At 49.1% G+C, this 72,089-nt stretch overlaps 1 pseudogene; it reads right to left on the minus strand.

Moving 5' to 3' along the window:
- Positions 1-29,804: 29,804 nt before the first annotated feature.
- LOC146810975 (E3 ubiquitin-protein ligase MYLIP pseudogene) lies at positions 29,805-30,474 on the minus strand (annotated as a pseudogene).
- Between the last annotated feature and the right edge of the window lie 41,615 nt (positions 30,475-72,089).

Consider the following 72,089-nt stretch of genomic DNA (forward strand, 5'->3'; position numbering starts at 1 on the left):
CAGTATGGCGCTGCACACGGCAGCAAGCTCTTCCAGTGTCTCCCCTGCACCTGAAGGAACCACAGGCCCCAAGGAGGGGGGGGGTCGGAGGGATGGGTCGCAGCGCAACTGGGGGAGGGTGTGGACAGGGGGGAATCAACTACCCTGCCCGGGGAATCCCTCAAAAGTTTGCGGGGTGGTGTCACACTGGGGCAGGGGACGGACTGGCCATGAAGGACTCACTGTCCGACTATTGGGCAGGAGAGCCAAGGGGAGTGGGTTCGGAGGTAGTGGCTCGTGAGGACTGCGGACTCCTACTGTGACAGCGTGGCTGCTGTATTACCCCCGACCCAGTGCCTGTGCCTTCTCCCCCCTGTGTGTGTGTGACAGGAGGTGTGCGCTTGGCCTCGATCTGGTGGTGTGCTGCCTGTGTCTGGTGGGGTGCGAGCATGGGGACGTCTGGGTGTGTATGGGACAGGCATGGAAGTGGGAAGTGCGGATGGGGCCGGGGTGGGGGGGACGGAGCGCTGCAGGAGAGCCACTGCTGCCGTCAGTGATGAGTCCATGGACCTCAGCAATATCCGTGTGTCGGACATCGCTGATGACATGCCCTCCATGTACGACACCATCCGTGTCAGCAGTCTGGTGTGGCCATGGAGGACACGCAGGAGCCATGTCTGACCAACCTGCAACTGGCGCTGAATGTCCACAGACTCTGCATGGACGGCAGCAGGGGAGACAGGGGCAGGGGGTGCGGTGCCATGCACGAAGGAGACATGTTTGGTGTACCACAAACTCCCCTCAGAAACCAGAACCCCTCATCCGACTAGCTTAGTGTCCCATTCGTTAGCCGAGGTTGAGCTCGGCGGTCCCAATGTATAGACAACCCAGAACAAGCGCTTGACATTATTCTCACGAATGGTGGGAATCAGACATACCTCGACGTCATTATTCTCAGATCAGTCCACAACAGAATAGACACAGACACGGTAAAGTTAAAAGTGTTCATTCAATGAACCTCGCGTCCTAAGATGCAGTACTGTGGCTAACATAAGCAGACAAATGGTTAAGTTCAGAAGCATCATCAAAGTTGCAATATCATAGACAATGAAAGAAGCAATCATGAGTAAATGACAGTGGAAACAGCAATCTTCCTGTCGCCAGTAAACCAATAGTAGTATCATTCGACTAATAGAAGGTCTCTAGGCTAGAACGGGGGACCCCCCACTCTACAGATCAGCTCAGTGGTATCACATCACAGGATCATCTAGTCTCTTCTCCTGCGAAAGTTCCCCATCACAATGAAACTCAAACATGCTGCACTACAATATGGCAAGCATTCGTCTATCAGGTATCTGCAGCTGCGTGCATGTAATGGCTAAATAGTGGGCCGATCAACTTGCACACAACAACATGCACCGTCTTGTCACCCAGAATGTTTGTGTACACAATGTACAGTACAAGCTTGCTGCTCACTGTGAAGGATGTCACACAACTGACAGTCCTCATGTGAAGCTAACTCGAGTAGGCATTTTAAAAACGATTGCACGCAACTACAGTGTCGCGTGCAAAAGCAGCAAAATTGGCAAGATGGCTCACTAACAACTAACGCGGTGGTGCCAACTTAGCATTGTACATAGGGAGATAGGAATCATGACTACACCCCCCCTTGTTCGTACCACTAACCACTAGGGGCGCTAAATCGAGAACGCAGAGTTCAAGTCTGATACAACGGAACCAAGGGCATGAACTGGAAGTCCATAGAAGGGAAGCGAAAAAGTCGGAAAAGAAATGTCAATGATGAACGATGTTGCAGGGAAATGAACCATGTAAAAGGGGAAAACCATAACATCGATGGATGCACCATGAAATGAGCAGGGCTAAAGTCAGTCTATCAAGGTATAAGCTCAATAAGTCGCAACAGCTTCCAAGAAGAAATCATTTGTATGTTCCGCAAAATTATCTGCCATCCAGTTCAGCAGGGAGAAAGAACACATGTGTTCCTCAACAATCGGGGCATCCAGCACCATTTGTGGACAACAGGTGGGGACATCAAGATAACTTCTGGATAAGAATTCAGTTGCAGCCGTTCCGATGTCCCAATTCCCAAGGACTCCATGTGCTGCAGCACAGGCCGTAATCCCGACGCCAGAGCAGTCCAACTCATGAGCCACTAAGGGGCTCATCAGTCGATCATAATCCGGGTCAGGAGACACCGAGTTACACAGGCACAAATCCAGAGCCCATTCGAATGGACAATCTAGGCAATGAAAGACAGGTTGCACGCAGGTAAAGAAGGGAAACCGGAAGGACAATCCATAGGCACTGCTTAAGGTCGCCAGCGGCAGACTGCCGTAGAATTCAAGCATCTGTTTCCGAAGATGGAGCAGCCGGTGCATGCTGTCTTCTAACGCAAGTTGTGAAGCCACAGCGTAGTACGCAGATCAACAATAGCACCCTAGCCACGAGTGCGAGAAGCAAAGGGAGACCTCCGAAGAAGCTAGAACAAATCGAATGATGAAATGCGGGATCACACCAAACAGAGTATGGAAGGAGGTCACGAGGCCAGAGCACACAATTCTGAAAAAAACATCCAGGCCACCTGTTGACGAGGCATGAAAGATAGTCTGAATCCGAGTCCCAAATATGTAGTGGGAGAGCACTGTCCAAAAGCGCTTGCACCTCTGTGCGCGTGTGAGTTACGTGAAGGACAAATGTTTCTCGGTATGAAGTCAACACAACTTGTTTTTGAGACAATAGAGCCCTTATTCTGCACATCTTGTTGAACTCTGCTTTCAAGGTTGGAATGGAAGGCCAGATGGATACATTTGACAAATAACAACCTAGGCAATCGTAACTGATAAAACTGAATGTGTGTCACAAGGTCAAAAGGAGAAAACTGAAGACAACAATGAACATGAAAATACGTATCTATTTATTTTCTTAGTTAAAATCATTCATAGGAAACTGAATGTGAACAACAAAGTATTCTGCAGATATTTAAGTTAAAATCATGACAATCATAAAAATTGTGTTATACATAAAAAAATCAACAATATTACAAAGTGACTAACTTATAATCGTCGCGCGTTTCGGCGTGAGTGACGCCTTCGTCAGGACAAAGTCACAGTTCCTGTAATCGAGAAAAAGGCTATTTAAACAATAATTTAACAATTTATTCTCATGTAATACATTTAACATTGTAGTCGTGTTTTAACATGACCAACACATATTTATTATAGTTAATTTATGGTATGTCTTCATAGAGAATTACAGTGCGTATGGTGGAATTCTGCTATCAATAAGTGATATCCAGTATTAAACGAACTTCTGTGAAGAAGAGGGGAAAGAAATAGAAATGGTGAAGAAGGGAATGAATACGTGTGAAAGTGAATACGTGAATAGGAAAGCTAGAAATGGATACATCCAGCCGGCCATGCGGGGGTGGGAAAAGGACGTAATGACAGAAAACCACTCGTAGTGATACAGTCACGATGTGAGCAATTCCCGGAAGCATCCCACAGCAAGCTTCTTCATTGAACAGCACATAATTACCATTATCAAGCAGCGCACAAGACGGGGTCATGACTGGCACACAAATCCACCTCAGAATACAAGCTAAATCATGAGCGTGCATATGACATGCACCATGCAATTGAATCTGCCTACACACTACAGAATGATCCGGAGTGGAAGTGCACCCTTCACCTTTTAAATACACCTCCTTGCCGCCTCTCACGCACCTGTTGTCCCCTAGCATGGACACAAGGGACCCGAGCAAGTGGGAGGGCGGTGATGGGACTGGACAGGTCCTCCGCCTGACTCCCCTCGGCCTACGTGCCACTTGCTGCGCCAGACTCCCCAGCACTGGTGCCCCGGTGCTGGATCCCTCCCCCACGTCCGTGCCAGTGTCTCTCTCGGTTTCCCCCGACGATGCTGTGGGCAAGGTGAAGAGACAGGAAATTATCAGACACCTGTAGACATATGACACATGAGTCCAAACTACATAGGACACACCGCATAGCATGAACAGCAACATGAGTGACATCTACAATACCACAAACATATGTAGGCCCTGCACCACACAGTTGGTTTACCCACCATGCCACTGTGAAACAATGGGGAGCATGACACAACAGTAAATTTACTTGATATCAATTGATACAGAGGAGCTACCCTCTGTGGACAGTCGGGCACTGCATCACTGGCATGGCACAGTCTCCTACACCCGCAACTGTCCCCTGATGCCAGGTACACGGATAATGACACCTGACATGTAACTACCGGCGTTGCACGATGTGACTATGTCATGTGTGTGTCAAGTGTTCCCATGAGCTTGCTGTAGTTGTTCCGTGACATGCATCTGCAGTTGCTGCATCCAACATGTGTGTGCATGTGGATGGGCATGGCACACTATTACGCACACCAGGCCACATGTGGAATCAGACGTAACGGGTGTATGCATGCATCGCACATGGCCTTGCGAGACAAGGACATATCTGCGTAGTCTCAATGTATGTGTGATCATTCCTGACATGTACCCCTTCATGGCAAGGTGTGTGGACTGTCCTATTTCAAGGACATGTGACCTGTGCCTCTGGTGTTCCGCAACCGGTCTGTATGGTGAAACATCCTTCTCATGCACATATGTGGTTGTCTGTCACTCCTGTAATACGTCTGCCTGTTCACTTACACTGGCTCACAGCTAGTTCCATGGCATGTCATGTTGACCTTGAGCACCCACGTGTGTAGCTGACTGTTGGCAGGGGTGTCACCTGGCTGGCATACATGTCCTGGATGCATTGCACAGTACAGACTCTGTATGTAGCATATGTGTATTAGCTGTTGAACATGTGCTCAGTTCATTGACAGTGGTGTAGTGCTGTACTCAATCTTCGTTATTCCTTCCAAATTTCTGCAGGGCACCGCCTCTCCCCCGACCAATGCCAGACTTGGCTGCAATGAGGGAACGTGACTGTATACGGCGCTACCACTTCTCCCAACCGTTGATTGACGACTTGACCACAAGGCTGGAACCACACCTCCAACCGCTACACAGGTATCCTACTGCACTGACGAAGATGAAGGTGATGGCAGCCCTACATTTCTTTGCCACGGGTATGTTTCAATTGACCATAGCTGATGTAGGTGGCATGTCCCAAACAATGTTCAGCCGTGTCCTGCATGATGTGTTAGAGGCCATGTTGGTACACCTGGATGAATTCATACATTTCCCGACTCGTGAGCAGTTGACAGGTGTCAAGGGTGAGTTCTATGCCCTGGGAGGGATGCCCCACGTCATTGGGGCCATTGATGGGACACATGTGGCTTTGGTACCACCACACGCACAGGAGGTAGCCTTCCGTAACCGCAAACATTACCACTCCATCAATGCCCTTGTGGTATGTCTTGCTAACATGATGATATCCCATGTCTGTGCCCGTTTTCCAGGATCAGCACACGATGCCTAAATCATGAGGCGTAGCAGGGTGCCTGAAATGATGCTGCAGCTGCGCAACGAACGTGCATGTCTTGTTGGTGGGTATACTCTGTTAGTCCTGTATTCAGCGGTATCTTAATATCTTACTGCTTCTCCTGACCCACTTCTGTCCATGATGTTTCCATGTAGGGGACGCTGGCTATCCGAACATGCCATGGCTGATGATGCCACTCCACAACCCCAGAACAGCTGCAGAACACCGGTACAACGACACCCATGGGCAGACGAGGCGCGTGATAGAGAGGACATTTGGACTCCTGAAGAGCAGATTCCGGTTCCTCCACAAGACCGGCGGCGCACTCCCATATGCCCATGCTGCACAACATGGCAGTGGAGAAGGCCGTGCCACTCATCCTGGATCCGGATGAGCAGGATAATCCACACGTTGAGGATGAGGGGCTCGGGCACGAGGCAAGTGAGGATGAGGATGAGGACATCCGGAGTCAGCTTATCCGCAACTTCTTCTCATGATGGTGAGTCCCTGTGTCTGAGTGTGCACGCTTTGAGCCTTGTGTGGCATGTGTTGCAATGTGTGTGTCGAGCTGACTGTGTGCTAAGTGACTTGGAGGTGTGTTCTGATGTGTCATTCAAGTCATGATGTCATTCCCCAAATTTCAGCGGGTACACATGTTTCATAATTAGCATGGTGACAACATAAATCCTGTAGAGTGCATGTACATGTCTGCGGATTATGAAATGAAATGAAATGAAAACAAATTTATAAAGCACATGGCTGCCCTTGAGCGTCCCAGCGCTGAGTAATACACTGAACCACTACCCCAGGACACCAGGAGGGACCTACAGAGGGAAAAGATGAGTCTTCAAAGTTTTACGGAATTTTGTCAGGTTGGGTTCTTTACCCAGAGCCGTTGGTAAAGTATTCCAGAGTAGACCCGCATTAATGGAAAAGCGACGTCCACCCGTTTTCACCTTTTTTGCTCTGGGTATCACTACAAGGTTCCCAACTTCAGAGCGAAGGGCGCGAGTAGGTTTATAGGAGCGGATCAAATCTCTAAGAATGGGGGGGCCGGATCCTTGTAAGGCCTTAAACACTATGCAGAGGGATTTGAATTTGATGCGTGCTCTAATTGGTAGCCAGTGCAAGGCCTTCAAAGCAGGCCGAGCTGAAGAGCTTTTGGCTGTACCAGTGAGCATCCGCGCGGCTGCATTCTGTGCTCTTTGGAGCACATTCAAAGTGGCTTCAGGTGCCACCAGGAAGAGGGCATTGCTATAGTCCAGCCTCGAGAGCACCAATCCCTGGACCAGAAGTCTCCTAGAATTATCAGGAAGAAGCGGCAGAATTTTTCGGGCTGACCGGAGCAGCCCGTAGCACGTCCCTGCCACTCGCTTGGCTTGAGTAATCAAAGACAGCTCAGGTTCCAGCCATACCCCAAGACTTTTTATAGAGCCCTTGGGGGCCGGAGGGGCTCCCAAACTGGCCGGCCACATAAATTTGGGCAGTGACGAGCACAGATTGCCAAGAAGCATTAGCTCCGTTTTTGACCCATTCAGTTTTAGCCGGGAGTCCGACATCCATGCCATGATGTTGGTAAGGCAGGCAGCGAACTTCACCCCCTGACTTTCCGATAGAGACAGGGAAACAATCAATTGAGTGTCATCTGCATAAGTTGCCATCGTCACACCAAAAGGTGCCACAACCTCCTCCAGCGGGGCCATATAGACGTTAAACAGTGTGGGGCTCAACGAGGAGCCCTGCGGGACTCCACACTGGAGGGGAATAGGCAGGGATCTAAAATCGCCGTCGCAGACCTGATAGAAACGATCACTCAAGTATGACTGAAGCCACTGGAGGGCCAAGCCTCCTACTCCAATCTTTCCCAGACGGTGGATCAGGATATTATGGTCCACCGTATCGAAAGCCGCGCTTAGATCCAGGAGGACCATCGCGGCGGAACCTCCCGAATCTAAGATACATCTGCCTTCTTCCACCATCGCTAACAAGGCCGCGTCAGTTCCCTGACCTGGGCGAAAGCCAGTCTGCGTCCGGCCTAGTAGATTGTTAGCTTCCAGGAAGCCGGAGAGCTGGCGATTAACAAACTTCTCGGCGATCTTATTCAAGCAAGGCAGGAGTGAGATAGGGCGGTAATTTGCCAGATCAGTAGGGTCAAGGTCAGGCTTTTTCAAGAGTGCCTTGACAATTGCCTGCTTCCAGCTGGGTGGGACAATGCCATGAGTGAAGGAGGCATTCAAAAGGTCAATTGCAGGACCAACAATAGAATCCACACATTGTTTGAGGATCCGAATGGGCATGGGATCCAGCGGGGAGCCACTCTTCAGAGCCGAAAGCTCCTCACAGAAGGCCTCCCTTGAAATGGGGGAGATTGTATCTAGTCCCTTCACACCTAAAACCCCCTTGGGGGCTGCTGTGCTCATATTTCCTAAACTAGGGGAAAGGCTAGCTAGGATGTTCCGTATTTTGGTGTCAAAAAACTGAGCCAGCTGATTGCATTTGTTGGAGTTCTCCGCCTGAGAGGTTGGGGAGGTGGGAACCGTAATAAGCTCTTTGAAAATCTTATAGGTTTCCCTAGAAGAGTTGCCTGCCTTATTTATTCGCTCCTCAAAGTAGGCGGCCTTAGTAGATATACGTGCAGCTTTGTATGATCTCATGGCTTCACGATAATTGTCTTTACTATTGGCGGCCCAGTCCTTCCGCCATTCCCGTTCAAGCCTTTTGCAGTTCTTCCTAATCAACCCCAGCTCTGGGGTGTACCAGGATGACTTGAGGCTGTTATTTTTATTTGTGCACTTTTTGACGGGAAGAACCGCATCTAACGCGTGGCGTAGCCAATCATGGAAAGCAGTGTCGGCCTCCAAAGGCCCACAACCAGGGGGGGGAGTGGACTCAGCGAGGGTACGTAAGAGGCTGTCAGTAGGAAGTTGGGACCAAATTCTCTTGTAGATAGGGGGAGTCTTCTGAAGCCGAGAGCGAAAAGGGTCCAAGCTGACATTAAGCTCCCCTACCACCAGGAAATGGTCCGACCAAGGCAAGGGAAGAGGGGATCCTATTTGAAGGTGCGCAATGTTTGAAAACACACAGTCCAACAAGTGACCCTTCACATGCGTGGGTTCCACGTTGTGTAAATTGAGATTAGCTGTTCTAAGTCCCGATCTAAGGTCATTTACACTCTTATCTTTCTGCAGGTCGAAATGGAGATTAAGATCCCCCAAAAGCACAAAGTAGGAGGAGGATGCCGCAAGGACGGGGACATAGTCCAAAATTGAGCTGGCAAATTGTTTAATCGTCCCGGGGGGGCGATAGACCAACAATCCAGCTAAAGAGTAATTAGGAGAAAGCTGTATGTGAAAGTGACCGCTTTCAGCGTCTAGAATAGGAACTCTGACTACTCTACACGAAAACTTGTCCCTATAAATGATGACTAAACCACCTCCTTTTCCTTGCGGTCTATGGAGGCAGTGAATCGAGTAGCCGGGAGGAAGAGAGTTAACTAGGTCAAAGTCTGAGGAGTCTGACGTCCAAGTTTCAGTGAGATATAAGATATCTAAACTAGTGTCTTGAATCAGCTCAGAGATTTGAGTAGAATGCTTAGGTAAGGATCTACAATTAAGTAGTCCTAATTTGAAAGGGTCCTTCACAGGGGTTTTGTTACCACTCTCCTGGTTTCTAAGGGAGGGGCAGTACTCACAGGGTATGAAAAGGGCATCCGGTCTAATTCCGTGTGTGCAATAACGTGAGTCGGTCGGCTTTAGCATGAGTAAGTCTGTTTTTGAGTATTTAGTAAAGTTACCTGTGGAGACCGGCAGGGTCCCTGGTCCAAGGTCCGTTCTGGCCCGGACGGGCCCAGACGGGCTTGCGTCTGGCGCGCCTCCAGCGCGCCATCGGCGCGCCCGCTGCGCCCGCCCGCTGCGCGGACAGGAATTTGCCGCCATTTGTGAAGCGCGAGGGGCAGGAAACGCCCTCGCACTAGACCGCCAACCGAGCAACCGCCTCACCAAAGATGGCGGATGCGTCCGGTCGCGCTAGTTGGCAGTCGAACAAAAGCCCCAGAGCCCTAAAAGCGGCTCAAAGATGCCCCTTAGTCCCTCAAAACATAAGTAGCAGCAACAGAGTAAAAAATACAATTTTTAAAAGCAACAATCATGTAGTTAAAAACGATCCCAATAATTTTTAAAAAGGTAATTACTAGCTCTTCGCTGACTTGTTGTGTGTCTGTCCTCCCCAGCTTCCTGCGGCTGTCGTCTGCTCATGTCATCATTGCACTCCTGCTATTCCTCATGAGTATCGCAACGTGGGCTGGAGCAGAGTTACATGCACAGACATGGTGAAAAGTCATTTTGGGTAAGGAGTGCAGCAAGGCGTTTTGTGGGTGGTACGTGTTTGAGATATGTGGGGACTGCTCCTGTGCATGTTGTGTTACCATGCATACATGTCGACCCACCATGACGTGTTGCATGGCTCCCATGAATTGACACTCAGTCACCCTTCCTGACAGTCATCTGTAATGGATTGTGGATTCTGATGAAGGCATCAATGTGTGTATAACGTCCCTCAGGAGCATACGGGATGCCAATGGTGGACATGGTGTGGGACATCCCCATATGAAGCTCAATGGGGAATTGTACACTCTCCGTGTGCAGCAAGGGGTGTGAGGCTCAACCCCTTCACTTGTGTGCCAGCTCAGTAGGTTGTACCACATCTGTGTGTTGCAGGGGGTGTCCAGTGTAGGTCACACATGGTCAGCCGAATGACCTGTGATACTGTTCCAATGGATGCAATTCCATTTGTGTGAGGCTTAGTAATAAAGGTGTTCGTCACACTCAAAGGTGCCACATCTCTGTCAATGCAGGTTTCTTGCCACTTGGCATGCGGCATCTCTGGCATACTTGCTGTCGATAATGCATAGGAGTCCATGTGTAGTCTAGCGACATGCATGCAGTTGCTCATGGATTAGGCTCTCTATTGGGCACGAAGTACATGGTCGTGTATGTTTTTTAGCAAGGTCGACCACACAATGGGCCATCACCAGCTGCTGAGGGTGTGTCTCCTGTGCGCAGGTCGCCCTTCAGTTTCCTGATCCGGTTTAATGGCTCTTTGGTGATTGTGCATGCATTGTCTTTGGGTGTGCCATGTGACACTGGACACTCCTTACTTTACACACGCGCCTGTTGCATTTGTCCTTCTGACATCCTAGTCTTTGTGTGCAAAATGGGGCATTTTTCAGGGAGATGGCGCCTGCTGCTGCGGGCCCTGCACAAGCACCCAGTGGCCACACACACGAGATGGTGTGCATCATGTTTGGCTCGCTCACATATGCCATGCTAGTCCACAGCATCTGTGCCTCATGCTGAAACGCCCTCTGCATCATGCACATGATCCACAGATAGATCCACTCCAAGTTACGACAGACCATCACCCAGGTACATGACAACATCTGTCTCATATACTGCCCTGCCCTCTACGGTGCAAGTACATCCGCACTCCCAGGAACATGGTCCACTTCCAGGGGGCATCTGCACACCTCAGCTTCTACACCCTGCGCCCCAGCCACCTCACCGTCCACCATAGATAGCTGCAATGGATCACTGTCTGCTGCAGGATGACCTCCACACTCCCCACCCACACTCAGGAGGCAGTCCACAACCCCGACCCCAAACCTACCTTGTGCGTCTGTCATCCTAGATCCCGTTGGGCCATCTCCGTGCATCCAACCTTGCCCTGGCCACCGTTCTTCACATCCACCGTACTCCAGCATACAGGACATTGTTCTCCCACCTGGCAACACATACCTGGGACTCCCTCCCCGGATACCTCCACATGGGCCATGACCTCTACGCCTTGATGATGATCTCCCAAATAGGTGTGTCCACACAGTTTAGCAAGCCCCCCTCAGCAGCCAGAGGCCATCACAGGTGAGTGTTGTGCTCAATGCCTACATTGAATGATACCTTGTGACCCATGTGTGTCCTGTACCAGATTCTGATCCCAGCGTATGGATGGCTGGAGTTAGTTCAACACTCAGGCATAGTCAGACATTTCCACACACATATGTCGTTGAATAATGCAAAATTACAGCAACATCTCATGTGCAGAACAATGTGAATTTATTTTTGGTGGGGTGAGTCTTTTGGTAGATGTGCCAAGGTGCTCTACCGGGGGAATAGAATCCAAAGTTCACAGGGGGGATGGCATCCTTGTCAGTTGGAGTCATCAGAGTCCAGACCACAATGTTGGTCATCATTGGTCAGACTGTGACCAGCAAGTCCATGTAGCAGAGAATGTCATTGGGTGAGGTGCTGCTGTTGCGCCAGAGGACCAGGTGCCAGGCGACCTGGGAGACGGTGATGGTCCGGTAACTCTCACGGTCTTTTACGTGGATGACCCAATTTCCTCCGGGGGCTCTCAGATGCAGGCCTTGACGATGTCAGGGACGCTCCGTCAGACGAATCCTCCTCCTCCTCGTCCCTCCCTGTGTCTGGTGCTGGTCTACGCCTGGTGGTACAGGGAGGGTTTGCCAGGCTTTGGGCGATCTGACGGAGTGATTGTCCCACGTCCCTGTGCACCGCCAGGAGGTCAGCCAGTCTTGCCTCCATCCGTCCTTGGTGTTGTTGATGACTGGCATGATGCTCGACCTGCAGGTTCTTGATCTCATCGAGGGTCCCCTGCATCCCGGAAAGTTTGGACACGACCTGGTCCATGCCTCTGGTGTCACGCCGGTATGAGTCCAGGATGTTGCGTATGTGTGTCATACCGGGGTCCCGAGCTGGCTGGTCAGGTTCGCGCCTCCGCCTGCCTCCACTCCCACCACCCCTGCCCACACGAGCCTGGCCTGCCGTTGTGGGCACATCGGGTCTCCGGGACCCCTGAGGGATGGCATTTGCAGGGTTGCCTGCCTCCTCCTGGGTGCCCGGAGAACCTTGTCCCTCCTGGTCAGACTGGCTGTGTTGTTCAGTGCGAGCAGAGCTCCTGGGTGTCTCCTGGGATGTGGCAGGAATGGGGGTGGTGGTTGGCACAGATGTACCTGACGCAGGTGCTGCAGGGGCTTGTACACCAGAGGGGCCAGGTTGGTCCGGGTCATCCACGGAGTGGTGAGAGTCGTCGCTGCCGGTGGGATCGTCTTCACGCAGTGCCTGGGACTGTGATTCTTCCCCCCCAGTGTTGGGGGGAGATCGTCGACGTTGCCCTGTGTGTGAGAGAGAGACAATGTTAGTGCTGTTTCATGCCACATCCATGTTTCATACATATTCTATTTGACACAGTTCACCCAGGTAGTTGGATGTCCCTAGCATTCCTCTCAGTGTCCACTTGGGGATGGGCATGTTGCGGGGGACAGATTGGGATGTTCTCCTGAGTGTTTGACCTGTACATTGTTGGCTGTGATGCTTATTTGGCTATGGATTGGTCTTGTTGTGTCACATGTCCAATGTGGGAGTGTGTAAATCCGTTGCCTGCCCCGGGGGTGTGTGCTTGTGTTAGGGGGGGGGTTGTGACCGGGCCTGGTGTTGTGTGTAGTGTGAGTTGTCATTGGGTCTCCCAGGTGATGTGTCTGTCCCCTCATGGTGCATGCTGGCATGACAGTGTGTGTGAGTTCCTGTGCTAGATACCTGTGCTTGTGGAGTTGGTGTTTGGGTGAACAATGGTCCCAGGAGGGCCTTGTGCTGCATACAGCAGGGCCCAGTGTCATCTACCTTGTCAGTACTTTGCCAGTCCCTGTGCATTGTGCATGGGTATGTACCTATGCCATTTGGGCTGAGGACATTGTTGTCTGCGTCTCATTTTGACAATATGTTGTGTGGGGTCCACCCTCCCAGCCTCCTGGACATCCAGTCTTGTGTTTGCTGTAGCCTTGGACATGGCCTTGCCTTGATTTGTGACGGGTGAATGGTGACGATAGTGGCATGGGCGTGGTTTCTGGGTGTGGTTGTGTGCGGTGAGTGCTTGGGGGTAGGTGCGTGCATTTGTTGTGGTTGGCAGGCGCGCAACACCCATTGGACTCACAGGGCTTCAGCCCCCCCGTCGTGTGTGGCAGCCCGGGATGAGACAGCTTCCCGGCACACTCACAGCCACACCCGAGCACTTCACAGGTCTTTAACAGGCCATTTGCGTGTTAATGAGGCCTCGCTGTTGTTTCACCCCTTTAACAGCCCCTGCAGCTCCAATCTGCCTATGGCTTAAAAGATTCATCCCCCACGAAATTTTTTCTTAGCCTCCCCCGAAATTTTGCTCTAGTTGCGCCTCTGGTGGTTGGGGTGTGGATGCCATTCCCCCCAAGTTACATGAGTTGTTTGTGTACTCACCAGGCTCTGCGACTCCTTCCACTCCGTGTAGTCCCACCGGCGGTAGCATGGCCATCACCTTCTCCTCCCAGGGATGGTAGTGTACGGGTCTGCGGGGCGGCCCACCTCCAGTGATGTTGGTCTGGGCATGTTCTTCATTCATCTTCCTCTTGACCGCCCTGCGCAGATCGTACCACCTGGCTTGGCATTCATGCCTGGTCCTTCGGACAGGCGCAACAGCATTCACCTTGTCGACAATCCTCTGCCACATGGCAGATTTTGCAGCTATGCTGGTCTGTCTGACCAATGTTCCAAACAGCTGTGGCTCGACTCTGATGACTTTGTTGACAAGGAGCTCCAGTTCCGCCGTGGCGAACTTTGGATTCTTGTCTGTGGGCATGGTGTGGGGTGTGGGTGTGGGTGTGGATGGTTGTGTGTGTGTGTGTGTGAATGTGAAGAGGGGGATGTTTGTGGAAGTGGTTGTGTGAAGGTATGTGAGTGAAGGTGTGGCGAAGGTATGAGTTATGTGGGGTTGTTTGTCTGTGGGGTCTGGCAGCAGTGGGTCTGTTGCAAAGGCTCATGGGGTGTGTGTGTGGGCCCTTTTTATTGGTCCATTTTTGGGAGTGGCTGTGTTTGAATTTTGGTGGGTGTGTTATAAGTGGTGGTTGTGATTTTGGGCCTCTGTTTGCCTGTTTAGATGTGCCAGGTCAGTCTTTGAGATGTATTTTTTCATGTCGACGTGTTTTGTGTTGTTGTGTGAGTCGGATTGCCCTCCTTGTGCTGTTTTACAGTGTCCAGGTTCTGTAAGAGTATTTTTCGCGTAGGTACGATCCATACATATGCGATGCTGGGTGAGGGGGCTGGGGTACGGTGTTGGTGTGTGGCGCGTACATGCGGTGCAGGGGTTTGGTGCCTACATGCGGTGGGGGGGCTGGTGGTACAGTGCGTACATGCGGTGCAGGGCTTCGGTGCATACATGGGGTGGGGGGACTGGGGGGACAGTGCGTACATGCGGTGGGGGGCTGGGGGTACAGTGCGTACATGCGGTGGGGGGCTGGGGGTACGGTGCGTACATGCGGTGGGGGCTGGGGGTACAGTATGTACATGCGGTGGTACGGTGCGTACATGGGGGGGTACGGCGCGTACAGTTGCGGGGCTGGGGTACAGTGCGGACAGGGTGGTGTACGGTGCTGACATATTTGGGGGTGGGGGGGCTGTACGGCTCGTACATGGGCATGAGTTTACCCGTGTACATGTGTGCTACTGCATTGGCTCCGTAGGGGCCTTTTTACGTGCGATTGTGTATTCGGACGGGCGGTCGGGATCGTACTTGCGCGCTCGGACTTGTGTTTTACGATTTGTAAGTGAAACTGTCCGGATCACCTTCGTACACTTTTCCCGACAATATTCGGACGTGGACACTTTCCGACGCGCGTTCGTAGACTTTTCCCAACACTATTCGTAGTTCGTTTTTTTATGTCCCAATCGTACTTGCCAGTTTGTACGGTACTTGTGCGACTCGTACGTAAAAAAACATACGGATGCGGGTCGTACGCAAATTATTTTTAACGGATCGGAATCGGCACCTTAGTGTGTTATAAAAACACTATTACAAGTATACAGTTATCCATACCGTCACTCATAGAATCACTGAGTCCTATGTATACTTATTTATATACAACAACTGACACATACACTGGCTTTTATTTTTCTAGTTTGTTGGACATGTACCATTGAGACATATATTGGCTCATCGCCACACCCATAAAGATATTCACTCACCCAAACAACTGTTATAACATGTAGTTTTAACTTCATATACCTACTGAATCAACTATTCACACATCTTTGGGCAGTCAAACACCCCCCACCGAACCACACACACATTCTCTCTCAGTTAACTAATCAATTACTAATATAGACTTTCACGTAGCTAGTAACCAACTGGTGCAGCAGTTTACACACCAACTGACAAAGTGATACAGATATTCACACAGTTTAGTCACTATCCAATATATTTAGTGAGACACCATAAATTAGTCAAGTAAACAGTCAATCACACTGCTACTAAATCCTCCATCCAGATATTTATATTTATATATCCACTCATTCTTCAATGCAAATTTCTATATATATATATATATATATATAATACATATTTAAATAACGAACCAAACCACATTCACTGGATGATGTCATCAGGGATGTCATCAGTGATGTCATTTGAGATTTCATCAGTGATGTCACTGACCATGTCATGAGTGATGTAATATGTGACATCATCAGCAGTGGACTGCGGGCGCGTGAGATGTAGTTAGTACAACTAACTATATCAGAGGAATTTCAATGGTTTTGTTCGAGTGAAATATCCAGCTAACTATAACACCCCTAAAACCTTTTGTTTTTTCAGTGAATTTCTAAGGTTTTTTAAATGCTAGTTCCTAACTATATCAGGCCTGAAACCTATGTTTTTTACAGTGAATATATATATATATATATATATATATATATATCCACACAAGCAGGTTAGCCCCAAGGAGTGCAACCACCAGAAGATGCGTAGTTCAGTGCTTTTAATGAAAAACTTGCAAGCAGGCAGCCGACAAACGAATGCATAAAACAATCACAATGCCAGACGCGTTTCAGGAGTCCCATTTTCCTTTCATCAGTGGCAAGTAATGGCGGATAAGAGCATTGCTTCTTGCGCGCTATTTATTTCAAATCACCTGCCTCAGTGGGCGTGGCCTTCCTCAAAGCCTTCTGGTGAATGTAGTGCGCCAGGTAATCCCCAGTGGGTGCGCTCGTATCAGTCATACAAATAAAATAAAGTTATTACCCCAGTGGGTTAGAGCATTAACTCGACGGCATGCCTGCCCTGCTTTGCAGATTTTCAAATGAACAAGCTGGCACCAGTCCTGCACAGGCGTCAACTTCCTTCTCTCCGTAAATTGTAGCACCATCGTGGCGCCAACACGGACCTGTTTTCACACAGCGGGTCTCACTCCACGGCTGGGCAACAGCCGATTCAAATCCACACAAGCAGGTTAGCCCCAAGGAGTGCAACCACCAGAAGATGCGTAGTTCAGTGCTTTTAATGAAAAACTTGCAAGCAGGCAGCCGACAAACGAATGCATCAAAAAATCACAATGCCAGACGCGTTTCAGGAGTCCCATTTTCCTTTCATCAGTTCGCTCGTATCCCCACTGGGGATTACCTGGCGCACTACATTCACCAGAAGGCTTTGAGGAAGGCCACGCCCACTGAGGCAGGTGATTTGAAATAAATAGCGCGCAAGAAGCAATGCTCTTATCCGCCATTACTTGCCACTGATGAAAGGAAAATGGGACTCCTGAAACGCGTCTGGCATTGTGATTTTTTGATGCATTCGTTTGTCGGCTGCCTGCTTGCAAGTTTTTCATTAAAAGCACTGAACTACGCATCTTCTGGTGGTTGCACTCCTTGGGGCTAACCTGCTTGTGTGGATTTGAATCGGCTGTTGCCCAGCCGTGGAGTGAGACCCGCTGTGTGAAAACAGGTCCGTGTTGGCGCCACGATGGTGCTACAATTTACGGAGAGAAGGAAGTTGACGCCTGTGCAGGACTGGTGCCAGCTTGTTCATTTGAAAATCTGCAAAGCAGGGCAGGCATGCCGTCGAGTTAATGCTCTAACCCACTGGGGTAATAACTTTATTTTATTTTGTATGACTGATACGAGCGCACCCACTGGGGATTACCTGGCGCACTACATTCACCAGAAGGCTTTGAGGAAGGCCACGCCCACTGAGGCAGGTGATTTGAAATAAATAGCGCGCAAGAAGCAATGCTCTTATCCGCCATTACTTGCCACTGATGAAAGGAAAATGGGACTCCTGAAACGCGTCTGGCATTGTGATTTTTTGATGCATTCGTTTGTCGGCTGCCTGCTTGCAAGTTTTTCATTAAAAGCACTGAACTACGCATCTTCTGGTGGTTGCACTCCTTGGGGCTAACCTGCTTGTGTGGATTTGAATCGGCTGTTGCCCAGCCGTGGAGTGAGACCCGCTGTGTGAAAACAGGTCCGTGTTGGCGCCACGATGGTGCTACAATTTACGGAGAGAAGGAAGTTGACGCCTGTGCAGGACTGGTGCCAGCTTGTTCATTTGAAAATCTGCAAAGCAGGGCAGGCATGCCGTCGAGTTAATGCTCTAACCCACTGGGGTAATAACTTTATTTTATTTTGTATGACTGATACGAGCGCACCCACTGGGGATTACCTGGCGCACTACATTCACCAGAAGGCTTTGAGGAAGGCCACGCCCACTGAGGCAGGTGATTTGAAATAAATAGCGCGCAAGAAGCAATGCTCTTATCCGCCATTACTTGCCACTGATGAAAGGAAAATGGGACTCCTGAAACGCGTCTGGCATTGTGATTTTTTGATGCATTCGTTTGTCGGCTGCCTGCTTGCAAGTTTTTCATTAAAAGCACTGAACTACGCATCTTCTGGTGGTTGCACTCCTTGGGGCTAACCTGCTTGTGTGTATATATATATATATATATATATATATATATATATATATATACATATATATATATATATATATATATATGTATATTCACTGAAAAAAACATAGGTTTCCGGGGCGTTATAGTTAGCTGGACATTTCCCTCATACAAAACCCTAGAAATTCCCCTGTTATAGTTAGTTCAGCTAACTATAACTCGCGCCCCCGCAATGCACTGCTGATGATGTCACATATTACATCACTCATGACATGGTCAGTGACATCATCTCAACTAGCACAGTACCCCAGCACCGTACCCCAGCCCCGTACCTGGATGCACCATACCCCAGCCCCGTACTTGTACGCACCGTACCCCAGCACCGTACCCCAGCCCCATACTTGGACGCACCGTACCCCAGCCCCATACTTGGACGCACCGTACCCCAGCACCGTACCCCAGCCCCGTACTTGGATGCACCGTACCCCAGGCCCATACTCGTATGCACCGTACCCCAGCACCGTACCCCAGCCCCGTACTTGGATGCACCGTACCCTAGCACCGTAGCCCAGCCCCGTACTTGGACGCACCGTACCCCAGCACTGTACCCCAGCCCCGTACTTGGACGCACCGTACCCCAGCACCGTACCCCAGCCCCGTACTTGGACGCACCGTACCCCAGCCCCATACTTGGATGCACCGTACCCCAGCACCGTACCCCAGCCCCGTACTTGGACACACCGTACCCCAGACCCATACTTGTATGCACCGTACCCCAGCACCGTACCCCAGCCCCGTACTTGGACGCACCGTACCCCAGCCCCGTACTTGTACGCACCATACCCCAGCACCGTACCCCAGCCCCGTACTTGGACGCACCGTACCCCAGCCCCATACTTGTATGCACTGTACCCCAGCACCGTACCCCAGCCCCGTACTTGTACGCACCGTACCCCAGCCCCGTACTTGTACGCACCATACCCCAGCACCATACCCCAGCCCCGTACTTGTACGCACCATACCCCAGCCCCGTACTTGTACGCACTGTACCCCAGCACCGTACCCCAGCCCCGTACTTGGACGCACCGTACCCCAGCCCCGTCCCCCAGCATCGCGTATGTACGGACCTTACAACAACATTGCGTATGCAAGCACGGTACAACAACATCGCGTATGTACGCACCTTACATACGTGAAAACGACTCGTACTGAACCAGGACACTGTAAAACAGCACAAGGAGGGTCAATTCGACTCGCACAACACCACAAAATACATCTACAGTAGCAAAAATATCAAAATGACTGACCTGGCACATCCAAACAGGCAAACAGAAGCCCAAACTCACAACCACCTCTTATAACACACCCACCAAAATTTCAAACTCAGGCACACCTACAAATGGACCAATAAAAAGGGCACACACACACAAAACATGAGCCTTTGCAACAGACTCACTGCAGCTACAGAGCACACCCCAACAACTGCACCCATACACCTTAACATATACACCTTCACACAAACTCCTTCACACATACCCCCTCTTCACATTCCCACACACACCTTCATATTCACACCCACACACCCACAACCATCCACACCCTCGCCCCACACCATGCCCACAGACAAGAATCCAAAGTTCACAATGGAGGAGCTGGACATCCTTATCAACGAAGTCATCAGAGTCGAGCCACAGCTCTTTGGAACATTGGTCAGACAGACCAGCATAGCCGAAAAATCACGCCTGTGGCAGAGGATCGTCGATAGGGTGAATGTTGTTGCACCCATCAGAAGGACCAGGAATGAATGCCAAGCCAGGTGGTACTATCTGCGGAGGGCAGTCAAGCGGAAAATGAACGAGGACTACGCCCAGAGCAACATCACTGGAGGTGGGCTGCCCCGCAGACCGATACATTACCATCCCTGGGAGGAGAAGGTGATGACCCTGCTTCTGCCGGTGGAAGTACATGGACTTCAAGGAGTTGCAGAGCCTGGTGAGTACACAAACAACTTACGTAACATGGGGGTAATGGCATCCACACCTCAACTACACCAAATGCATGCAACTACCACCAAGCCCTCACCGGACACAACCACACTCAAAAACAACGCTCATGCCACTAACATGTGTATGTCCCATTCACAAAACAAGGCCATGCCATGTCCCAGGCTACACGAAGCACTAACCAAAGACTGGATGTCCGGGATGCTGGGAGGGTGGGGCTCACAAAACACATTGTTCAACTCTGAATCAGACACCATTGCCCTCAGCCCATATGGCCCAGGTACATACCCATGCACCATGCTCTATGCACAGGGACTGGCAAAGTACTGACAAGGTAGCTGACACTTGGCCCTGCTGTAGGCAGCACAAGGCCCTCCTGTGACCACTGCAAACTCAAACACCAACACAACAAGCTCAGATATCTAGAACAGGAACTCACACTCACTCTCATGGCAGCATGCTCCATGGGGGGACAGATACATCACCTGGGAAACCCACTGCCACATCACACTGCACCCACCAGCAGGCCCTGTCACACACACCCCTTACACAAGCACACACCCCCGGGGCAGGCAATCGATTTACCCACTCTCACAATGGACATGTGACACAACAAGATCAATCCATAGCCAAAAAAGCCTCCAAGCCAGAAATCTACATGTCAAACACTCAGGAGAACATATCAATCTGTCCCCCACAACATACCCATCCACAAGTGAACATTGAGGAGAATGCTAGGCACATACAACTACCTGGAGGAACTGTGCCAACTTGAATATGTATGAAGCATGGATGTCGCATGAAACAGCATCAACATTGTCTCTCTCTCACACACAGGGCAACCTCATGGATCTCCCCCCAACAATGGGGGGGAAGAATCACAGTCCCAGGCTCGGGAGGAACCTGAGCCCACCGGCAGCGATGCCTCTCAACACTCCGCGGATGACCCCAACCCACCTGGACCCTCTGGTGTCCAAGCCCCTGCAGCACCTGCTTCAGGATCATCTGTGCCAACCACCACCCCCATTCCTGCCACATCCCACGAGACACCCAGGAGCCCTGCCCGCACTGAACAACTGAACCAGTCTGACCTGGAGGGACAAGGTTCGCCGGGCACCCAGGAGAAGGCAGACAACCCCGCAACTGCCATCCCTCAGGAGTCCTGTAGACCCGATGTGCCCACAACGGCAGGCCAGGCTCGTGTGGGCAGGGGTGGTGGGAGTGGAGGCAGGCGGAGGCGAGAACCTGACCAGCCATCTGAAGGGACCGGTATGTCACACATACGCAACATCATGGAGGCATACCGGCGTGACACCAGGGCCATCAGCCAGGTAGTGGAGACCCTCACAGAGATTAAGAACCAGCAGGCCGAGCAACACGCCAGTCAACAAAAACACCAAGGACGGATGGAGGCAAGACTGGCTGAGCTCCTGGCGGTGCAAACGGACATAAGCCGTTCACTCCGTCAGATCGCCGACAACATGGGCAACCCTCCCTGTGCCACCAGGCGAAGACCACCACCAGCCACAGGGAGGGAGGAGGAGGAGGATTCGTCTGACGGAGCGTCCCAAGCATCGTCAAGGCCTGCATCTGAGGGTCCCGCGAGGAAGGTGGATCATCCACGGAAAAGACCGTGAGAGGCAGCGGACCATCCACATCTCCCAGGTCACCTGGCCTGGCACCTGTCCTTCATGCGCAACAGCATCACCTCATTCACTGACATTCTCTGCCACATGGACTTGCTGGTCACTGTCTGACCAATGATGACAAACAATGTGTTCTGGACTCTGATGACTTCAAATGCCAAGGATCCCATCTCCCCCTGTGAACTTTGGATTCTAGGCACACTGTATAGCACCTATTTTTTCCCACAAAACACGCCCCCCACCGAGAATAAAAGTAAATTTCTTTAATTAGATGTTGCAGTCATTTTGCATGAGTCCACAACATACGTGTGGGGAAATGTCAAACTATGCCTGAGTGTTGAACTAACTCCAGCCATCCATACCCTGGGATCTGAGTCCGGTACAGGACACACATGGGTCACAATGTATCATCCAAAACAGACATGGAGCACAATACTCACCCGTGATGGCCTCAAGCTGCTGAGGGGGGCTTGCAGTGCAATACTGTGCGGACAGACCATTTTGGAAGAGTATCATTAAGGCGTAGAGGTCATGGCTCATGTGGAGGTTCCCGGGGAGGGAGTTCCAGGTATGTTTGGCCAGGTGGGAGAACTATGTCCTGCATGTTGGAGTTCGGTGGATGTGAATAATGGTGGCCAGGGCAAGGTTGGATGCATGGAGTTGGCCCAAAGGGGTCTTGGATGACAGACATCCAAGGCTGATTTGGGGTCTGGGAATGTGGACTGCCTCCTGAGTGTGGGTGAGGAGTCTGAAGGTCATCCTGCAGCAGACAGTGATCCATTGCAGCTATCTCAGGTGGACAGTGATGTGGCTGGGGCACGGGATGTTGAAGCTGAGGGGTGCAGATGCACCCTGGATATGGACAAGTTTTCCGGGAGTTTGGCTGTACTTGCTCCGTAGAGGGCGGGGCTGTAGTTGACACGGCTGGTGTCGTGGACCTGGGGGACGGTCTGTCCTTGGAGTGGATCTATCTGTGGATCATATGCATCATGCAGAGGGTGTTGCAGCATGAGGTACAGATGCTGGTGAGTTGCATGGCAATTGTGAGCGATGAGTCCATGATGCACACCATCTTGTGTGCGTGGCCACTGGGTGCTGGTGCAGTGCCCTGGTGGGTGGGACACAAGGAGTTGACCCAGCTGTAAGGGGACAATCCTCAGATGATTACCTCAGTCCTGGCCAAGTTCAGCCTCAGGTGGCTGATGTTCAGCCATTCATCAACGGACCTCATGCTTTCTTGAAGGTTGGAACTGGCAATGGCTGTGTCTTTGGTGAGGGTGAGGAGCATGATGATGAGGTTGTGTGCGCATGTGATGGTGGAGAGGGGGGTCATGGACACATTGAAGATTGACACGCTGAGAGATGAGCCCTGGGCTATGTGCCAGATAACGCCACTGTACCACATGCTTATGGCTTGAGTCCCACTCCCATGGCCTTGCTGGTGAGCTACTTGGTGATTTCATCCTGGTCCATCCCCTGGTTACCAGTGTTGGAGATGTGTGAGCTGACAGTGTGTGAGCACATCGTGTATAATGCTGTGGAGAGGTCAAGGGGGGTGGCCTCACCATTGTTGAGCAGGGCAAAGTTGTCGATGTTGGTGGCAGTGATGACGGTTGCAGTGGGGTGATTACTCTGGAAGATGGTCTTGTGCAGGTTACCTGGAGCCTTTTGCGTGGAGGAAGTTTGTCAGTTGCACGTTGAATGTCTTCCTGATGACATGTGCCGGCTAGGTAAGCACGGTGATGTTCCTTGAGAGCCTGCGTTCCTGCCGTCCCATTGTCTAAGCAGGGCCTGGGTCACTGCACGCCTCTATTTACCATGGAATGTGGCTAACTCCAATGATACATACATGACGTGCTGGACGGGGGCTACAAGGATGGGGAATGATGTGGTTGAGATGTTGTGTGGGAAGGGGCCTGTTGGAGATCCCCAGGGGATGTTGCACATGAGCCGGGTGTTGTATCTCCTGATGATGGAAGTCCAAAACCTGTGTGGGGTTGGTCCCGCGTATAATAGTGTGTTCTGCCTCTGTGTGCCAAGGCTTGCGTGTATGTTCATGAGCTTGCAGTGGTAGAAAGTTGCAAGGGATTGGCTCAGCCTTGCAAGGGTGGGGTGTCTTTTGGATGGAGAGCTGATGTCAGTGCACTCACAATGCTGATGAGCTCCTTGATGTCGTGCGGTTTTTTGGCCTCGGCCCCATCTGAAGGATCTCCAATTGTCCTTGCTGATGATATGATGATGGCTGTGTGTGCCGTTTTTCAGGGTTGCAAGGCCACTGATGGTTATTTGTGTTGCAAGCTGTGCACAAGAGTACTGCTAGACGTGTATGAGTCCAGTAGGTCTGCCTTGTCCCAGGTGGCTTAATTGTTGATGTGCGTCACAGGAAAGTCCGTCAACGTGGCTAGATTGTTGGATCAGTTGCGGATCCAGTGTGTGAGGTTGCAGGGTGTGGCGGCAGTGTTGGTTCCAGTGTCCCACACAGGATGTCTGGGTTGACTTACATCAAGCATCTTTGGGGGATTGGTAGCGGGGTGTGTGGCAGTGTGTGTTTGTCGGAGACGTGGATGCTAATGTGGATGGACCAATGATGGATGATGGTGTGGTTCTCATCCAGCCAGAAGTTCCTGGCCCACAGCCACATGTATCCTGTGGATGTGAGGGTGTGCGTGAAGATGGAAGTGTTGATGGCTTTGCGGAATTGTGGATGTAGGCCTGGAGATCTGTAGATGAGTGTTACTCTGAGGGTTTGCAGGGGTTTTGTGCCAAACCGGATTTGTGACCCTGAGTGCGTACTTGGGAATAGATATCAATTCATCCTCCGGGATTGTTAGTGCCATCCCTGCGGGTGCTCTTGTATCCGTCTGAGATGGCAGATGAAGAAGTTGTGTGCTGAGGATGCTTTTATCCAGGTCACTGTCATGAAGGTGATGTGTGGGCCTGTTGTGTTGAGGAGGTAACAGAGTCCAATGGTGTGCTGTTGGACGGAGCCGGTGTGGAGTAGGAGGGACATGACCTGGTTGGTGTGACAGGGCCTGGAAGGCGGGGCAGCGCTGTGTAGGCAGTTGGAGTTGCACACTCAGCATGCGAAGGTGTCGTGTGTGTGCTTATGGTATGCCTGAGAGCAGGCGGTTGATTTTCGGTTGGACATTGCTTGGAGGGTGGCTGCAACATGAGACTGTTGTGTGATGTGGGTCATGCAAGGACATGAGGGTCGTGCAATGTGCACATTGCATGCGCTAACGGTCCTGCTTTTGGCACCGCGTGGCCGCAACAGTGGCACAGACAAGCTGATGACAGCCTTATGAATGGGTGGAGGGAAGAAGGGAGGAGCATCTTGGAGGCGTGTGGGTTGCAGAATCCGGGAACTTGGTGGGCCCTTGCTGCAGGGGCCGCAGCAGCAGGCAGCATGTACTGGAAACTAGGCCGAAAGTAGCACACAAAGACAAGGATGTCAGAAAGGACAACTGCAACAGGTGTACATAAAGGAAGGAGTGTCAGGTTACTCATGGCTCACCCAGAGAAAATGTATGAACAATCACCAAAGATGACTGACACATGGTCATGAAATAGAAGGCCGAGCTGCGCACAGGAGACACACCCTCAGCAGGCGTTGACGGCCCGTTGGGGGGAGCAACCTGCCCAAATACATACACAACCATGGAATTCATGCACAATAGAGATCATTAGCCATGAAGAACTGCATCCATGTTGCCGAACTACACATACACTCATATGCACAATCTTTGACAACTATGCCAGAGATGACGCATGCAAAGTGGCAAGAGACCTGCATTGACAGAGATGAGGCACTTTGGAGGGTGAAGAACACCTTTATTACTCAAGCTCACACTAAGGGAAATGCATCAATATGAACAGACTCACAGGTCATTTGACTGAACATGTGGGACCTACGCCGGACACCCCCTTCACAACACGGATGTTGTAAATCCAAATGAACTGGCACACAAGCTAAGGGGATGAGCCAAACACCTCCTGCTGCACACGGAGAGGCTGCAATTCCCCATTGAGCCAGTTATGGGGATGTCCCACACTATGTCCACCCGTAGCATCCCGTATGTTTCAGAGGGAAGTTTTACACACTTTGATGCCTTCATCAGAATCCAAAATCCATTACAGATGACTGTCACGAAGGGTGACTATCAATTCATTGGAGTCATGCTACATGTTATGTGCCCCATGGTGAGTCAACATGTATGCATGGTAACACAACATGCACAGAAGCAGTCCCCACACATTCCATCACGTACCACCCCCAAAATGCCTTGCTGCAATCCTTACCCAAAATGACATTTCCCCATGTCCGTGCATGGAACGCTGATTCAGCATACGTTGCAATACTCATGAGGAATAGCAGGAGGACAACAATGACACGAGCAGACAACATGCGCAAGAACCTGGGAATGACAAACACACAAGAAGTCAGCTAAAAGATTTATCCCCGCATACATGGTCATATACTAAACATGAACAATGTTGTCCCCATGCTAATTTAAAAGTAAGTGTCTCTCCTAAAATGCGTGGAATGACATCATCACTCGAGTGACACATCAGAACACACATCTAAGTCACTTAGCATACAGTCATCTGGACACACACATTGCAACACATGCCACCCAAGGCTACAAGCGTGCACACTCAGACCCAGTGACTCACCATTATGAGAAGAAGTTGCGTATGAGCTGACTCCGGATATCCTCCTCCTCACTTGCCTCGTGACCAAGCCCTTCATCCTCCATGGGTGGATGTTCCTGCTCATCCTGCTCCACGATGAATGGCACTGCCTTCTCCACTGCCATGTTGTGCAGCATGCAGCACACAAGGAAGATTTTGCAGACCTTCGCCGGTGCATATGGGAGGGACCCGCCTGTCTTGTGAAGGCACCGAAATCGGCTCTTCAGGAGGCCAAACGTCCTCTCAATCACTCGTCTGGTCTGCCTGTGTGCATTGTTGTACCGGTGATCTGCAGCTGATCTTGGGTTGCGGAGAGGTGTCATCAGCCATGGCATGTTGGGATAGCCAGAGTCCCCTACATGGAAACATCATGTAAAAAGTGGGTCAGGAGATGCCGTAAGAGCCAAAGATACCACAACACACAGGACAAACAGAGTATACCCACCAACAAGACATGCTCATTCGTTGTGCAGCCGCAGCATCATTTGTGGCACCCTGCTACGCCTCATGATGTAGGCATCGTGTGCTGACCCTGGAAAACGTGCACAGGCATGGGAAATCAGCATGTTAGCAAGACACACCACAAGGGCATTTATAGAGTGGTAATGTTTATGGTTGCGATAGGCTACCTCCTGTGCCTGTGGTGGTACCAAAGCCACATGTGTCCCATCAATGGACCCAATGACAGGGGGCATCCCTCCCAGGGCATAGAAATCACCCTTGACACCTGTCAACTCCTCAGGAGTAGGAAAATGGATGAATTCATCAAGGTGCTCCAACATGGCTGCCAAAACATCACGCAGGACACGGCTGAACATTGTCTGTGACATGCCACCAACATCAGCTATGGTGAATTGAAACGTACCTGTGGCAAAAAAATGTAGGGCTGCCATCACCTTCATCTTGGGGGTCAGCGCAGTAGGATACCTGTGTCGCAGTTGGAGGTGTGGTGCCAGCTTGTCGGTCAAGTCCTCAAACAACCGTTGAGTGAATCTGTAACGTCGGATGCAGGCACGTTCCCTCATGGTACCCAAGTCTGGCATTGGTCGGGGGACAGGCGGTGCCCTGCAGAAAATTGTATTGAATAACGGAGATTGAGAGCATAACAACATCAATGTCAATGAACAGAGCACATGCTAAACTGCTACTACACATCAGCTAAATACAGAGTCTGGTCTGTGCAATACATCCAGGACACGTATGCCAGCTTGGTGATACTCCTACGAAAAGCCAGATACACCCGTTGATTGGCAAGTCTACATGACATGCCCTGAAACGATCTGAGGGCCAGTCTGAGTGAACAGCCAGAGACATCACAGGAGTGACATACATCCACATAGCTGCTTTTAAAGGATGTCATCTCATACAGACAGCTGACAGCAAGCTAGATGCACAGGTCACATGGAATGTCAAATGTACAGATCAAACACATTGCGATGAAGGGGTACACGTGAAAAACAGACATTGAGACGACACAGAGATGTCCTCATGAAAATATCATGTCCGATGCATACAGACCCTGCTTACGTGGGAATCCACATGTGGCATGGTGTGCGTAGATGAGTGCCATGCCCATGTCCACACAGACACATGTTGGATGCAGCAACAGCAGATGTAGTTGACATAACACTAACAGCAAGCTCATGGGAACACATGACACGCACATGACATAGTCACATCACTATAGTAGTGGTGCCACGTGGTACGGACCGTACACACGCTCTCAGAGCGTGTGTATGGTCCGTATCACTATAGTAGTGGTCCCGTAAGTGTACGTGCGGTACGGACCGTACACACGCTCTCAGAGCGTGTGTACGGTCCATATCACTATAGTAGTGGTGCCATACGAGTACGCGTGGTACGGGCCGTACACACGCTCTCAGAGCGTGTGTACGGTCCGTATCACTATAGTAGTGGTGCCGCGTGGTACGGCCCATACACACGCTCTGAGAGCGTGTGTACGGTCCGTACCACGCGTACCCCTACAGCACCACTACAATGGTGATATGGACCATACACACACTCTCAGAGCGTGTTTACGGTACGTACCACGCGTACCCCTACGGCACCACTACAATAGGGATACGGACCGTACACACGCTCTGAGAGCATGTGTACGGTCCGTACCACGCGTACCCCTACGGCACCACTACAATAGGGATACGGACCGTACTCACGCTCTAAGAGCGTGTGTATGGTCCGTACCACGCGTACCCCTACGGCACCACTACTATAGTGATATGGCCCGTACCCACGCTATGGATGTGTGAGTAAGGTGCGTATCACTATTGTAGTGTTACCGTAGGGGTACGCGTACACGTCCACTTCCGTTGTTGCGTGACGCAGGGATTTGTGGACACGCCCCCCGGCGTGACCAGACCCTGGAGGTAATGTATGTCCTCAATATTTTAGGTTTTAATTTGGGTAGGGGGTATGTTTCCTGCCCCTCACCCCCCCTGGGCCCCTGGGTGTTGTTCTCAACTTCTGCGGCGTGTGCGTCGGGTTCTGTGCACCAGGTCATAGGCTAAGAGGGCCGGGATAACACGTAGGATGGGTCCATCGCTGTCCGTCGCGTACCCGGGCTCCGTTTTCGCGTCGGACTCAGTTTTCTATAGCTGTGTGGAGTGACGTAGGGATGAATCGTACTTGCTGGTCCGTAAAACGTTGCCTGACTCTGTACGGACATCGCGTACGCGCTATCCAGGATCAGACTCGTAGTTAGTTTTTAGCCGTACGGTGTTTTGTTTGTACGAATCGTACGGAAATGCTATTTCTGTACGAATCGTACCTGCTGGATTGTACGGTGGATTTCCTGGGTACGAGTCGTACGGAGAATACGCTCCGTACGACGAATCGTACCAGGGTTTTACAGGATTGGAATCAGCACCTATATGTATTACTTATAATTTTAAATATGTTTTTAACTATGTTTATTTTAAATATATGTATTATTATTTTTTTTACATTATTTTTAAACATTCAAAAAACTATATATATTTAACAACAATATTTTTGACAACGATATTTTTTTCTCAATATTTTTGTACTTACCATAATGTAGATATGACTTTGATGTTTTTGACATCGATATTCCGCCTCCGATATTTTTGACGTCGATATTTTTGACGTCGATATTCTGTCAGAGATTCGTCTCATATATCCAGGCTAGGGTAAAATAACACACGAAAGTGGGTTAAAATGGTGGTAGTCGAAGGTCATCATAGGGTGCCAAACCAAAAGAGTGGCTCTTTCAATACACAATGCTAATGTTGTCTTTCAGGAACAAAGACATCAAGTGGCTGTTCAGGTCTCTGCTGTGCTCCATCATGATGTCATTCGTTACGGTGCTGCATCTGTAAAAGGCATGGGCCTCTGTTATTGCTCTGTAGAATCCACTCACGGCCCATGTGATTATCATTGAAGAGGAGCACAATATTCATGCCAGTATCCTTTGTGACAGTCGGGTAGACGTTCTTGCGGGACTGGGTCACCGTCTGGATTACAGGATATGTAATTCCGTTAATAGGGTTAAAATCTTCTTTACAGGCAGATACACCTTCGTGTCCAAAGCAGATAATCAATTTCTGCCCTTCATTGTCCCTCACAGAATGCCATTCAATCCCAAAGTTCTCCAGCGTTGAAGTGATCTGAAGGACCTCGTACTCAGCAGAAGCCTTGCTCACCCCTTCCAGCACCTTGTGTTTTGCAATGATACAGTTTAAAGAGGCGGTGTCAAGCTCCTTCCCAAACAGCTTGAGGTAGCAGTACTTGGCAGTATTCTGGTTGTAATCCTCAAACTTCATCTGTGTCATCAATACACTGAGCCTCACTGCCTGTTCCGGGGAACACTGAAGACTGCCTGCCAACAAATTGTCTTTTACGTTCAAGAAAAACAGATGCCTGGGTCAGGCAGTTTTTTTTTTTAAATGTATTTATTTTAGAGTTTTATATAGCGTGAACTAGACCCGAGACATCGGGTATCAGAGCGTTTTACATAGCACCAGTTTCATTACAGAAGGACACTTACATTTTTTTTTTGTTAGGCCATGGGGAGATTGTGATTTGCCCAGAATCACAGGGTGTTGAGTGTTGTTGCCAAGACTCGAACCCGGCTCCCCAGCTCCCCAGCTTCCAGGTCAGCTGCTCTAGCCATAAGGCTACATCCTCTCCCAAGGATGTAGCCTTCTCGTTCGCTTTTACGTCCACCTCAACCTCCATGACCATGGCATCCAGCCTTGTAATTAAGAACAGCATGGTGGGTACTGCTGCCAGGGCTGCTCTTGTGTATGCTGCTGCCACACGGCAAATCCAGGTTGCACCAACATCAAACGTAAAGATCCCAACTGGTGCAATGTTGGCTTTTGTCTTCCTTTGTCCTCTGTATACTGTTAGGCTGAAAGGCATGGGAGCTGAGACTAAACAACTACTTCTCTAACATGTCACCTCTTCTCTCAACACGTGGGGCTGAAATTCAGACAAGCGAGGGAGACCGCACTTGTTTTTTAAATTTCTTGCTGCAAATTTGCAATTCAGTTGCAATTTTTGCAGCAACATTTTTAAAAATAGGCTTTTTGGCTCTGGTGGGGTCACCCGGGCTAGGGAGTCAGGGTATTATTACCTTGCCCCTTCACTTTTTGTATAGGAGCCAAGTCTCAAGATGGCTTCCAACACTTCCTGGTTGATGTGTTGGCAGCCAATCAGATCTGTCCAGGAGACCAGGAGGATTTGTGGAGGGGTCACGTCCCTATATATACAAATGTGTTTTTCTTTTAAAACTCTAAAACTACTTAATGGATTTACACCAAATTACACAAAGGGCGCATTCTGAACCAAGGACTACCTTTCTGCCAAACTTGGTGTAATTCCGTTCAGCAGTTTGGGCTGTAGTCGTGCCTAAAATCCTGAAAGAAATTGACATGGAAAGCACACTTTTTTTGACTCCCCCCTTTTTCTCGGCCCCAGCATGCCGGATCATCATGAAACTTTTCATGCATAACCAGAATCACAGGTGCAATATGTATGGAAAATTTCATGAAGATTTGTCATCCGGACGCCAAAGATATAGGCAAGTCAAAAAACACTTTCCCTATGGAAATATATACATATAGGTAGAGAGATATAGATATATTCTCTTTTAACCTGTGGCTTTGTCAAGGTTTGTGATTATATTGTGCTGTTTTAGCATGTGGAGTTTAGTCTGTTATAGGCCATTGATGCATTTTATCATGTATTCTCAGTGCTGCTGTGCTAGAGATATTTTGTAGGAGCTGTGGATGGGTTTTAATTTATTTTATATGTGGGATATTTTGTGGCTGCATGTGCCTGTTGGTGGCTCTGGTGGTGAGTCCAGGACGATGTAGTCAAATATTGTCTTCTGATATCTGCCACCTTTTTACCCTTGTTGTTGTTCCACTATTGTGTGTATGCATGTGTTTTTGTGTGTCTGTGTGATGATTAATTAGCAATCATGTTTTTTTTACTTTTAAACTCCTTTTGATAAACCACATTGATGTTTATTGCTGTTTCGAAGCTCATGTTACTTTTGTTCAATTGTACCTTTTTAGCTATATTTCCTGATATATCTACATTGTGCTTGTGGGTACTTGTAATACTCTGGGGCGGATTCCGATTCCGGCCGCAAAACCTACCGACCGACACGGACCCGGAATGGAGACCGACCGAAACGGACTTGCGCCGTCCGACCCGTGCAGTACTATGCAACGCGTGTGAATTACAACCGACACGTACGGAATACAAGCCGTACGACCGAGCCATAGGGAAAACAGTGATTCGCCCGGAAACCGGATGCGATTAGCACAGACCGACACGCACCATGAATGAACCCGACCGACACGTATCGCGATGTCCGATCTGCGCAGTATGATACAATGCATGTAAAACCAGACCGACTCGCACGGAGCCCAAGCCGCATGACCGACACGCACAGAAAACAGGGACCTGAAGCAATAGAGATCTCCGCGACCGACGCGTATGAAACACAGAAGAAAGTCAGCGTGAAAGACCAGGAGAAGCCCGCACGAGCCAACATCAGCGTCCGTCTCGGTCAGAAGAACGTCTCCTTCATGCCTAGAAAACTCAAAGGAAAAAATACAAAAAAAGGACCAAACAAGAAACGACAAAGTCAATAAATATTTAAAAAAACTTCAAAGAAAGAAACACTCACCACTCCACCTATACAAAGGACACCAATCACTACCATGATCCTTTGCAAATTCAAGACAACAGCCAGCAGAGAACACCATCAGACAGCAACCACAGACACACTCACAACTCACCCATCACACAACTTTCACACCATTAGCACCACACCAAAAGCACTCACATATACACCTAGCAAAACCGACACTTGCCCACCCTCACTTGCACCCTCACACACATCACTCGCCACCACCACCCATCACCATTCCTCAAAGAAGAATCCAAAGTTCACAGATAGTGAGTTAGAAGAGCTGGTAGACGAGATCATCAGAGTAGAGCCACATTTGTTTGGTACATTGGTCCAAAGGACCCCCATGTCACAGAAAATAAAGATGTGGGCGAGGATTGTGGACAAGGTGAACGCACGAGCACCAGGGATGATATCCAGTACAGGTGGTATGACGTGCGCAGGAGGGTTAAGAAACTCATCGAGAAAGACCACACCTTGAGTCAGCGCACTGGCGGTGGCCCTCCTGCCAAACCAGTATACTTCAGATCCTGGAAGGAGAAGGTGCGACACATCCTACCACCATAGAGCGTCCATGGTCTAGCAGACATACTAGAGCCTGGTGAGTACACAACCAACATACTCAATATTGTGTGGCAAGGGGACAGTGAAACCATGCACCGTTAGCAAAGCCACAGTAATCAATAGATAATCATCCCAAGATGTGTATGCTAGTCAGACAAACACAATACCTGCCATCTCATAGTGACTTGTAACTGTGTCATGACATGTACAAACCTACCAACAAATAGAGCAAGGCAGTGGCACAAAGCTAAATAAACACTGTCAGACTGTTTGCCACCACAAACACACTACCTCAGAGTGCAGCTGACTGACAGGAGGGAATAGTGGGTATGCAGGTGAAGTGAGTGTATCCAAAAGCATGATGGGGTTTGTAGTCACAGATAATGCTCCCCCTTCCAATTGGCCCATCAAGACCTCTCTGAACCATGCCCACATCACAGGGAGTGGAAATTGACTGACAAGATGGCTGACACTGGGTCCTGCTGCAGGGAGCAGAAGGCCCTGGTAGGGGTTGAGTGCAAATCAGAAGCAGGACACCACTGCCTGACATCCTGAAAGACAACTTGCACGCCCTCCAATGGAAGCACGCTTCATGGTGGGATGTCTGCCGGGTGGGAAGGAGGACTGACAGCTCTGACCACACTTACCAGCATGTGTAGACACACACACCCCTCAACACAAACTCCACACAACTCACTGGGTATAATGCATTGACTCACACTGTAGTGAAATATCACCCAAAGATAAACCGCACTGGGTGCTGCTGTGTGAAGCACAGGGGCTCTCTTTGGACTTGTAGCCAAACAAATACCAGGACTTCACAGTCAGTCATCTTGCCATTGCTGTCACACTCCCTCACAGGGAATCAGAGTCAAAAGGAAGGAAGTATGATCATGCTGGGAAGGGGGTGTAGCCAAAAGCATGATGGGAGTTGCAGTCACAGACATTCCCCACCCACCCACATGGCCCAGCAAGCTCACACTGAACCATGCTCGCCTCACAGGGAGTGGGAATGGACTGACAAGATGTCTGACACTGGGCTCTGTTGTGGGGAGCACAAGGCCATGCTGGGAACTGGGCACCAACAAACACCAGGGCTGCACAATCAGCCATCTTTCCATTGCTGTCACACACCCTCACAGAGAAGCAGAGTCAAAAGGAAGGAAGTATGGGCACGCTGGGAAGGGGGGTGTAGCCAAAAGCATGATGGGAGTTGCAGTAACAGGCATTCCCCACCCACCCACATGGCCCAGCAAGCTCACACTGAACCATGCTCGCCTCACAGGGAGTGGGAATGGACTGACAAGATGTCTGACACCGGGCTCTGTTGTGGGGAGCACAAGGCCATGCTGGGAACTGGGCACCAACAAACACCAGGACTGCACAGTCAGCCATCTTTCCATTGCTGTCACACCCCCTCACAGAGAAGCAGAGTCAAAAGGAAGGAAGTATGGGCATTCTGGGAAGGGGGGTGTAGACAAAAGCATGATGGGAGTTGCAGTCACAGACATTCCCCACCCACCCACATGGCTCAACAAGCTCACACTGAACCATGCTCGCCTTACAGGGAGTGGGAATGGACTGACAAGATGTCTGACACTGGGCTCTGTTGTGGGGAGCACAAGGCCATGCTGGGAACTGGGCACCAACAAACACCAGGACTGCACAGTCAGCCATCTTTCCATTGCTGTCACACCCCCTCACAGAGAAGCAGAGTCAAAAGGAAGGAAGTATGGGCATGCTGGGAAGGGGGGTGTAGCCAAAAGCATGATGGGAGTTGCAGTCACAGACAATCCCACCCACCCACATGGCCCAGCAAGCTCACACTGAACCATGCGCACCTCACAGGAAGTGGGAATGGACTGACAAGATGTCTGACACTGGGCTCTGTTGTGGGGAGCCCAAGGCCATACTGGGAACTGGGCACCAACAAACACCAGGACTGCACAGTCAGCCATCTTTCCATTGCTGTCACACCCCCTCACAGAGAAGCAGAGTCAAAAGGAAGGAAGTATGGGCATTCTGGGAAGGGGGGTGTAGCCAAAAGCATGATGGGAGTTGCAGTCACAGACATTCCCCACCCACCCACATGGCCCAGCAAGCTCACACTGAACCATGCTCGCCTCACAGGGAGTGGGAATGGACTGACAAGATGTCCGACACTGGGCTCTGTTGTGGGGAGCACAAGGCTGTGCTGTGAACTGGGTACCAACAAACACCAGGACTGCACAGTCAGCCATCTTGCCATTGCTGTCACACCCCCTCACAGGGAAGGAGAGTCAAAAGGAAGGAAGTATGGGCATGCTGGGAAGGGGGGTGTAGCCAAAAGCATGATGGGAGTTGCAGTCACAGACAATCCCCACCCACCCACATGGCCCAGCAAGCTCACACTGAACCATGCGCACCTCACAGGGAGTGGGAATGGACTGACAAGATGTCTGACACTGGGCTCTGTTGTAGGGCGCACAAGGCCATGCTGGGAACTGTGCACCAACAAACACCAGGACTGCACTGACTGACATCCTGAAAGTTACCTGCACCCACTGCAATGGTGGCACACTTCATGATGGGATAACTGGCCTGGAGGAGAAGGAGGTCCTGACTTGAAAACAAATAACACCTATGCTGGCCATACACACATCTTCTATGCTAAAACACATTGCACACGTGGTACCAGTCACTCACAAAGATAATGCCCGGGCAAGATGTCTGACACATGGGCCTGATAAAGGATGTGGCTGAAAATCACACATATGCACTGGCCAACCCAAACACGGTCGCACACACAGCCATTGCAACCGTATGTTCAAACTCACTGTCTGGGGATGCAGTGTCCAGGGGTGCCCCCTGGCCTGGCTGTGGAGGTCTGTCTTGCAGATGACAAGTGTGGAGATCCATATATAGTACATTACACAAAACACACAGGAACTCACATATACATCATTGACAGGGGACATCTAAGAGTGAATGGAATGGACACACCAATATAGATGACACCATAGCATTGTCTCATTCACACTTGGTGATGTTATGAGCTGCATTCCACTCCTACATCGTGCTGCAACATATGCATCCTTCACACAACACACCACTCACTGACATAGACACTGTAGACACAAGGTATAACCTGGACTGCATTGGAGGAGACATGCTACTCACAGCAGCCAAACCGCAACACACACACCACCGGCTCTCACTGTCATGAGCATTGAAAAGCCAGAGTGCTTCTTTGCCCAATCCATGTCACCAAGGAGAACATTGACAAGTCAAATCACATATGCACATACAAAACTCAGCACCAGACGCATTAACGATGGTGACATCATCACTTGTATGAAATGAGATGGGAACTAGGAACACTGTAAAAGAACACTTTCTTGCAAGAGATCACTGGCACACCGGACTGTGACCATGTCATACCAATACACCAATGTGACACACAAAGACTAGCAAAATCTGCTACCACACATGCCCCAATGTTACAACATATCCTCAGTGGAATTGTACGTATGTCCTTGTTATATGTCAAATGTGTACAGGGATGACACATCTGTGTCAGCAACGTGATGGCCCTTGAGTAGTATTTACCATGTACAGCCAAACCGATACATGAGCTGGGCATGCACCCACTTCGACATGCACATTGAAATGTTTCATGTTGGCTGGGCAATGTGCCACAACAATATCAATCTCTGTCCATGACAACTTTGGACAAAGCAGTGTACAGGCACGCATCCTGACGTACAGTAGAAAATTTAATGTATGTGAACCATTGATGCCTGTAGAAACATAACTTACATTGTGTGTCTCTTCCAGGTGGTGCTGGGGACACAGCAGCAAATGAACATTCAACAGGAGCAGGCTGCCCATCATGTCCACATGGAGGCAAAGTGGGATGCACTTACTGCGATGCATTGGGACATACTCCAATGCCTCCGCCAGATAAGCACCAACATGTCCCCACCTCCCTGTGTGGCCACAGCATCTGTTGACGCAAGATCTGCCAGTGCCACAGGGAGGGAGGAAGACTCTGGTGGAGAGTCCTCTGCACCGCAGACGCCTGCACCTGAGGATCCCCCCCAAAGAAGAAGAAGGGTCGTCCAAAGAAGGACAAGTGAGACGCAGATGTCTATGCACATCCCCCAGGGCCTCTTAACCTGTTTTGGAAAAAGTTCTTTGTGAGCAAACCGTTCACCTTGTCGTATCTAACACAACTCTCCTACATGTTATGAAGAGTTCATGTTGGTCCAATGTAGCAGATGACTGTGGACTTTACTCTGGAGATTTCAGCTACCAACACTTCCAACTCTACTGTGAACTTTGGATTCAAAACCCAATGTACAGCACCCACCATGCTGTGCACTATCCTCACACATGTTTGTAAATAAACTCACCAGTACACTATACTTGCCTCTGTTGTGATTCCAACTTGTTATGTGTCATGGAGATGATGATCTGCTAAACAACACAGTACATGCCAAATACTACAGCGATGTGATCACCGTCATGTGAGTCATGGTGATGTGACACATGTGAGGGAGACACACCACTATGGCACCACAACACATACTCACCATGTCGATGTAACTCATCCTACACAATGATGTTAACCTGAAATACATTGAAATGCACAGACACAACACCTATGCACAGTCAGTGGTAACAATCCCACAGGTGAGGTAAGCAAATGTCAGTCAGATGTGGGAAGACAGACAACGCACATAACAATGCATAGCACAGGTTCATTACACATCAGCAACATGTTTATTCCACAATAGTTGCAAGGTAATTCTACGTTACAGTTGACATACGGTCATAAAGTGTCGGATAATTGAAGTCCAGGGGTGTGTGGTACATCACTTGATGGGAATTGACACCTTCCACACTGGTGTTGGATTCTGGGTGTTGGGGGTCAGTGTTGACCAAACAACAAGCAAAGTACCCTGGGAAGGACATACACAAGACACAGTCAAAAGCACAGCAGAACAGGAGAGAAATGCAATACACATGCACAAAACAGGTTAAAATAAACCTACACAGAAACAAGTTAGCAGTTCAACACTATTGTGCAGAACAGACCACCTGAAAGGACACATCACTGTACGCATCCAGTCAAGTGGCACACAGACACACTCAAACAGCAACAGAGCAGCTCCAACACATTACAGGCTACCTCAATACATTGAAATAACAACCCTGTAAACTCACATTCAGGTGAAGAAGTTGTTGATGAGCTGTGTGCGGATGTCACCCTCATCATCATCATCACTGGCATCGTGGCCCAGGCCTGGATCCTCCACAAGTGGCGGAGGTGGGTCATCGTCATCCTGGTTGAGAGGTAACTTCTTCCGCACTGCCATGTGGTATAGCATGCAGCATACAAGGATGATTTTGCACACCTTTGCTGGGTCATATGGGAGGGCCCCTCCGGTCTTGTCCAGGCAGCGGAAGCGGCTTTTCAGGAGACCAAATGTCTGCTCAATCACCCTCCTGGTCCAACCATGTGCCTCATTGTAGCACATCTCGGCTGGTGTCACAGGGTTCCTCAGCAACCACGGCATGTTGGGGTATCCGGAGTCACCTACATACAAACAATTGATCAATTAGCTGAGTTTTGAAAAAGGGTGAAATACAACATTGCCAAACACACACAATGGTAAACAGTCAGTACACACAGACAAGCCAGGCACACTGGTCTGGCATCTGTGACATCAGCGTTGCAATGCAGCTACTCCTTATGATGTAGGCATCGAGCACAGAACCGGGGAAATGTGCACACACATGTGTGATACACATGTCTGCAAGACATACCACCAGAGCATTGATGGAGTGGAAATGTTTCCTGTTCCGGTATGCCTGCTCATGTGCCCGTGGTGATACCAGGTCCACATGTGTACCATCAATAGATCCAATGACATTCGGCATCCTCCCCAGTGTATAAAAAGCCTCCTTTATTTCAGTGAGTTGACCTGGGCTGGGAAACTTGATGTACAGGTCAAGGAAATGCAATGTAACACACGACTGAACATAGGTTGCGACATACCACCAGCAGTAGCCACAGTGTACTGGAAGGTACCAGTAGCAAAGAAGTGCAGGGCTGACATCACCTTCACTTCTGGGGTCAGTGCTGTAGGGTATGTCCGCCCAGGTAGCAGATGTGGCGCCAACTGCTCCGCCAACTCCTCAACTCTTGGCCTGGTGAAGCGGTACCGTCGGATGCAGTCGCGTTCCTGCATGGTTTCAAGGTCTGGGAACGGTCTATGGACAGCTGGTGCCCTGCAATACAGAGATAAACAAAGGAAGATTGTCGATTCATCCACCCATGTGGCTATGACCAAGCAAAATATCACATGATACATCATGACAATACACAATGTACTGAGGTGTGTGCTGTTGGGTATGGACACATATGTCACCTACATGCACATTACCTGACATCTCAAGTCCACATGTCTACATAAGTTCCATGTAGTGCAATGGCCAATCATTGGGCTGTGTCACAGCACCTATGTACTGCTGTCACGTTACAAACACACACCATAGTGACAAGTGAGGCCTGATGTCTCCCAGGCATCACAGCTCTTTGACATGCAGATACCCAGGGTCCCTGTATTGCCACATAGATACTGGCATGACATGGCGTATCATGGACACGCCACAAAACAACCGTGAGTCCCACAGGCAGTGGCCACTGTTGTCTCTGCAAGCCCTACATGGACATCTCGTAGGCACACACACAACATCAATGTTGATGCACAAACCACATGGATGTGGAGACTGTCTCCCATTGGGCACATTTGATCAGCCACATCTGAGACACAACATGCACACAGAGTGTGGGTGTACATCAGAATTGTGGCTATAGGTCTCACTGTTACATACATACCATCACGCCCAGGACTCAGGGTGTATGTGACATGTCCTAAACATATCCACCCTGCAACTGTGTCTATGACTCATTACCATAACTGTACAGTTGCACATCATAGTGGTAATGTGCACAACACACAAAGGATTCTGTCCACATGAACACGTGCACAGCCTGGGAGTGGCTGCACAAAAGTGCCACACAACAAACCAAATGTTGCCCCCCAAAACAAACAGGTAATGCAGCCTTACATGCCATGGGACACAGTGTGGCACATGCTGTAGTGTGGTAGGTGTGCACCTGAGTCCCTGGCAAGTAATTGTGTGTGGAAGCCGTCAAAAAGTCACACTAATGTCAACCGACACGGGTGACTTCTACAGGGACGCATTGCACAGTTCAGGACCGAGCCGTGCGTAAGCTTAGCCATTGACTGCAATGAGAACCGACGCGGGTGACTATCATGCGTATGCATTGCACAGTTCAGGACCGAGCAGTGCGTACGCTTAGCCATTGACTGCAATGAGAACCGACGCGGGTGACTATCATGCGTACGCATTGCACAGTTCAGGACCGAGCCATGCATACGCTTAGCCATTGACTGCAATGAGAACCAATGCGGATCACTATCATGAGTACGCATTGCACAGTTCAGGACCGAGCCGTGCGTACGCTTAGCCATTGAATGCAATGAGAACTGATGTGGGTGACTATCATGCGTACGCATTGCACAGTTCAGGACTGAGCCGTGCGTACGCTTAGCAATTGCATGCAATGAGAACCGACGCGGGTGACTATCATGCGTACGCATTGCACAGTTCAGGACCGAGCCGTGCGTACGCTTAGCCATTGACTGCAATGAGAACCAATGCGGGTCACTATCATGTGTACGCATTGCACAGTTCAGGACCGAGCCGTGCGTATGCTTAGCCATTAAATGCAATGAGAACCGACGCAGGTGACTATCATGCGTACTCATTGCACAGTTCAAGACCGAGCCGTGAGTACGCTTAGCCATTGAATGCAATGAGAACCGACGCGGGTGACTATCACGCGTACGCATTGCACAGTTCAGGACCGAGCCGTGCGTAAGCTTAGCTATTGACTGCAATGAGAACAGATGCGGCTGACTATCATGCATACACGTCATGCAGGCATGGACCGAGCCCTGCGCACGCCTTGGCCATTGAATCGTATGGAGACAGGTGCGTGTGGAATTTTCAAACTAAGCGTTGAACAGTCAGTTGACCGAGCCATGTGCACCCATTGACTCTGGACTGTCATGGAGACGGATGCGGATTCAAAACTTGTATGAGTTGTGCGCTGAAAATTCAGTTGGATGCCTACAACAATGTTGCAATTACTAGGGTTTTATGAAGGTGAAGATTTGAACAATGCGGAAGCCGTGTACAAGTCGTACAATTCCATGGATTGTCCAGATTCATAGAATGCAACCGTGTTGGACCTATCACTTGGGACACATGGCACAGATTCTGCCTCTGCTGCACAGATATAATGCTGGCTGGCCCTCAGGGAGCTCACTTGCCTGCACTACATGCTACTGGACCACATCTCTGCTACCACTGCTGCTGTCTCTGCATCCTCTGGCTACTGCTATGGCACATACTCTGGAGAGGGCCCCAGCCTTCACTGAGGAGGAGAACCAGGCCCTGCTGGACGGGCTCCTTCCACAGTACAGCATGCTGTATGGGAAACAAGGGGAGCAGGTGAGTGTGCAGTCCACTGCCTTCCTAATTGTGCATGTTGTCTGACTAGCAGTACTAGCAGTGTGTACACCAGTGGCAAGCGCACTCACTTGGGGGCATATTAACAATGGCTTTATCTCTGCTTTTTTGGCTTAAAAGCCGAAGAAGCGGAGATAAAAATATCGCCCTATAAACAACAGGGTGCTATCATGCAAAATAGCATGTTAGCACCCTTTTTCACTATGCTTCCCTTTGCATCTCTAATGAGATTCAAAGTGGGCATTCCAGAGCAAAATATTAGGAGAAATGTCGCTAAGCGACATTTCTCCTATTATCAAGCTTCACGCTAACCCTGTTAGAGACAAAAAGCAGCGCTAACCACGGTTAACGCTGCTTTTTTACGTCTTCTAATTTTCAGACTTAGCTATGTGATCCAATGGCAGGTGGATTACATGGCTAAATCCACCATGGGCTATCAACAAGGATATCCCTATCCTTGTAGTTTTATCGCTGCATTACCAGCGATAACCTCCCAAAATGCCGCTATCGCTGGATTTTTTATCGCCTAGGCAGTTAGCGTTGTTAATAATGCGATAACCAGGCGATATTATCCAGCGATAGCAGGCGTTAAAAAAATAATTCTAAGCGCCCTTAGCGTTAATTTTCTTTCATCCCCCAAAGTGTGTAGGTACATGTAATGAACAGGTGTTCTGCAGCTAAAGTGCATTTGTGCAAGCTTCAACTTGCCAGGCAATGTTAACATGTAAGACATGCAGGGCATTTGTTAATTTCCATGGGTGCACTACCTGTGTAACTCATTTTCTTTTGTGATGACGACATGTATATCCAACTGTGTGCAGCACAAATCTGGGGCATGTGTGTTAATGGACTTTTAACTTTGTCATCCTCACAGGTTGATGCCCACCAGAAGCAGGAGATCTGGCTGACCATCGCCTGGGCAGTTCGATCAGTGGGGGTCTACAAGCGTCGGATCAGCAACTGCCAGAAGAGGTGGCAGGACCTTTGGGGCTGGACCTGGAGAATTGCAAGGGTCCAGCTGAAGCTGTCGCCTCCTCGCAGGAGGGGCGGACACCGGACCCTGACCCCCCACATGCTCAGGATTCTGGCGGTAGTCTTCCCGGACCTGGATGGGCAGCTAAAGGCCAGACAGCAGCAAGGAGGGGGTAAGTCCATGCCTAATCTGTGTACTATGTCTGACATGCTATTTGCAGTCTTTTGGCCTGGTCACACTTCCACATAACGCAGGTCTTGTAGTCCAGGACTCATGTCCCTCTATTGTGTGATGCACCCTCCTCATCTGATCCACAGGTGTGGACCCTACAGTCTGTGGCTTGTGTCACAACGGGAACTGTGTCCCTGCAGTAAGCTATGCTTCAGGTTCCGGACAGCATCTGTTACCGTGAATCTGTTGTGTGTTTCATGGGTGGGTCAATTGTTTACACAATGCCTGAGATCTGACATGTGATCTGTGTGTGCCCTTGATATGTGTTCCAATTGCTGGTCTGACTCGCCACATGTGCCTGGGGTATTTCAAACACACCCATGCAGCAGGGGACTCCAAATTGTGGGCCTCAGGAGCATGTATATCAAGTGTGTCACACTTGCTTAGCCACCTGACTACTATCCAGGACTATACATTGTTTCACGTAGACCTGGGCAGTCATGCCTACTCAAGGGCATTTAGAAACACTCTGTAATCCCACTCCTGTGTATCAACTTACAGGTTGTGCTTAGTGACATGTGCCTTCAGGTGTCTGCCTCTGTGTCATTGTGGTGTGGCTCCCTTTTCTGGACAACTGGGGTGTTCATGAGTTTGAGGGTCAGCAGGATATCTGAGATGTGACTATAAAAGACAAGACCTGTGTGACATATAGGTGTGTGATCACTTGACAGTGCACAGTGGTGTATGCAACTGTGAACTTCAGGCAGATGTGTTTCATGCACAGCAGACTGTGATGTGCTCATGTACAGGGAGTTGTGTTCGCAGAGACTCATATGTCTAGTTTGTATGATGTGGGGTCATCTGGGTCCGGGATATGTTGTTTGCAGGGGATGGACACGTGCACTTGTCAGCTGCAGAGTTTGCTTTACCCATGACCTATGATTGTGACACAGTGCATACTGTTGTTGTCTGGATGTCCTGCCCCTGTGACAGGAGACAGTGATGACTGACTCTCCAGGCAAGCCAGTGCCATGGCATTTAACTTGCTATGGGTGATCCGGCATTGGGGTCAAATGTGCTCCGTGCACCCCATTGTGGCATTGACTATCAGGACATGAGAACATCATAGTGTGTGTTGCTGGTATGCATCACAAGCATGTGAAATGAGACTCTGCCCATTCCTTCATCATGACACCTGTACTGAGTCAGTGGCAAGAGATGTGATGTGTGTATAGTGACATACTCCTACTTGTTCACTTGCCTGTCCAACAAAGGTGTAGGTGGTGCATGTCTGCACATTGGGGTATTAGCATCCAACATGCAACAGACATATGTGTGCAAGTCCAGGAGGGATATGAGTGCCATGGTTGATGGTGAGACTGGCAATTGGCTTATTCTAAACAGTGTGAGCACTTTGAGCAGTGTTCAGCTGATGATGCCAGGGCTTGCTCTGTAATGTCCTGTACTCACTGTGGTGTGTGCGGTCAGTGCAGGTGACTGATGTTGTTCTTTTTCTCCTAATTCTATCCAGATACATCCACAGACCAGGAGGAGCCACAGAGCCTGAATGGGACAGAAGGCAAGGAGTTGGAGGGACCAAGTGGCACGGAGGGCGAGTGGAGCCACACTGAGGAGTCCTCAGCACCTTCCACCCCAGCTGAGGGCCACAGCAGCTCGGAGGATGACTCCCTTGTGGAGGCGGGTGTCAGCAGCCACCACACCCCAGCTTGTGAGGCTGTCCCCGCCACCGCAACCACCACCACCATCACCACCCTCCCATTGGCTCCCATCCCAGAGGTCCGTGGAGGCTCCCGTGTTTGGGAGCATGTCTCCTTTGTGCCAGGCACCACACCCCCTGCCCCTGTGTCCCCTGCTGCCCTGAGTGTGGAGTCTGTGGACTTGCTTCGACAGATCCATGTTGGGCAGACATCAATGCTGAGTGTCCTCCATGCACACACCAGTCTGTTGACACAACTGGTGTCGTTTATGGAGGGCATTTCATCGGGCATGTCTGCCCTACAGAGGACCAGTCAGTCCGTGGCTTCCTCCCTGAAAGCAGCAGTGTCCCTCCTCCAACAGTCCCTCACCCCTCCTACCCATGCCCCACCCATGATTCCTATCACCCTACCTGTCCCAAGCACACACACACCAGCACATTCACCCAAACCCACAGACACAGGCAGCACACACACACCCAAACCAAGGTCTAGTCATGCACACAAGCAACCTCAGGGGACTGATACCACACTCATGGGGGATGGTTTGCAAACACACACACAGTCATCCACAACCACTCCGCAGTCCTCCAATACCACTCCCTGCAAGACCCCTTCCCTTGCCTCACCTGCAACCCCATCTCCCAAGAAGCTCTTCCTCTCTGACCTTGGCCTCATCCCCACTGACCCAGCAGATCCAGCTTACAAGGGGAAGAGGAAGTCCCCACACACAGAGGGGAGTGCCCCTCACACCCAGACACCCTCCCCCAGGCGCAATCAGACTGAGGCCCCCACCCGCAAGTCCTCCTGGAGCCTGCAGAGCAAGACCCCACCCCCACCCGCAGCTCCACGACACAGTCTCCACCCTCCATCCCCCAGGCCACCACTCCAGAGGTTCCCCCGTCACACCCTGCCCAAGGTTCCCCCACCCACAGATACACCATCCCCAAAATGCTCTGGCCCACCCCCCTACCACTTGCTCTTCCACCCCCAACCCCCCAGTCAGACTCTTTGTGACACTGATGTGGGGACGATGGACCCCCTCTGTCCTGCCGACCTCACCTGAACCCCATTCCACTCCCATGGAGTTGGGCACTGCAGTGGAGTCCACGACCACCCCGTCTGACTTGGGCACTGCAGTGGGGACCCAGTCCACTCCATCTGAGCTGCCCACTGCAGTTGTGCCGACACCCACCCCATCTGACTTGTGCCCCACAGTTGTGACTGCACCCACTATGTCAGACACCTTCACTGCAGTTGCCAGTGATTCTCCTGCATCCATCACCCCTTCACTGCCTCCTTCTGCTAAGCCCTGATCCTCTCCTTGCGGTGCCTGGCCTGCCCCATGTATGACCCTCCGAGTGGATGTCCCCTGTCCTCAACAGTGCAGGCAAGCAACGTGTGACAGTTATCACTCAAATCACATTGTTGTCATTTGGATATGGACTGGCCATTGGTCTTTGTTTTGAAAGGACATTTGCATTTGCATTGAAATTTGGCTGAATAAAGGAATTGTATTTTTCCTTGTGTATTTGATTTAGCTGTTCATTATGTTGATGATGTTTACCATGACCTTGCAGTGATAATACTGGATTTCCAATGTTGAATACTGAGGTGTTGATGTGAGGTACTCCATGTGGTCCATGAGATATGTATCCTATTCTGGTCGGTATCCATGCCATCCTTTGAAGCTAACTGGGTGTGTCATGATTAACAATTTGTGAACATCTCTGTAAACATTTCATTTGCATAGTCACATCTGTGGCTTGCACACATGCACATATGATGTGCTTCCCATTGTCCAATTTGTCTATTTCCCTGACTGTGGGCGCATCTCCTCTGGACATGCAGGTGTGGGCATCATTGGTGTAGGAGCAACTGGGTCCTCTGTGCAACTTGCTGGACATATGTATTGAGTATGTGCAATGACTTAAGGGACACTCCTGTACCCAGGCTGTTGTGACCAGAGCCTTAATTGGGTGGTAGCTGATGGCTGACTGACCAAGTGTTCTGCTGACATGACTGAAAACTGCTGGGACTATGTTTGGCACAGCTGAGCTTCCACAGGAGTTGAATCCCCTCAAGTAAGTGTGGTGTTCTGTGACATTGCCTGGGCCCATGGTGTGTGTTGTGTGAGCATGTGTGTGTGCGTCCACATCCCTTTTCGTACACAGGCAGTGTTCCCTTGATATGTTCCTTTTGTTGATGCTTGCTGAGTTGTCCTGTGTTCATCCCACATCTTTGTCCTGGGCTACCAGATGTGTGGGTGCATGACACACTACTGTTAATTGGTGTTTCATCATTGGGATTTGTCAGTTCTGAGTGGTAATGATGTGGTCAGATGCAGATGGGACATAGTCAGGGGTCCCCAAGACACTTCTTTGTTCGCAATATCATGTAGTTGTCCCTAGGTGGTACCTTTCAGTGATTGAGACATGTGTATGTGTGTGTGACTGCTCCCACTTGTCCGGTTCAGGGCTGCAATATTGGCTGGTGTCAGCATGTGTGCCTTGTGCTTCTCCTGGGCTTCTGCATTGTCCTGGGACTGTTGCAGGGATTCCGAAGGTTACGGGAGCTTTGACATCATGGCCATGTACCGCATACTGTGTAGTATGTCTGTCATTCACCAGGGATGTAGACTGTCCTTGTGTGATGAGTCTGTGCACCTTAGTTCCTCCCAACATTACTGTGTTTGTCATGGGTGCATGTGCAATGTCACCTGTCCATGTGGGCTTCACAGATGCACATTGATGCAGTTCAGGGTGTGTGGTGTTGAGGGTGGACAGATGTGAATGTTTGCATGGATGGGCCCCTAGCTCCTGTTTGTCCATGGATGACGGGCCATGCTGAGTGATTTGTGTTTGTGTAGGTGTGATGTACGTTTGTGGCATAGGACACATGTCGGGGTTTCACAGTTTGAACGACATCTACCTTTGTCATCACAGTGGACGTATCATGCATGCTTGTGTCACCCCAATGTATGGTCCCTGGGGGTAGTGCTGTTGTGTGTCAGTCTCTTGCTTTGTTAGCTGCTGTTCATTCTGGCTTGTGTCACATGTGTCTGTTGTGCTCCCTCTCATCTCACAATGCCTGATTGCCCACTAAGGGAGACCCAAGGATGGGTTACTTTTGTATGGCACTGTGTCCACATCTGTCTCACTGTGGTTCAGCCCCCCTCATGTGTTCTGTAGTTGCATGGGGATACTGAGACACACACACACACATGTTTTGTCAGATGTGCAGTGTGAGGTTGCCTGTTTGTGTTTGTGCATCTGCACCAGTGCATTGGTATTGCTGTTGTGGGCCATTGTCTGGATGCTGTTTTTGTGATTTTCCCTAAGGTCCCATTGCTGCCATGGAATGGAAGTTTGTGACCTGACACCTACAGTCTACACAGGATGTTTTGATTTGTGTGTCTATTTTCGAGATGTGTGTATACTTTGTGATGGTCACTTCCGCTTTTGTGTCATTGTACACTGTATGCAATTTCAGCCCCCATGGGTGGTGCTTGTCTGCACATGGCTGAGAGTATTTTAGGTTTTCACAGCACTGTTAGCCTCACCACATCTGTGTGGGTATGGGACACAACCACTACTTTGCCACAAAAGTGTTTCATGTGTTGGGACCAGGAATCATACATTCTGTTTGGCATTTGCAGCTTTGACCATGATGACACTTACCTTTTGGTCACTGTGATGAGGGGGGTTTTAGACCCCATCACCACAATGCTCAACATTTGCTGCAGTTTGGAACCACACACTTACCTTTTGTTCTACACAGTGAGGGGGTGTTAGTTTTACATTGACCAGTGCTATTGTGATGCTTGCCTTGTGTAGGCCACACTCAGTTTTTGGTTACACATGTGATGGTAGTTACATTGTATGTTTGAAGTCATAATCACTGTAGTGGGCATTTGTCACAGACTACACACTGTTGTCATGATGTTAGGGGGGATGAATTTTTCTGACACACCTAATGTTGGTGTATGATGGATGTGTGGTGCATCACCCATCCTATGGGTGGAGGTGGCAGGAGTGCTGGGCAACATAGTTCCTATGGATGGGGGTGGCAGGAGTGATGGGCAACAGGTCCCCTATGAGTGGGGATGGCAGGAGTGATGGGCAACATGTCCCCTATGAGTGGAGGTGGCAGGTGTGATGGGCAACATAGTCCCTATGGGTGGGGGTAGCAGTAGTGATGGGCAACATAGTCCCTATGGGTGGGGGTGGCAGGAGTGATGGGCAACAGGTCCCCTATGAGTGGGGGTGGCAGGAGTGATGGGCAACATAGTCCCTATGGGTGGGGGTGGCAGGAGTTATGGGCAACATCAGCCCTATGGGTGGGGGGGGCAGGAGTGATGGGCAACAGGTCCCCTATGAGTGGGGGTGGCAGGAGTGATGGGCAACAGTTCCCCTATGAGTGGGGGTGGCAGGAGTGATGGGCAACATAGTCGCTATGGGTGGGTGTGGCAGGAGTGATGGGCAACAGGTCCCCTATGAGTGTGGGTGGCAGGAGTGATGGGAAACATAGTCCCTATGGGTGGGGTAGCAAGAGTTATGGGCAACATCAGCCCTATGGGTGGAGGTGGCAGGAGTGATGGTCAACAGGTCCCCTATGAGTGGGGGTGGCAGGAGTGATGGTCAACAGTTTCCCTATGGGTGGGGGTGGCAGGAGTGCTGGGCAACATAGTCCCTATGGGTGGTGGTGGCAGGAGTGATGGGCAACATAGTCCCTATGGGTGGGGGTGGCAGTAGTGATGGGCAACATAGTCCCTATGGGTGGTGGTGGCAGGAGTGCTCGGCAACATAGTCCCTATGGATGTGGGTGGCAGTAGTGATGGGCAACATAGTCCCTATGGGTGGGGGTTACAGGAGTGATTGGCAACATAAGCCCTATGGGTGGGGGTGGCAGGAGTGAAGGGCAACATAAGCCCTATGGGTGGGGGTGGCAGGAGTGCTTGGCAACATAGTCCCTATGGATGTGGGTGGCAGTAGTGATGGGCAACATAGTCCCTATGGGTGGGGGTTACAGGAGTGATTGGCAACATAAGCCCTATGGGTGGGGGTGGCAGGAGTGAAGGGCAACATAAGCCCTATGGGTGGGGGTGGCAGGAGTGATGGGCAACAGGTCCCCTATGAGTGTGGGTGGCAGGAGTGATGGGCAACAGGTCCCCTATGAGTGGGGGTGGCAGGAGTGCTGGGCAACATATTCCCTATGGGTGGGGGTGGCAGGAGTGATGGGCAACATAGTCCCTATGGGTGGGGGTGGCAGTAGTGATGGGCAACAGGTCCCCTATGAGTGGGGGTGGCAGGAGGGATGGGCAACAGGTCTGCTATGAGTGGGGGTGGCAGGAGTGCTGGGCAACATAGTCCCTATGGGTGGGGTGGCAGTAGTGATGGGCAACATAGTCCCTGTGGGTGGGTGTGGCAGCAGTGATGGGCAACATAGTCCCTATGGGTGGGGTTGGCAGGAGTGATGGGCAACATAAGCCCTATGGGTGGGGGGTGGCAGGAGTAATGGGCAACAGGTCCCCTATGAGTGGGGGTGGCAGGAGAGATGGGGAATATAAGCCCTAAGGGTGGGGGTGGCAGTAGTGATGAGCAACATACCCCCTATCAGTGGTGGTGGTAGTGGTGATGGCCATGCAACCCCTATGGTGGTCTGTTGCTAGTGGCCAGGATATGGATCCCCTGGGTGTGTGTGAAATTTGCGGGTACGTGTCATTAGATTGTGTGGTGGGTGTCTGACTTACCGTCTGCGCCGTCCGCATCTGTTCCTGATCCGGTCATAGATGTATAGTACTGGTATGACCTGCGCAATGGGATTCATGATGTGTTCGTCTCGTACAGGCTGCTTGTTGCTCCGTCTCGTACCCATTGCTAGCTGGTCCGTCTCATAGCCGTGGATTGTGTTCTGGTGCAAATTGTACCTGATATGCTTCTTTTCCAGATGCTGTGACATGTTGTACTTAGCGACCCGTCCGGCGCGTATGATTTGTGCATCGTACGTGTCTGGCCGGAAACTGCTGTAGATACTGCTTCCGGGCGACTCGGTTCGGCGTTCGGAGGTACGGCTCGGACGGAAAATGAAACTTGAATCACAGCCTACGTGTCGGTCAGATTTGTGTCAGTTATGCGCATCGTACTTCATCGCCCAGACGGACCGGCTCTGGGTACGAGTCGGTCGCAAGGTAAGGCTACGAACAGCTCTCGGAGAGCTGTCTGACCCGGATCGGAATCGGCCCCTCTGTGTTATATGGTTGGGATTAATTTAAATAATGTAATATATTTTTGCTAGCCTTTTCCTCACTCTTATAGGGGTCCCATCGACCACGGAGAGAAACCAAATATTTTTTTCCTTTTTTTAGCATACTCTGCAACATGGAAAGAGCTCTCTGGGCCATGGCTGTTGTTTTTAATAAATTGAATTGATTTTTGCCAGCCTCCACCAGTCTCTCATGTGATCCTCATGGCCAGGGCCATCTTAACAGCATTAAAGGCCCCTGGCCAAAGCAGTGCACTGGGCCCTGCCTATACATCCACTCACAGGTTTGCTTAGGGTTCCTATGTTTGTTGGCCCCCAGGCAACTGCCTAGGGTGCCCATGCATTAAGACAGCACTGCCCGTGGTCCTTGAAGGACACCCATTATTCATTATATATTTTCACTGAGTTTAAGTAGTGCCCTGTCTAGCAAACATGTTAATTTACATGTGGTTATATTTTTGTTATGATGAGGATGACTTGTATTTCTTTGACTAGGATGGCCAAGTTTAATTTCTTCCTTCAAATTTGTATTGTCTATAAGTGGATGAGACTGAGATTAATATGGTAAGAAGTATGTGAATAAGCTGGGCCAATACTCCAGAAACCTCTGTATAGTACTGCTGCTCATGCTGCTTAATGACAATAAATGATGACCAGCAAGAAGTAAAAAATATGTTACCCGAGAAAAAGGCTTCTTCCGAAAAATCAGTCAGTGCTGACATCAAGCCCTCATCCATTTTCTGCCACGGTGTTGTACTTGCTGCACCCTCTTCTGGTTAGGAAGATGTTAGGAGTGGGATGACAATTGGATCAGCAATGTTACCACCACCACCAAAACAAAACTGATGTGTCTCAGTGCTTGAGTGACAGCAAACATGCTTGAAGCAAGTGAGTCTGAAATTGAATTTCCACAGTAAAAGAATTCTTTCCAGGAAACTCAACAGCAGCAAGAGTCTGTTACAAAGGTTCTTCCTGAGATAGGAGCAGAGCAGAAAGCTGGATGCTATTGGCTATTGCAGCTGGAAGCACAGCTGGAATTTGTGTCTGTTACATTGAGCACATCATCTTCACCGAGGAAAAGAAAGGCTACTAATCTATCTTTTCCATACTCCCTTCAGTGGAAAGTAATATGGAGTTGATCAGAGGTTCCTGAAAGCATACTTAGAAGCAAAAAAGATTCACCTGTGATTGTTCATGTAAATAGTGACAGAGGAAGTGCAGATCACTGTCTATAAACCTGCTCCCGTACCTGTTTCCTTCTTTTGAAACCCATAAGACTATCACCAACCACTCCTACTGCTTTTGGCACTATAAGGAAGCTCTTTTTCCCAGACTGGGCCTTCTTTGAACCTAGTCTGAATGAGGACAACAATGCACACTGCACAGTTTGCTGCAAAGCAATGTATAATGAGAAACCAGGTAAGCATTATGGTGCTGGGGACTCAATCGTCTCATATGAAACTCCAACATACAATCCTAAGGAAAAAGAAAGCTGTTGCTGAGACAGGAACAGTTAGAAAGAGGTGGTGATAAGTGCCTAGATACTCTCAGGGGTGACAAGCTATGCCATACAAATCTGCATAACATGATAAAGAAGTTATTGCTTCATGTGAAGCCGCACTGTTGCTCATTATGTGCACTTTTTACCTGCAGCAACTTCAGCTTGGCACAAGGACAAAAGGGATGACAAGGCCACTCAAAGTGTCCAAGTAGCCTACCTCCTCCACAGATGTCATTTGAGGTGGGATTGTCAGAAAAAAACACAAACCAGGCTACACTTAGAAAGTAGTTGTTGTACCACTGATACCATATTCTTGTCTATTTATACAATAGGAAACTGTCCTCTATTTTTCTTTGATGGAAGGAAGGGGTGAATTAATTTATTATTTCACAATGGAAGGCATTAAGTCAGGCATATTTTTCAACTGTTGCTGTGCCAGAGCCACACTATCATGTGCTGGAATTGGCTATTAATGGTGTGAAGGAGAGCGCTGTGCAATTCATTCATCTCACTGCCAATAAGTGAACTAGCTGTAAAGGTACAGATTACATGTGCATTACTACACATTGAGTTTTGTACAAATTTTAGTTACTCATTCCAGAACCAGTTGATGATTCTTATACCTGTCATTATTAGTGTGGTCTTCCCTCAGAAGTTTTGCATTCTCCCCTCCTGTCTTCTGAATTCATTTTTGTTGGCTTTAGGTCTCTATTACCTATACTATACCTCTGTTAACCAGTGCAAAAGTGTGTGATCTCTCCTAAAAACATGGTAAAATTGACTTGCACCTGATTAGCACATTTAATTTACACATCATTTCCTACTAAAGTTGTACTATATTTACCCAGGGCCTTTAAATTAAATGCTGTTGTGAAGTCTGTAGCACTCACTGTGCCACCCCCTAAAGTAACCTTTGAAAACAACTCGGGCCTGTTACTGGAGCTTGTAGTGCAGTTTTAAACTGTCAGTTCAGCCTTACAAACTAAACCTTTTTCCAGGCCAATGCCATCTTTTTTAATACCTAAACGTCGCCCTAAACAGCCCATAGGGCATGGTGCATTGTACTGAACACCTTCACTGCTGAGGCTTAAACCCTCAATGCTGGTACCTTTTTGGGCTAGTTGGGGTAGATTGCACTTAGGCCTCCATAACCTTTTTCCACATAAGGTATCAATGCCAAATTTGCATCCTTTTCTGCAACATCCTCTGGATTCTTAAGGTACCCAAGATTTGTGGATTGCCCTGGAGGACAAAATCTAGCAACTTTTTGAGTTTTTGTGAAATATAGGGAATTAGTGTCTGTTTTTGTTTTCTAAAAATGGCATATTAAATGATTCACTGTGCTTAAGTCATCCTCTTCCTAGCAAACAGGACCATGGAAAGCTGCATAAAAATTCCCAATTTGTTACCACAATGTTGACATTTTTCAGAGGTAACTTATTTTTCCTATTTGTTGTGCATTCAACCTACTTCCAGTTTGTGATGGAAACTGGTATGAAACCCATGGGTGATCCAGGAAAGCTATAGTTTTTTGAAAGGTATACAAAATTCTGAATTCAGCAAGGGGTCATATGTGGAGATCCTCCAAAGACTTCCCAAAGAATCTAGCTGTTGAAATAAAGAAATATTAAAAAAGACAATGATTTTCTGTCTCTGGGGCCAAATTACAAAAGCAACATACAATTACATCTGCTAGAGGCTTTCGGTTGTTGGGTTATATGGGGTTTGTAGGTTGTCTAAGATCCTGAAGTACCCAGCGCCTACAACTGAGCTGCACTTTACAATGGGTTTTTCATTGTGTACCAAGTATACACTAATTCATTTTTTTTTTTTTTAAATAAACTTTTTTATTATTCGCCATTCACATCTCTACATCTTCTTCATCACATTAGTTGCCTTCCATACACAGATACAATTTGCTCTCTCCTTCCCCCGCACATAGGTGTCATATTGTGCAATCATAAGATTTACATTATTCCCTTCCTTTCATTACCGACCTTCCGCAAGCTCCAGCCCTTCAGCACCCCCTCATATCCCGTCCCCTAAATTTTCCAACCCCAAAACTTCTATGCCTTCCCTCCCCCAACTGTACCCTCCCTACCAGTGTGCTCCCCCAGCAGTCGTCAATCTCAATGTATCTTGATCTTTAGGTGTACGCCCACTTTGCGCCTTCGCTGTTGCTCGGCCTCTCCCCTCTTGCTACCCCGTGGTCTCTCCTTCAGCTGTATTTGCAGTCCCTGCGTTTTCCCCTGTGCTTTCTATTACCCGTGATTTAGTGAAGTATACACTAATTCATATGGTGGAATATGTAGAGTGAAAAAAAGGTATCAAGGAAACTTAAGTATTTATGAAATGGGCACCTGATATGGAGTTTTGGAGCTGTGGTTATTTGTCTTTGAATTTCTGGGTACCCATAATAGCATGTGATTCAGAGGGCATTTTTCCAAATCTCTTTTTTCTTACATACTGGCTTACATTTGGAAGAGACAAATGCAGTGACATCCAATTGGTAATCACAAAAGTTCTACTGTGTTCACACATGTCTACCTCACTTGTATGAATAGCCCTAGTTCCTGCAAATGGAAATGGTCCAAAACGCTACATGGACACATCACATTTTCCACACAAAACTGAACTTTTAATTGTGATGTGGGAAGCTGTGGATTTTGAGCCCTAGTTCAGTCAGCACCTAGAGAAACATAGTAAACCTATACATTTTGAAAACTAAACACCTAGGGAAGTCCAGGGAGGGGTGACTTGTATAGCTCTCACCAGATTTTCATACCCAGATGGCCTTGCATACCACAAACATTTGCTATTAATACATTTCCCTCACATTTTGGATAGGAAAACGTCTGGAATCTGTGGAGAATCACAATTTTCCTACCACAATTTTCCTACCACAATTTTCCTACCACAATTTTCCTACCACTCAGCATTCTTCCAAGTCTCACAATAAAAATGGTATCTCACTTGTGAGGGTAGGCCTAATGGCCGTGACAAGAAAGAGCCAAAACAACGCAACATGGGCACATCACATTTTTCCACTCAAAACTGAACCTTTATTTGCAATGTAGATTGCTGTAGATTATAGGCCCTAGATCAGGTGTCACCTAGGGAAATCTATTAAAGCTGTACATTTCTAGACACCCATCAGAATCCAAGGTGAGGAAACGTGTGTGGTTCTCACCTGATTTTCTTACCCAAAACACATTGCAAACCTCATACTTTTACTAAAAAACATATTTACCTCACATCTCTATGCAGGAATGTTAATGAATCCATGGTCCCCTCATGTCTCCTGATAACATTGGTACCCCACTTGTGTGGGTGGGTCAAGAGACCACTACGCAAAAGGCCCCAAAGCAGTACTTGGAGAGATCAGTGATCGAGGCAGCTGCTGTATTTGGGGCTGTGCTCGGCTGCCACCATTGGAAATCTGCCAGCCACATACATTTATGGAAACTAGACACCCAGGGGATTCCACAGTGGTGTGCCCTGCATGAATCCCACAGGCGTTTCTTACCCACAATGCTCTGTAAACCTCAAACTTGGACTAAAATAACGCATTTTCATTACATTTCTGAGATGGAAGCTTCCAGAATTTGGAGGAATCCACAACATTCATACCACCCAGTATTCTCCCCACTTATCCTGATAAAAACACTGCCCTACTTGTGTGGCTGGGCTCAGTGCCCGAGACAGAAGCAGATCAAACCAAGGTCAGTGGGTGTTCCACTATACAGCCACTTAAGTAACTTTTTAAAACATGTATGGAACATGCCATTGCAGTCTGTGTGTAGTTTTAAACTGCCATTTTAACCTGGTACAAAAAACCTTTGGTCAGGCCTAAACCTATTTTTTTATTATATAAAAGTCTCTCCCTAGGGTAGGCCCTACACAGCCCATAGAGCAGGGTGCACTGTATTTAAAAAGTTTGACTTGTACTTTTAAGTTTTTCACTACTGCACGGCCTACCTCTCACATATGATAACATTGGATTAGCTTATTACATGTAATATGTGATAAACTTTTTTTTATTATTTTTTTTATTATTTTATTAATTGAGAGTTTTGCATTAGCGTACAGGATAGACACATTTCAATATTACAATGCAATAATACTCTTCGATATAAACAACAACAGAGCCAAAAAAGAAAGGGAAAACAGTGACAGGTACCTTACAATGATTGGTGTTCAGCATACCAGCATATGGTTTCACTTTGCTCTTACTCCATAGATGAATAGTCCGGGTGCTGTGATTCCTGATTAAGCGCTATGCACAGTGTCAGTTATACAGAATCTACATCAACTTGAGTCAATAAATATTCTCTTAGTAGAGCCCAGAAATCAGTGGATCGGCAAGTTGGCGGTAATTCTTCAGCATATAGGTCCAACTGCTCACAACAGTACACCAAATCTTTTACCCATATATCAGCTTTTGGAATTAATTTGCTTTCCCACGTGAACAAGGCTTGCCTTTTTTGCAAGTAAGAGGGCTACCCTCACTCATTTTCCCACATTGGCCTTTATTTGGGGGACATATCCTAGGAGACACTCAAGTGGTGTGCATTGTAATACCTGCCCTGTCATAGTGTGTATAAGGGTGATGACATTTTCCCAATAACTGAACACCGAAGCACACTGCCATGCAAGATGGAGGAAGTCAGCCCCGCTTTGGCCACACCTTCTACAATTATCTGAGCCCCTAAGACCAATTCTATGTAACTTGACAGGAGTATAGTACACTTGATGCAAACATTTGAAGTGGATAATTCTAAGATTACTATTCGAAGTCAAGCAACCCGTTAGTGAGCAAATCTGCTCTCATTCCCTTTCAGTGATCTGAGGAGTAATCATATAATTCCAGCGCTCCAAGCTCCTATCTGATCCATGAACTGTTTCCCCCTGCACCGCCTTGTATAACTTAGTGATCAGCTTCTTCCTGGTAGGAGCTATCAATAATTGTAGCGACTTAAGTGTGTCCGGCTCATCAGGAAAAGTAGTGTATTGATCCCTTATAGCACACCTCAGTCTATAATAGGTGTACAGGAATGGTGGGGAGGGATTTTGGATATAATTAAATCGTCGCCTGTGATGTACTTTCCCCCAGGGTAAAGATTGCACATGTGTGTGATGTCGGCTTCCTTTAGAGCGGTGATAGGTCCACCTTCCTGCATTACAGATAACGCCACGTGCCCAGCGAGAGGCAGTGCTGGCGCGTACAGCAGGAGTTTGTGTGCCCGTCTACCAATCGCCTGCCAGGCGCAACAGTGGTATCAATTGTGTTGATCTCAGTCCTAGGCGTTTGCCTGTGTGTGTGTGTGTGTGATGATGCTCCTCAACGGTACAGGAAGGGCATCCCCGTCTTCTACAGCCACATGCAGGACAAAGTTGTGTGACTTAAACCAATAATATGCATACTGGGCCTGCGCGCACAAGTAGTATACATAGAAGTCTGGAGCAGCGAACCCTCCTTTTTCATAAGTCAGCGTTAACGTGAGCCAGCTAATTCTAGGTTGCTTATTTCCCCATACGAGCCTCATCAACTGGGTTTGTACTGTTTTAAAAAAATGTTTTGTCAATGGGATTGGGATGTTGCAAAAGAGATATAAAAACTTAGTAAGTATGACCATTTTTATTACAGCTATTCAATCAGCCAGCGACAACGGCAGTCGGGACCACAGGTCCACTTGCTGCACTAGAGTGTTATATGCCTTACCATAGTTCTCCTTAATCACAACCTCAAGATCCCGGTGTACCCATACCCCTAGGTATTTTACCGGGTCGACAGACCATACCAGTGGGTATTCTACCTGGGGTGGGGCCGCGGCAAGTGCCAGAGGAATGATGACAGATTTTCCCCAGTTTATTTGAAGCCCTGAGAATAAGTCAAACTTAATATATTCCTGTATAACCTGGGATTAATTAAGCTGGGGATCGCGAACAAAGAGGACCATATCGTCCGCATACATAGAGATCCCAACCAGCCGATGATTAAAATTAAGGGCAGCGGCCCTATGCCCTTGCCTAATCTTGCACGCTAGAGGTTCCAGAACAAGGGCAAAGAGAAGGGGGGACAGGGGACAGCCTTGTCTGGTACCACGTTCTATATTAAAAGGCTCCGAAGTGAGACCACCCACCCGAACTCTCGGCGAGGCGTCAGTATGGAGGACCTGTATCCAGCGTGTCAAAATATAAGGGAATACCATTCTATGTCAGATGTGCATCATATAACTACACTCTATAGAGTCAAATGCTTTTGCAACATCCAACATAACTGTAATATGTGATAAACTTTGCTCGGGACTAGGTAGAAATGCCATGTTTGGTGTCTAAAGAACTGTAATTTAAAATCATCTCTCATGGTAAAGTCAAATTTCAAGTCACAATTCTGAAACTGCCACTTTTAGAAAGTCGACATGTTCTTCGCCTAACCATTTGTTGCCTGTAGCCTGTATCAGGTGTCACATGACTAAATGAAGCTGGCAGTTGGCCTTTGTGAATTTCACCCCGACAGCAACACAAAGGGGAACTAAGTCGTGGTGGGGTGGGTCACCCTGGCAGGATGGGAAGGGTGGAACTGTGCACAGTCCCATTTACATTTCAAAGGAGCTACCTCAGTACACCCACAAAGAACTTCACACTAGCCTTTTGTGACCCCCAGACCCTATGGAGCCTGGGTAGGAAAGCAGGACATTTCAGAATGATCTTGGGGCTGGGGGGCTCCAGACGTTTCTTTCACTTCAAAGCAGCTGGAATTAGATATAAAAATAGGACTCTCAGACCTACTCTTCAGTACTCTCCTGGGCCTGTGGATCACACAGGCCAGAGGACTGCCCTATTGCTATAGGCTAACCATGCTCTCTGAGAAGGAAAACTGGTCCTACCCCCTTCATCCCAGGCAGAGTGACTCCAAGGGTCAGGTGGCTGATTTCCTGTTCTTAGCTGCAGAGACACAACCAGCTCCTGAATCCCCCTCTAATTGCCCAGTTGACCTGCCTCACTGGCCTCTGCTTGAGTGAGTTCCTGATCCCGAAAGATGCATTCCCAGGTCCTGTTGAATTTCTCCAGTCAAGAAAAGGAGATATTATGAAGTTTTGGTGTCTTTGTGACCACAAATGGTCGTGCCAAGATCTTGCTGCCCATGATGACCGCCAAAGTGCCGACCACCAACACAAAGCTACAGTAAGCCCTACTCACTCGCAGTGACTGCCAGTGACAACAGGCAATACTTGATCTATACTTTGTGCTACAGCATGGGCAGCCTTTGGTGACCGCCAACTCCTGATATGATCTTCGAACTGCAGCGATGACTATCTGCAATGTGTGGCCTGCTCTAGGCACTACAGTGACAGCCATCTGCAACACTCTCCATTCTCCTAGCGGCATCCTACATTGCAAACTGAAAACTTTGTGTGAAGTTAAAGAAGGTTACTGTAGTATCCTGTATATGTAATTATCCTGTTACTTTCTCCCTAGCTGCTCACCCAGTGTGAATGTGCTGTGTGGAATGTTGGTGTGTTATGCTGAATGGAATGTTTGGGTGCCTGTGAGGTGAAGTGTGACAGTCAGGCAGACGGCTCCTGGTGGGGCTAATCTACATGAACATACCAACTTGTAACCAAGACTCAATCACCCTACTTGAACTACATTTCGGCTACTGGACGTCAGTAGCCGAGATGTAGTTTAAGTAGGTTTATTGAGTCTTGGTTACAAGTTGGCAAGTTTGACGGTGTGTAAGTCACCTTGTGCTACACATTCTGGTAGCTGCCCTTTGGTGAGGAGCAGCTGTATGGGTTTTAGTCACCCATCACTTTCAAATTCCTTCACACTCACAGAACGTTTTAAAATCTTCGGGCCCGATTCACAGACCTAACTTAAGACAAAATCCTAAACTTACTACTTTCGATATTCACAGAAGTTAGGATTTTGTCTTAAGTTTGTCTTATGACAAACTTAAGACAAACTTAAGACAGACTTAAGACAGACTTAAGACAAACTTAAGTCTGTCTTAAGTCTGTCTTAAGTTTGTCTTAAGTTTGTCTTAAGTCTGTCTTAAGTTTGTCTTAAGTCAAACTTAAGACAAAATCCTAACTTCTGTGAATACCAAAAGTAGTAAGTTTAGGATTTGGTCTTAAGTTAGTTCTGCGAATCGGCCCCATGAATCTTACAATGGGTTACTTTATTTATGTACGCTTTATTAATATGTTAATATTATTAAATGTTTTAAGCAGTCGTGGGAGCCTTGCGTAGGCTTAAATGATTCACATAGGTCCCTGGACCACTGAATTAGATTCTACATGTATAATTTCCTGTAATTCATTCAGTGCATTTTAACCACACAGAATGTATCTTTTTTAAATCATTGGCACTGGATTGGAGTTAGAAAGGCACATTTGACCTGCCTTCCCCCAAATGGATGCATTTTCTTCAATTTTAGGTGGGCTAGAGCTTACTAAATCCACCCCTCCCAAATATATGTTAATATACTGAAATTTAAAATGTATACATTTATACTTTTTTTTACTTCTCTGTAGATTCATAAAAATATATCTCAAATGTTTAAAATTTAAAAATGTATTTGAGTAGCAGGGGTATCAGTTCATACTCACTTTCATCCACATTGATGCATTAAGTGTGGAGTTCTGTTATATTTCAGGTGTAAACAAGAGGTTTAGGTGCCGATCACGATCCGGTAAAAAATGTCCCCGTACGACTCGTATCGGGTCTTTTTACCGTACGAATCGTACAAGTGCCGTACGAACTGGCAATCACGATTCGCATGGTAAAAAGTCCATACGAACCGCACTGGGAATCATTCCCCACACGTCCTCGGGTCGGAAAATGTGTCCGACACGTCCTCGGACGATTTACCTTACAAACGTGAAAAGCCAAGTCCGACCGAGGAATCACGATCCATCCCGTGCGTCCGAGCGTACAACCGTATGGAAAAAACACCGTCCGCACCGAACTCCTATAGCAACCATGGAGACATGTGCCCGCATACGCGCCCAACACTCCCCCCAGCCCCCGTACGTCCGACACGTACCCCCCGTGTATGTATACCCCCACCCGTCTAGGTACACCCCAGTACGTTCAAGTCGTACCCCCACCCCAGTACGTGTCGTACCACCGTCTATGTACACCCCAGTACGTTCGAGCCCCACCCCCACCCCAGTACGTGTCATACCCCCCGTGTACCTACACCCCAGTACGTTCCAGTCGTACCCCCACCCCAGTACGTGTCGTACCACCATGTACCTACACCCCAGTACGTTCGAGCCCCACCCCCACCCCAGTACGTGTCATACCCCCCGTGTACCTACACCCCAGTACGTTCCAGTCGTACCCCCACCCCAGTACGTGTCGTACCACCGTCTATGTACACCCCAGTACGTTCGAGCCCCACCCCCACCCCAGTACGTGTCATACCCCCGTGTACCTACACCCCAGTACGTTCCAGTCGTACCCCCACCCCAGTACGTGTCGTACCACCCTCTATGTACACCCCAGTACGTTCGAGCCCCACCCCCACCCCAGTACGTGTCATACCCCCGTGTACCTACACCCCAGTACGTTCCAGTCGTACCCCCACCCCAGTACGTGTCGTACCACCGTCTATGTACACCCCAGTACGTTCGAGCCCCACCCCCACCCCAGTACGTGTCATACCCCCCGTGTACCTACACCCCAGTACGTTCCAGTCGTACCCCCACCCCAGTACGTGTCGTACCACCGTCTATGTACACCCCAGTATGTTCGAGCCCCACCCCCACCCCAGTACGTGTCATACCCCCCGTGTACCTACACCCCAGTACGTTCCAGTCGTACCCCCACCCCAGTACGTGTCGTACCACCGTGTACCTACACCCCAGTACGTTCGAGCCCCACCCCCACCCCAGTACGTGTCATACCCCCCGTGTACCTACACCCCAGTACGTTCCAGTTGTACCCCCACCCCAGTACGTGTCGTACCACCGTCTATGTACACCCCAGTACGTTCCAGTTGTACCCCCACCCCAGTACGTGTCGTACCACCGTGTACCTACACCCCAGTATGTTCGAGCCCCACCCCCACCCCAGTACGTGTCATACCCCCATGTACCTACACCCCAGTACGTTCCAGTCGTACCCCCACCCCAGTACATGTCGTACCACCGTCTATGTACACCCCAGTACGTTCGAGCCCCACCCCCATCCCAGTACGTGTCATACCCCCTGTGTACCTACACCCCAGTACGTTCCAGTCGTACCCCCACCCCAGTACGTGTCGTACCACCGTGTACCTACACCCCAGTACGTTCGAGCCCCACCCCCACCCCAGTACGTGTCATACCCCCGTGTACCTACACCCCAGTACGTTCCAGTCGTACCCCCACCCCAGTACGTGTCGTACCACCGTCTATGTACACCCCAGTACGTTCGAGCCCCACCCCCACCCCAGTACGTGTCATACCCCCCGTGTACCTACACCCCAGTACGTTCCAGTCGTACCCCCACCCCAGTACGTGTCATACCCCCGTGTACCTACACCCCAGTACGTTCCAGTCGTACCCCCACCCCAGTACGTGTCGTACCCCCGTGTACCTACACCCCAGTACGTTCCAGTCGTACCCCCAACACAACCTCCTAAGTACGGTGCGCACCCCAGGCCCCAACATCACATCCGCATGTACGAGTCGTACCAACCCACACACAAGGACAGCACCGTACAACCAAATGGCCCATCTACACACCGTACACACGCTCAAAACGCACGTACACAACCAGGACAAAACAAAACAACACAAGAAGACACTATTCGAATGGCACAAAGCCACTAAACATGGCTGATGAATACAGGCCCCAGCTAGGCCCGCAGGACACAAGGGTTCGCTCTCCTGTAATGGAATCTATAAGGAAGTTGGCACGGAAACTGCAAAGTACAAAGACAGCATTTATTAACCCTTAAGGGTGGTCCTACAATCCACACAACACTCTTCAGTATTGCATAGAGTAGCACAAAGAACTTGCGTACACGGTCCCCTTTTATACACAACAGAGGGGCTCATAAGTGGGTGGATACAACATGAGGCAAGGAATGTTACCTTTTATGGACATTTTCGATACAAGATCAATATGTGGGCGGAGCTGGCACACTCCTTGAGCCCGCGAAAACATGGTCAAGCAAGGCTAACTGATAACAGATGTGGTCAAGTCTGGCCATGCGCCAGATGGACAAAGGAGCTATTTATAGACTGTTACTAGGCAGATTACAAGAGCAACTAACACAGAGGTTGGACTCTTCTCGTGGGGAACACGTGGAAGCATGACAATACAAAATGGAGTCCAAACTTCGGTCAACATAACGGAGAAAACATGATCTAGAGAAGGGAATTAATGTCTTTAGTAAATGCTTAATCACATCGAGGTTGCAAATTACAACAGACGACCCTTTCAGCATTTACTGAAGACATCCGGCTTGTTAGAATAATCATCATATATATCAATTATCATCATCTCTTCTACTTCCTTAGCTAAACGTTTCTGATAAGTGACATTGGCAATAGCTTTCGTATCGGGGATACAAAATGATACACATAATGAGCAGAGTGAGGGACCACATTGAACGCAGATACAGCATGAAAACAGAACCGCTACAATAATGCAGAGACCAGTTAGAACCTTCCATCCCCAGGCAGTAATTAACGCCCAAAACCATCCAGAAAAGGACCAAGTGCCGTTTTCTGTATGGATTTCAGCTGCAATTTTATGCAACCTGTTAATTGCATTATAGACTGACGGTGTGTGGTCAGGAATAAACACACAGCAACTACTTCCGATAATTTTACAAGCTCCACCTCTGTCAGCTAGCATAACATCTAATACCATACGATTCTGCAACGCAACAATTCTAGTAATTTGCAATTCCTCCGTAAGATTCCCAAGTGCAGCAGCAGTCTGATTTGTTACAGCTTCTACCACTCTTGTTAATCTTCGGATCTTTCTACTGTTCAGGGCAGCTCCAACAAAGAAAAACAATCCTAAGTTAAAATCAATATACTGCTGCAGACTGGTATCAGTCTGATCTACATCGTCAAGTGATAAAGTACGTTTATACCTATTTACAGTCACATTATTCAATAATTTCAGATCCTTATGATAAGATGCGGGAGCTAGGAATACAGGAGGTAATAGAAATGATACATAGCATACCCCAGACCACCCGGCCGGCAGACGGTAATAACCTTTATTTCCACACACAAAGTACGTATTATGGGAGGCTAAAAAGGTACTATTGTTCAACCCATCAATATTCAGAACAGTAATACAATCACTAACACCAACAGGAATGAAACCCACACTCTGGACACACAGGTCCGCTTGAGCTTGTGCTACTTGAATTACAAACTTGTCCTTTCCCACAGTGTCTCTTGTGTTCGTGAAGATGTAGGGAATGGATTCATTGTCTGGTCGGTACTCTTCCCACTCCCAAATTGTCCCATTCGCTTGTGGATACCCATTTTTGTCTTGATGGCATTCTTTATTGAGTCTGAAGAGCAATCGTCCCACTGTCGGTTTCCGAGTAGCAAAAAGCAAAGTATACCATGCTCTACAAGAGCCATTATGAGAGAAAGGAAGTGGTATAAATGGGGTTCCTCCTTTCTTCTGATGAGCTCTCATCATCCCACATATCCAACAGTTCGTAGCATTCGTAGCAACGTGGGTATGATGCAGCATCTGGATGAAAGTGTTATTCAAGTAAGACTGTCGATGCTTCAACTCTTGATACGGTAATGTATAAAAGTAGTGCTCCTCAGGCACCGAAGTTGTCAACACAAGAATCTTCCGAGCGGGTGTTACATCCTCCACGAACCATGTGGTTATCCCAACAATGGCTACTGTCAACATGAACCCTAATGCACAAAGGATTTTCTTTTTCTCCATGTCAAGGTAAAAATAAAACCCAATATCTTCCTGAAACTAAAAGTCTGTCAGAACTCTTCCCCTTGGGCAGCGGTTGATTTCTTCACCAGCGGGCCAAGACGGGTGTCGCTACACTAATGCAGGGCTGATCCCCCCCCCTTGCCTCATCGGCTCTCTGTTTCACTAACCCAAGGGCCGTTCTGACAGTATGTCCCGGTACTGGAAAACTCACTTCCTTGGTCGAAGATGATATCGCCTTCCTCCAGGAGTCGCGTGGTCCGGAAAGAGCTCCTCGGTGGCGTTTGGCTCCGCAGCACGGCCTGTCTCTGCAGCCAAGATTTCTCGTTGATCGGTCAGCACGGCAGGTTCCACCAATCCGGGCGGCACCTTCCTACAGTGCAGGGAATGGATCCAATTCTTTCTGTTGGAGACTCGCACAGCCGTCCTCGTTGCGAGGAGGACCTGCTCAGGACCCACCCATCTCGGTTCCAAGCTGTTCGTCCTGTCCAATATTTTCACCATCACGTGGTCCCCAGGCCGGAGACCATGTCCTTCACCGGTAGACCGATCAGGGAGCGCCTCTCGGACCTGTTGATGGATAGAAACCAAGTTATCCGTTAACTGTGCCAGATAATCGCTCATCATTACACAAGGTACATTATACACAGCCTTAGGTCTTGGTGGACCCCAAATATTCATTGGGCGTCCGAAAACAATTTCATAAGGTGTAAGGCCAGTTCGAGAGTGTGGTACCGATCTAATTGACAATAACGCCAGTGGCAGAGCGTCTGGCCAAGTCAAAGACGTTGAAGCTTGAATTTTAGCGATCTTAAGCTTCAGTGTACCATTATACTTCTCAACTAGGCCTGCAGACTGAGGGTGAAACACGGCGTGGAACTTCTGAGTGATGCCTAGGCCCTTCAAGACGTACTTTATAACATCCGCTACAAAGTGAGGCCCATTATCACTCCACAGAAGTCTACAAACGCCATATCGAGGGAAGAACTCTTTCAGCAGCAACTTCGCAGTAGTCATTGCAGTATTGTCTTTCGTAGGGTACGCTTCAACCCATTTGCTGAAAGCGCAGACCACTACTAGAACATACTTCAGGTTGTTACAGCGCTCAAGCTGGATGTAATCCATCTGCAAAACCTCGAAGGGCGCAGTAGGTGTCACAAACCCTCCTGCTGGAGTTCGAGTGCCCTTTCCTGGGTTGTACCTCAGGCAGATCATACAAGTCTGCACCACCCTCTTTGCTGTGCTAGCAATCTCTGGATGCTCCCAGACTTGGGTAAGCAATTTCACAATTGCGGAAGCTCCAACATGTGCTAGCCCATGTGCCATCTGAACCATAGGCTGTACAAAAGCCGTGGGTAGTTTCCATCTATCCATCTGCTTATTTCTCCAGCAGCCCTCGTCATCCAGTTCTCCCTCACTAGCCCATTGTTCCCACTCTTTGTCAGAAGCGGTCCTCTGCATTTCCCGCACTTCCTCCTTCGCATCATGCCATCTTTCCACCTGTGACTTTACTACATACATGGCAGTAGCACCGGGCTGCATCGCAGTCTCCCGTGCTACTCGATCTGCCAACGCATTCCCTTCTCCAACTTTATCAACTACTTTCCTATGGGCGCTACACTTAACGATGGCAATTTTCTTTGGGTATGTCAATGCAGTTAAAAGATTATGAACTAACTCTCCATGCATTATCTGTACTCCATGTGACGTCAAAAACCCTCTCTCCTTCCAGAGTAGGCCGAAGTCATGCGCTACTCCGAAGGCATAACAGCTATCTGTATAAACATTCACACATAGTCCTGTACTGAGCTCACATGCTCGTGTTAATGCTATCAGTTCCGCTGCTTGAGCTGATTTCTGTGGTATGCGTGCTGTCTCCACTATCGTTTGCAATGTGGTAATCGCATACGCTGCTGAAGTCGTACCATCTGGTAGCTTCAGACATGATCCGTCCACCCACAGTTCTCCATCTACATCTGGAAAGGGCGTATCCTGGAGATCAATACGACCCTTTGTTTGTTCCTCAGTCACGAGAATACAATCATGCGCTTTCCGCGCCTCAGGCTGGGTTTCGGGGTATGGCAACAATGTTGCCGGGTTTAACGTTACGCACCTTTTTAACGTAATATGAGGAGCCAAAAGCGTCAACTCATATCCCGTTAAACGGGCGCTGGTCAAATGCTGCGTCTTCGTTTGATTGAGCAGGGCATCGACAGCATGGGGGACTAATACCAACAGCTTATGGGATAACACAATTCCCTCGCTTTGGCGTATTGACACAGCTGTCGCCGCAACCGAGCGAAAACACCCCGGTAATGCTCGGGCGACAGGATCAAGTACAGCCGAAAAATATGCACAAGGGCGCTGCTTATCGCCGTGCATCTGCACTAAAACTGACAATGCACATCCATCTTTCTCATGCACATACAACGAAAAGGGTTTTGCATAATCAGGGGTCCCTAACACTGGTGCTGAACAAAGGGCCTGCCGTAGTTGCTGAAAAGCAGTATCACACTCATCTGACCAAGGGATTGGGATAGGCGTGTCCTTTGTCAAGAGGGCTAACAATGGCTTAGCTATGTGCGAAAACCCCAATATCCACTGCCTACAAAAAGAAACAAGACCCAGAAATGCACGCACATCCTTCTGTGTGGACGGTCTCGGTGTATCCAGAATTACTTGGATACGATCCGGTGTGAGTGCACGTCCCTCCTTAGACAAAAGGTGACCCAAATAAGTCACCTTTGGTCTACAGAATTGCAATTTCTTCCTAGATACCTTATGATTGTGGGATGCTAAAAAGGAAAGTAAGGATAACGTACTGTTTTCACACAACTCCAGGGTGTCAGCCGCCAGCAAGATGTCATCGACATATTGAATGAGGGCGACACCCTCGAGCAGAGCAAAGGAATCCAATTGTCGTTTCAAAGCCTGACTGTAAATGCTAGGGCTTTCTGTGTAGCCCTGGGGGATCCTACAAAAACGATAAGATCTATTATTTAATGTAAACCCAAAAAGATATCGGCTATCAGGGTGAATAGGAATGGAAAAGAAGGCATTCTTCAAATCAATCACTGAGAACATGGTTGCCGTAGGCGGGACCAAGGTAAGCAACGTTGTGATATCGGAAACCACTGGGTACTGAGGTATCACGATCTTGTTCACTTCTCTCAAATCAATTATAAACCGATAAACTCTGGCATCCGTATCCTTTTTCAGTATGGGAAGAATCGGACTGTTACAAATGTTGTAGGGGACTTCCTCCACTACCCCTACCGCCATCAAATCCTGCACTATCTGTATAAGAGCCTCCTCACCTTCCTGGGAAATACGGTATTGAGGAAGGCGTGGTAACACCGCCCCCTCCTGGACGCTAATGTGGACCGGTGGAATCACCATTTGTCCCACATCAGTATCCGAAGTTGCCCATAAAGCACGAGGGAGGGTAGCTAACAGCGCATCCTCTGACATCGTACACATCCTTTCTGATCGGGGGTAATTATCATTCAATATTACCCGTACACCAGCAGGGGAGCAGCGGATCGTAGCCCTAAAATGCTTTAACATATCAAGGCCCATAATGTTGTCCGGCGTGTACGGGGCAAGCAGGAACGGACAGGGTGCAGAAAAAGAGTCAACTTTAAACATGAGGGGCTGCGAAAGAGGGCTTCAGGAGAGTGTTCCGTCAAACCCTACCGATGTGACCATTAAGCCGGATGGGGGAGCCCCCGGAACCAATTGCTTAGATAGCGCACTACGTGTCGCTCCTGTATCCACTAGGAACTGATCAGTAGAGCCCAGAACTTCAGCCGATACATAAGGGCCCTTCTGATCAACCGGCACCTCAACTGATTCTAACCCCCATCCAACGCATTCCTATGCATGCTGAGAGTCATGGTACCCCGACCGGTCAATCCCCGACACTTGGTACTGATGCTGGCGATCAAAAACGTTTGATCTATCGCGGTGCTGTCCAGCAGAGTCAAAACGAGCCTGTTCGTTAGAATTCCCTCGAAAGTTCGAGAAACCCCCTCTACCTCGCGGGCCACCATAGGTATGCCCCTGACGCGATGCATGCAACACCGGGCAGTCCCTAGCCCAATGACCCGATTGCTTACAATACGCACATTGGTTCCTATTTAAATCAGATCGGCCCGAGGGAGGACCATAAGATCCTCCCCTACCTCTATTACTACCCCGCCGGGGCGGGCCATAAACTTGTGCCAACATCACCTTTGTTTTCAAATCTTTCGATTTCTTTTCCTCCTGGCCCTTTGCTTCTTGCTCCTGACGTTCATAATACTGGGCGATAGTCAGGAGGGCCGTCGGTGTAGCGGAAGACCAAGAACTTTCACTCGCTTTTAGACGGGCCGCAACTGCCGGCAGCAGATTAGCCACATATTTATCCGCAAAAAGGTGGCGGCCCGTATCGTCAGTAAGCGACTGGCCACTAAAATCATGAAACGTCTCCTCAAAGCGTGTAAAGAAGTCCGCAACTGACTCGTCAGCTTTCTGTTTACATGCAGCTAACATATTCCAGTCAATCTTTTTAGGGGGAATAATTGTCTTCAACTTAGCCACGAGAGCAGCAGGGAGATCTAAAATACTCTGGGGCGGTTTCTGCGCAGGCTTCCGTTCCCTATCCTCATCCTCAAGGTCAGACCACCGGGCCTTAAAGGCAACTGTATCATCTACTTTTCGGACAGATCGCCACATATCCGGTGGTAGAATAAGGCCAAAGAACAGGTCTATATCTGCTAAAGTCATAACGCAAGAATTCAAGGCCCCCTCGACTTCTTCGTAGAAGGCCGCTGGATTCTTGCGGGGGTCAGGCAGCGCATTCTTTAATGCCATCACATCAGCTCTATGCCACGGAGTATAAACCCAATTATACACAAAATATCCCTTAGCATCGGCGGAGGTAATGTCCGAGCTAGTCCCCGCTCCTTTAGGAGGAACATACAAAGGCGCCGCCTCGCGCATTGGCTTAGCATGCACTAGATCGCTCTTATCTGATTGAGAGGTGGATGAGTGGCCTTCTGTAGTACACGAATCCGACTGCGTCTCCTCCCCTGCTCGTTGGCGCGCTTTTTCTTTATGGGCCAGCACCGCGTCCCGCAAGGCGAATAGCCGCCGAGCCGTATCAGGAGCCTTAGAGGGAGAAAAAACACCATCATGTAATGCTTTAGCATCCGATGTCACTTCTTCAGGCTCACAGACACTAGAATATTTCCGAAAAGCAGCAATCACTTCCTCAGCGAAATGACTCAAAAAATACAATCTCTCTCTATCCTGCCACGACCCCCAAGTATGGAACAATTCATCCACGGACACCTTACCCTTAAGTGCACAGAAAGAGATTTGCCGAAGCTCAGCCATATGCTCAGCCGATAACATGGACCGCGTATCTACCTTACCCGGACCCGGGACAGAATCTTGCGGCCTTGGAGCAGATGCGCCAACATAAGGGGGCGGAGAGCGATCTAGTAAATAAAAATCATCATCAAGATTATTAAGGACAGGATAGTGTGGCTGCCGAACAGCATATTGACCCGAAACTTGCAGCCTACGCTCTTTCTCTTGTCTCTCTGTCTGTTCTCTGTCTTCCCGACGCTTCGCTTCCTGGGCTCGCACATGATCATTCTTCCGTTGTTCCTTATCAAACAGCGCTTTCTCGCGCTTCTCTCGCTCACGCACCTCCTTCACCCACAACCGTACACACTCAAACATATCCTGACGAGCACGCCGCTTACACATACACTGTTCCACATACTCAATCTTACGTATATCAAACGATCCATACAAAGGCCATCGCAACTCAGGATCTTTTTTTGTATATTTCCTCCATACTGTGCTGTACATTATGGAAGAAAGACCATGCTTCACGTACATATCCCTATTAGGAGTCCCCTCTGGGGGAGCTGGAGCAGATTCCTCGAGGTTCAACCGGTTTCCAAAACAGCAACACCACTTACGGAGTGCGCTAAAAGCAGGCATGCTCAGGAATAATGCAAAATATGCAATATTATAGAGACTATGGCACTTAATCGTTGCGCCGTTCAAAGTTACACAGCTCCGGAGAAATCTCTCCACATTACCTGCCTATATGTGTTGCAACGCATATATAATCACAAAGACAAATACAAAATATGACTAGTCACCACAAATCAAACTCAAATAGCCAGATCAGGCTTCAAAAACTCGGAGCAAGTACCGTACACCGGTTCTTACCAATCAAGAGTTCAGATTCCAACTGCCAAGCTCCACAATCGCCCAAACGGCTTTCACGGCAGGACCGACAGAAGAGGTCTCAGTCGAGGAGCGGCGCCACCCAGACGGTCAGCTCGGAAGGGAAGGAAGAAAAACCTCGGGATGCCAGGGCTAAGACGCCGCTGGCAGTGATCACGTCCCCGGCCAAGTTCCTCACCTTCGTCGCGACCAGTCCTTCGAGCATCCGAGTCGCCGATGAGCCCCACGTGACGGGCGCCAATTGATGAATACAGGCCCCAGCTAGGCCCGCAGGACACAAGGGTTCGCTCTCCTGTAATGGAATCTATAAGGAAGTTGGCACGGAAACTGCAAAGTACAAAGACAGCATTTATTAACCCTTAAGGGTGGTCCTA

Source organism: Triturus cristatus, chromosome 7 (genome assembly GCF_964204655.1).
Source record: "Triturus cristatus chromosome 7, aTriCri1.1, whole genome shotgun sequence".
Classification (NCBI taxonomy): Eukaryota; Metazoa; Chordata; class Amphibia; order Caudata; family Salamandridae; genus Triturus; species Triturus cristatus.